Raw genomic sequence first — 72,089 nt, 5'->3', positions numbered from 1 at the left:
AGTTGATACATAGGATCTTCTTTTTGTGTTTAACGTTTCTTCTTCTAGTTTTTCAGGAAATAAAAGCCAAAGTGGAGAACACTTGGAGCACTCAATCACTTTGAAGGAGGTTCTTTTCTTACCCTGAGTTTTAGTCCATGCATTTTTGCATATTTTTTCTTTTATAGATTTTGTTTATCCAATTTTATCATGCATTGTTATATAGAGTATTTTATACCTTGGTCTTTATTCCTTATACTCAAATGACATGTTCCCAAGTCTTGCTCACTCACATGATGCTGGTTTTGAAAATGTTTTTTAGTGGATACTTTGTGCTTTCTTTTGGGGAGCGATTGTATGTTTGGAAAAGAGAGGGAGAGACTTCGGTCTTCTAAGTGTTATCTTGAGGATAGAGTTGATGTGAGTCCACAAGGGTCCATCTTTGACCCTTCACTATATAATTTCCCTGGAGGATCCTGACTCACTTGCACTTCTTGGTTCTGTGTTTCATTTCATGCATCCTTGAGTGTAGCTTTAGGAGACTTGCATTCTTGAGACTGGTAGGTTTTCTTGTACTTCAGAAATTGTTTTATAACATCTTTGTCCCTAGTTGACCCTTTTGAGCCTTATGGAGATTTCCTTGGTATCTATGTTTAATGGGCTGGTTGTTTGGAGGATTCAATGGGGAGTTGTGGTTCTTAACTCTTGATGGAGCTAGTTTATAAAAAGTGCAATTGTCTCTTGCCCCAAAGAAAAAGAATCGAAAAAAGTCGAAAGAGAAAATGAACTCCATGGTGTGGTGGAGTTCCAAAAAAAAAAAGAAAAAATATGAAACAAAAAGGGGTTAAGAGACTTGAGTGCTAAGTATCAATAGCTTGAAAGCTCCGAAATTCCAAATTGGACCACACTCAAAATCTTGTGCAACCTTAGTCTTCCTTAGGGACCACCTACCATGTGCTTTACCTAGCCAACATTACAACCCTTTTGAAGTCTCAATGAATAATGCATTGTCAACTTTATTTGCTCTTGAGGGAATGATTCTCAGAACCTATGAACTTGCTTGTGTGCTCAGTGCACTAAACAATTGTCTCATGCTAGGATGTTAGCTCTAAATGCTTCTCATAGTGGACTCTAATTCTTCTTTATCTAAGAGTAGCATGAAGTTGATTGTTGAATCTTTCTCTTGGAACTAACTGCATTTACTTGATCCCCCGGTTTTCTAAAAATGTATCCCTCTTTTGGCATGTGTGCTGGGAGCAATTCTTTGTGCTTGAGGGCAAGCTAATCTTAGTGACGCTCGAGGGCGAGCTGTCGTTGAGTATCGTGGTGTGATGACCCGGGTTTATATGATGTTTTTAGGGTTTTTCCTTTGTAGGTTTTGAGTCTTTTTCTTGTGTCTCATGTAGTGTTTCATGCATTCTCATGCATTTTTACTTTTATTTGTGCATTTGCATTAGTTTAGTAATTTTGTAGTTTTATAAGGGATTTAGTTGCATTTGATTAGAGTTTAAGAGTCATAGGCAATTTCCACTTGTTTTGGAGCCTTTGTGCAAAACTAACCTTTGAATTTCTAGATATTTTCCTAGTTTTGTCATCAAGTTTTCAGGTTGTAACAGCTGAAGATGGAGTGTCTAGAGGTTTGGAGAGTTGAAGAGAGGCTTAAAGAGGAGTAAAGAGGAGTTAAAATGAAGATCAAAAGGTTTTCCAGCGAGTCAGAGCGCCTAGGCGTGCTCCATTGGCGCCTAGGCGCCAATTGCTTTTTCTAGGGTTCTGGAATTGGCGCCTAGGCGTGCTTAATTGGCGCCTAGGCGCCAATTACCTTCCAGAGGCTCATTTTCAGGATGGAATTGGCGCTCAGGCGCTCTGAATTGGCGCCTGAGCGCCGGGAACAGCCCAAACTCGGGATTTTTGCCTATAAATAGGATTTTAGTCATTTTCTTTTGTAATCTTTGATATCTATTCCATTTTTACATAAGTTTAGAAGGAGAGGATCATCTAGGAGAGTGAGAGAGGGCTTCCAAGCTTGTAATTCAGGTTCTTAGCCAAGAGCCATGCTTGGCTAATCTATCTTCTTTTGCTTTGGATTTCTTTGTAAGACTTTTTGTATTTGAGTTATAATCTTAAGTTCTTTCCCACATGTTCTTCTTCTTTCCTTGAATCCCATATCTATGCTTTATGTTTCAAGTTAGAACTTGTGCTAGCTTTATGCTTTTCTATAATAGAACGGAAGTTTATTATAGATTAGGGACTTGTTGTGGGATTACCCCTTCTTTACTTGCTGCTAGGAATAGAGGAAGGGTTGGGGTTTGTTGGCCTGAACTTTATAATCTTTATGCTTCAAACAAATGTTTAAGTACGCAAGGAATTGGGCTTATCTTTTGGTTTGAAAGAATTATCTATGCGAGGCATCGATAGGTAGTTGCTTAGGCTATAACATCAAGGAGAGATTCATGAGAACATGTGCTTAGAATGATGTGCTTGAATTGATTAGTTGAGCAAGAACCCAAAGTAAATCACTCTTTCTTTTCATTTTCTGTTTCATTTCTAAATTTATATTTTCTTTTTCCTTATTACTACTTCGACATATGTTTGCCTCAATAAAACAAACCTTCAAACTCAAAGCTTGAACCGAATCTATTCACTCACAATCCCTGTGGTTCGATATTTAAAACCGGGTGGATTCGTGCACTTGCAGATTTACCAACACCCCCCCCGAGTTTCCAAACCCTTAGCTGGTGAGGTGGGCTTTACTGGTGAGACCCAGCCCATCCTCACTATTATGGAGTCAAGGATAGAAGCTTATCCATCCCAAGCAACAAGCAACCCCATAACACCAAAAAGGGGTCGAGGGAGACCAAGAAAATGCCATGCGATAGCTGGTTCGGGTCGTGTTCCATCCCCACAACCCAGGACCCGAGCTCAATCATTAAGGTCTGGATCTTCTAAGGTGAATCTCCCCTCAGAACCACAGACTCCTTCCCCTACCCTATCCATTACCGTCGATGTTCCCTCAAACTTGACCCTTCCAGCGTCTGCCACCCCTGTCTCTTCCTCACGCAGGGGAAGACTAAGAAAGGCCGCGCCGAGTACCTCCCTGGAGGCTTCCCAGGTGGAGTGTCCAACGGAAAATAATCAATTGATGATCATTCCTCATACGGAGGAGGAGCCTCTTGGTGCCACTACTAGAGGCCGCAGCGCCTGGAGGATGGGGGCTACCTTGGTATGGTGTATGACTGTTCTGACGAAGTGGCAATTCAAGGTCTGATTGACCAGATTGGTGCCAGGAGACAGGATTAAGCTTATTAACAAGTACGATTACTACCATTGAGGCTGATTTTTGATCATGGAAAAATTGTGGGCTTGCTGGAATGTTAGAGGTCTTGGGAAAGCCTCAAAGAGACACGCAACAAAGATGGCCCTCAATAAACTGAAACCTGTGGCGATTTTTCTTCAAGAGACGAAGATTAATGAAAATAATGTGAATATCCTGGAAGGATGGGCAAGAGGCATGGATTTTAAAGCTGAAACGGTTCCAGCAAATGGGTCTGCTGGAGGGTTGATTTCAATGTGGAGGCACGGCTACTTTGACTTGATAAGCACGACCAAGAATCCAAGATTCCTTGGCCTGACTGTGAAGTTCCCCAACATCTCTGAACAATGCTTGTTGATAAACGTCTATGGTCCTAATTCAGAGGATGAGAGGGGTGATTTCTTCTCCGACCTCGGTTTACTTCTGAATAATCATCATGGACCCATAGCGATTGGCGGTGACTTCAATGACACTCCATGAGTCGGAGAGAAAAGGTCCATGGAATACCAGTGTTGGTGATCAATTTTTTAAACTCTTCATAGAGAAATACATGTTGCTTGACTTACCCATGCGCAATGGAGAATTTACATGGACTAGCTCGAGAAATGGGGGATTATGGAGCAAACTGACGGATGGATTGTCAATGATATGTTGATTCTGAGTTTAAATGGGGCATCTCAGGCGGCAGAGGATTGGAATGTATCGGATCATCGGACTGTGACTCTTACAGTTGGATCAAAAGATTTTAGCCTTAAACCTTTTTGCTTCTTTAACCACTGGCTTCTGGAAGAGGGCTTCAAAGAAATGGTTGAAGAGTGGTGGTGCTCAGCTGTGGTGGAGGGCTGGTCCAGCTATCCTCTAATGCAAAAATTAAAGGGACTCCGCTCAAGAATCTGTGAATGGAGAAGCAACAAGGGTGTGTGGGGTGTGGAAAGCTTAAAAGCATTAGAAGAGGAACTTCAATCTATTATGAGCCGTATGGAGAGTGAGGGGGTCCGTGAGGAGCTGCGGAAGAACAAACTTGAAATTTTAAACAACTTATGGAGGTTGTACAGGTTCGAGGAAAGCAAGTGGATCCAGAAATCTAGAACTCGTTGGCTCAAAGAAGGGGACAAAAATTCGAAGTACTTCCACATAGTTTGCAAACTCCGGGAGTCAAAGAAAGAGATGAGCCAGATTCAGGTTGATGGTGCTCAAATTCATGACCCTAGGGAGATAAAAAAAAGCTGTGTTCAATCATTTTAACAGTTTTTACAAGAAAGGGCAGCGGGTAAACGCAACATTCAAATGCCAAAATCTTGCTCAGCTGGGAGATGACAAGAGAGCCTTTCTTGAGAGAAGATTTTCAGAGGAAGAGATTTGGGATGCTATTAAAACTTGTGATGGCAACAAAGCCCTCGGTCCCGATGGTTTCAACCTTAATTTCTTCAAGGAGTTCTGGAGCTTAATCAAAGGTGACATAGTAAAAGTGTTTGAAGAATTCTTTGAGCATGGAAAACTAGTCCGTGGGCTAAATGCGGCATTCATCACACTAATCCCCAAGAATGCTAACCCGACAGCTCTCACAGACTATAGACCTATTAGTCTCATAGGAAGCGTTTATAAATTGATAGCAAAGGTCCTTGCCACAAGACTGCAAAGCATCATGCCATCACTAATTACCCAGAATCAATTTGCCTTTACTAGTGATCGTCAAATTGCGGATTGTATAATCATTGCGAATGAAGTGGTGGATTCTATGAATAAGTCGAGTGAGGGTGGCTTTGTGATAAAACTAGACTTTGCCAAGGCCTATGATAATGTTGACTGGAACTTTCTTCTCAACATGATGAAAGAGATGGGATTTGGGGATAAGGCGAACTTGGGTTGAGGGATGCATTTCCTCCGCTACATTGGCTGTTTTGGTGAACAACTCTCCCAGAGATTTTCTTCAAATTGAAAAGGGGCTAAGACAAGGTGATCCGCTCTCACCCTTACTCTTTAACATTGTAGCAAATGCATTGTCTTGTATGCTGAATTTACTGGCAGTGGATCAAGCGCCATGTGGCTTCAACATGGGAAACGGTCTCATTATTAACCACCTACAGTTTGCTGATGATACACTCATATTTTGTGAGAATAATGCGATCCAATTAGAGAGGATTTATGCTGCCTTGGAAGCCTTCTTGTGGGCCTCGGGCTTGAAGGTTAACTTTGATAAATCTCAATTAATAGGCTGCAATATAGCTGATGAGAGAGTACTTGAGGTTGCAAACAGAATCCAAGTGAGCAGTGGATCTCTACCAATGCAGTACCTTGGTGCTCCATTGGGGGATAACCCTAGAAGGAGAATTTTTTGGGAGCCCATCATAGAGAAGATGAGAAAGAAACTAGCTTCTTGGAGCTCAAATTTCCTATCCGTGAGTGGAAGACTAGTCCTCTTGAAAGGTGCAATTGCTTCTATTCCGGTGTATTACATGTGTGTTTTCAAGGCGCCAAATGGTGTGATAGGAGAGTTTGAAAAACTGATGCGGGGTTTCCTATGGGGCAGCTCTCAAGGTAGGAAAAAGATCTCTTGGGTGGCTTGGGAACAAGTCTGTAAAAGCTCACAGCCAGGAGGTTTAGGCCTCGGTTTCTTAGGCTGGAAGAACCGCGCTTTGCTACTAAAATGGGCATGGAGATACGGGAAGGAGAAGAACGCATTATGGCGGAGAATCATGTCTTCAAAGTACAATTGGGACCCAAAGCTTCTGGTTTTACATCTTGTGGTTGAGAGCTTCACGAATTGTTCTATTTTGTCACAAGACATCCTGAAAAACCTTCTTGAGGACACGGTAATGGCTAAATCTCTTAGGGATGCACTCTTCTGCAAGCTTGCATCAGGAAATGCAATACGCTTCTGGCTGGACCCCTGGGTATAGATGTTACCACTAAACCAAATGTTCCCGAGACTTTTTGCTCTTGCCACTGAGAAAAATGCAATGGTTCATGAACTTTGCAGTTTCATTGGTAGTAAATAGTGTTGGTCCCTAGAGTTCCGAAGGCAATGCTTTGGCTGGGAATTAGAAGAAAAGAAAAGGTTGTACCTCTTTATCAACTCAGTTTTACCATGTCAAGGAGAAGACACGAATTTGTGGCTTGGAGATCAAATGAGAATGTTCTCAGTGAAGGCGATCTACAATCTTGTGGAAATAAAAGTGCTGGAAACCGACCCCTTTATCATATCAAAGAAAATCCGGAAAATTTCCCCACCAAAAGTTGTCATTTTTTTATGGCAAGCCGTGTTGAACAAGATCGCTGTCAAAGAAAACCTATTGAAACGAGGGGTAGCCGTGGAAAATGCAGGGCTTTGTAGCATATGTTGTAACACCCCGATTTCGGTGGCGTCACTTTAGTAACCAAAAGTAAACTTAATGCGGAAAAACGTGAAATATTTTTTTTTCGATAATAACTAAGACAAGACTGAATTAAATAAAACCCAAAAGCGAAAAGCAATAGAACTAATATACAAAATATAAACAGCCCCCGCTGTAAGTAACAACCTCGTCACGAGTAACCTCCAGTGACGGAAAGAAAAGTGCAACGCCCGTAGGCAATATATACAAACCAAATGAAAAGGGTGAAGTGCCCGCAACACCATCCCTCAAAACTGAGAATCAGCTGACCCAATGGCCTGAAAATAAGACCTCCTAAGTCCAACCAACTCTCTGTGATTCCCGTAAGGAAACCACACAAAAAGCTATAGGCGGATCTACCCTGTCCCCTAAGTAACAAATGAAGCAAGACTGTCAGAGCTAAAACTCTACTCCTACACTAATCCTAACTCGAGGAGCTCATACCAACACTCAAAACTATGTGCTAGCATGATCGTCGTCTGAATCAGAATCCAGAACGACCAAGTCTACTAACCCTATCCGTCCTCCCCTCGCAACCGCAGTGCGCTCCGATGCTGGACTCACGGGCTTAGGGCCCGAACCCTGATCATCGATGATCGCAACGGTGGGTGCACTAGACCCTGCCGAAGGCACTCCCACTGGAATCTCCTCTGAGGGATCCTCCTCGTCTGAAGACAATGGTGGTGGTGGTGGTCCTCCAAGTCCTGGTCCACAATGAACGCCCGGTGGCGAGTTGAAGCTGATAGAGCATCGCCTCAACACTCCTGACCTCAGAAGTCCTCCGCTATCCACGTGATCCTCCATGATGCGCCCCGAATACGTCGCTTGATGGCTCGCGGGGTCAACCACCCACGACCCGAAGGGTGGACCATGGTGAACCAATCCGCAATATTCATCTGACAAAAGGCGTTGTCCGCCAAAACACACACAGAAGACGCGAGGGTCAACTCTAAAGAACTATGTAGATAATAAACCCAATAGGTACAAGTAATAGATAGCCACTTAGGCTTATAGCTAGAGATGTCATTCCTAGGGTTGCATGTTCCACAATAACATAAACGCAATAATAGCAATTAGCATGTTCCAAATAGGTTTAACAATTACCAATCACACTCAACAACTAAATTAGTATGCATGTTGCATGATATGTATGCAGGTTAACCCAGTCAACCAATATGCAATCCGGAACGGATGGACATCAACGGATCAGCCCTAGCACCAGCCACGGTGGGACCATTTCGGCCCGCGTGCCTCTTACTCCAACGACAGCGGTAGTCAGATCAGCCGTAACCCGTAGGTCTGCCATTTCGGTCTGCTACAAGAGACGTTTACAAACGCTCTTTCACGGAAATCCGGGTCTTATGACCATTTTGGAATCCGACGAGGTCCAGAGTACGTCCTGTGTTAATACCCCATTAATGTTGCATGAATGCAGGATGATTAGTCAACCAACGTCTCTGATCTCACTCGACACGTCGCCACGTGTTCTAGGTAAATTAAAGTTTCTAAAAGCTTACCCTAAGGTAAAGTCGATTCTGCGACAAAAGACACACTTCACGCCAACACATAACCCACGATGATCTCCAAATCATCCGACTCATCTCAATCCGATGGTCACAACTGCTCAGCGAGCACAGAGTATCATACTCTCGGAAACTAACGGTTTCCCGGACTTATCCCCAGGATAGCCCAACAACATCGCTGCTCCAACAGCACAACAACCAACGCTGCTCCAACAGCACAACAACAAACGCTGCTCCAACAGCACATCAACAACAAACTCAACACTTGGATCCGACGACACTTCTCGTTTTCCAAAACTATGATTTGCATCCAAAGCCTCCTTTCGAGATTTATACCATTACTTAAAGATTTAGAGGTTGTTTAATGTCTTATGAGTTTTCTTTACAAAATAATTATCCCTTTAGTCTTATCGCGAATCCTATAAGTTCTCGGGATCTCCGAATCCCCAAATGACTCCAGAGAATGTCTCGATCCATAAACCCTATACAAGGCCCGAATCTCATTCGTCCTATCAAACTTTCTCAAAACTCTCAAAATAAAATCGGCATGACCTGCCCGCTATTCTCACCATTCAGAATCTCAGATTTCCAGTGTAAAGCATATTTAAATCATCACAATCAACAACATGTCATATATCAAGAAATCTCAACATTAACACTTAGCACTTAGCATATAAAGCATGCACCACACATCCTAGATTACCCACATAGCACATAGCATGTAAGTCAATCTCAAAAACATTCAGTAGATGAATCATCTACATTGTCAGCCGAAGCCTCAGAAAACATTTTCCAATCACACACAATCCAGTGCATAAACAGTAAACAATGTCGAAACATCGACCCTAAGCATTAACTAGAGATTCAGTGAGAAGCCCTCACCTGAAAGTTCTCCAGAATGATCAACTAGTGCTTCCTCGCACTCAAAGCCTTGTTCCTCAGGGAATTCCTCAAAGTCACCTTTAGAGCAAAACCACAGAAATACTATCAGAATCTATCGGAAACTAAACTATCAATACTTACTAGGGTTACACGAAGCAATACATACTCCGAGGTACGATAATCTAGCGCGAAAGGACAAGTTTTCGGAAAAAGGAAATTTTCCTCCTCCCCCCTATAGGGCTCGGCCACTTTGGTTAATTGTGGGGTTCGATTTTTCTTCGATCAAACTTGGTTCCTATGCTATCATAAGCCGTAACTAAGGGTATTCTGAACTCGGAAAAATTATCGGATCAAAAACTGTCGCAGGGGTATTTTGGTCATGATTTTTAACTTAGGATTTTCAAAACTGAAATCTCAAAAATAAAATTTTGCAGGGACGTTACTAACGACGTTTATGACAACTAATCCTACTAACACTAAGCTAAGGCGATAGTTTTTAGCCTAAAGGTTGAAGCTTTACCTCAAAAACTCCAAAAATGGGTATTTAAGGCTAAAATTGATTCCGGCGACATAACGGAAAATCTAATCCGGCAGAAGTGATCTTGGGCACATATAGAAGAGGTTTAGAATCAGAAATGAAAGATTCAGGATAGTTTTGCAAAAACCCATAAACTATCCGCTCAGAAAACTCTACAGAAAAGCTATGGAAAAAGCGATCAGAGGTAAGGATTAGCGACTATACCTCGAAACCTTGAAGCAGCAACTGATTAATCAACGATCAAGCAAGGATTGAACAAAATCTTCTTCTCCTCCTCTCCTCTCAAACTCGCGGCCTCCTTGGATGAAATGGGTAAGATATTTGTTTTTTCTCATTTCTTGGCTATATATAGAGGTTGGCAAAACGCGGTAAAATGAAAGTTTCGCGAATCTGATTTTTCCGGCGTCATTCTCCATGAATTCTAAGATATGTTTTGGCGAAAGAATTCCAAAACTAAAATGAGGTCTCCTTGTATTTTTGGCAACTAATGCATAGTCGGTACAAAACTATTTTACCCGATAAGTTGCTTTTTGCATCGGATGTCGGAATAGAAAACTTCCTTCTGAAGAAAGATTGAAATCATCAAGAGAAATGGGTGTACGCGTGTAGAATCTTCATTTGATGTTCCGAATAGAAAAAGTCTTCATAGTCGGGTGATTCTAGGGTTTTGAAATACCAGGGTTTCGGTTTCGGCAAACTTCCGATGATTGGAATCGGACGTTCGTAGATCCTAGAGTTTCGCCTCGAAACGATTGTTATATATGGAATAAGAGAAGTTCTAACATTTCTCTGAAGATTTTTGGAATTAACTTCCGTCGTGCCTAAAAGTGAAAATTAGCTATATACTAGGGTTTCTGACCTAGGTTTAAGCGTGTAACGATCGTGCTATAACTTTTATCGATCATAATGCAATCCTTGAACTTTTCCTGAACTTTCTCCTTCATAAATATATTTCATTTAATAAACTTTCGTTCAGGTTTCCCTTCACATTACATCAACCCTAATCGTGAATAAGAAGTTTATTCACTTAGCATGAACTTAAAAACTCGGGCCTTACATATGTGGCCTAGCTGTGGAATCCACCTGCCATCTCATGCTATTATGTGATGCGATATGGAAACTGTGGTGTGACATCATGAACCGTGAAGGGCTCAACTGGTGCTAACCGAACAGATTAGAAAGCTTGCTGCTGGAGTGGAACTCTCTCAGACGCGTCTCCGATCAGGTTCTATGGGAGCTGATCCCATTTTCTCTCTGTTGCAGCATTTGGCTGGATAGGAACAGTCTTATCTTTCAAAGCACTAATTTCAACAGTGTAAATGTCTGGGATATGCATTTATCAAGAATCGCCTGGTGGATTAAAGCATGGAGAAAAGACTGCCCCTATGCTATGATTGATTTCCTTCTAAATTTTGAAGCAATCTCTCTCAAGATTACAGAGTCAAATCCGCGTACTGCTGTTTGGTTCCCCCCTCCGGAAAACATTATGAAATTCAATGTAGACGGCTCTTCTTTGGGAAATCCGGGCAAGAGTGGCGTTGGTGGGGTGTTGAGAAATTCTACTAGACAGATTTTGGGGGTGTTCTCTGAAGCTGTTGGTACTCTGTGGGCGTACGAGGCAGGAGTGAAAGCGATCTGCAAGGCTCTAGAATTTTGCAAACAATTCATGTTTAGAGACATTCTTATTGAATCTGATTCCTCTCTTGCGGTATGATGGATTGCTTCAAAAAAAAAGAGACCATGGAAACTATGTCAAGATTTATTGCAGATTGATCTCTTATGCACGGAAGTGAATTGTCTAAGTGTTTCCCACATCTACAGAGAAGCGATCGGTCACGCTGATCACTTAGCAAAATCGGGTTGCCATAGAATGACCCCTCTTTGGGGTAAGCTCTGAGCTGCGTTGTATTTCCTGTCTATGGCCTTCTCCAAATTTGCGCGACATTGCTGCTGTTTGCGCTGCATTTGCAGGTTGTCCCTCCTTTGTGAGCGCGGTTGATATTTCTCCTTGTTACCCCACACCATAGTTTCTTCTGTTTTTTGCTGGGGTTTTTGCTGTGACTTGGATGCTTTGAGTCTGGCTCCTCATTCTGTTGCTGCTTCTGTCGTGTTGGGCCTGGTTGTTTTCTGCTATGTTTCTCTTTTGTTTTTTTCCTTTTTCTTTGTTGTGTTCCTTGCTTTTTTCCTGCTGTTTTGAACTTCAGTACTCACAAGGGAGAGTTATGTTCCCTTGATTTCCTCTTATTTATATCAGATTTCTATTTTCTAAAAAAAAATCTCTCTTCAATAATAAAGTTGTATCTTTGTCAATTCACCATGAATAACTCAATTAATATTGAATATGTTTGATACATTGTAATGGTGCCTAGATAAACAAAGAAAGCTCAAACTTTCTGATGCAATAACATGATGTTTATAGCATACTATTGTTGTCCTGCTTCTCAAAATCATCCTTTTCTTCTTCCTCTTCTTTCTCTTCCCCCCTCTTTGTCCTCTTCAATGGGAGTTGTACCACCTGGCTTAGGCCTTTCCCTTTCCCACTCTTGTCAATATATGCATTCAACAATAAATCAACTTGTGTATTGAATGACCACAAATAGAGAAGAAAAATAGTTAGACTTATAAGAGAGTTAGTGGAAAGTTAGTACTTGTAATTGTTGTAGTGGAAAGGGTTAGTGGAAAGTTTTTATTGACATTGATATCAAATTTAATGTTTAAACGGTTAACTTTTATTTTTTAGGATTAATGTCTTGTATAAATCCTAACTAACTAATCATGCCCTATGGAATTCCTAACTGATATTAATTACTAATATGTAACCACTAAATTCTTCGAATCCACAATAAGCACATATAAATGAAAGAGAAGATGTTACATTTGACCTTATAAGAGAGCTCTTCCAAAATGAGGGCATTGAAACTTGTAAATGTATGAGTGGAAATTCTTGGCCTTAAAAAATTAAAAAGAATATCTTTTTAATAGAAAGTAGAAGAGAGGTTTAGTAAATAATTAGGAGATAATCAATTGAGATAACAGTATGAGGAGAGAATAAAATGAATTATAGTATTGGGGAACTTCTTAAGCCAGGGGATACGTCATAAGATGTCATTTTTGAAATCATGCACCCATATGAGGAATTAAATAAAGAAGACAACAACCTAATGTGAACAAAAAAATTAATTGAGGAATAAAGGTTGTATCTTACTGGAGTGGAAGAGGAGAAATGAGAATAAATAAGACAATAACCTAATGTGAAAAATAAATTGTTGAAAAATTAAAAGTCTGTACTCTGAAGTCAAAACGCAGAAAGAAGGAAAAAAAAAAGGAAAGGTTCTTACCACAGTTGGAGAGAACGATTTTGCTCTTTGTGGATTTCTTCCCTCTCGCTTTGTTTTCGACAAAACAAATGATAGAAAAAAAAATTAGAAGAAGGGTTCTTACAACAGTTGGAGAGAACGATCTTGCCCTTTACCGTTTGCAGATCTTTAAGCTGCAGATCTTTCCTATTATAAAAATGTTTAGCTTGCCCGAAGATGGCAACAAATTGAATTTGTATTGTTCTATGTCTATCAAAAAAGTGCAAGGAAGGTAAAATTGCATAAAGTAGATAAAAGCTCCGTTTAGAAGAGCTTATTTGATTTTTTTTTTTTGAAAACAAAAGATATATGATGTTATATATAATAATCGATAGTACACACAACACACACTAAGGTGTGCATAATCCTCCAATATTACAAAGCCGACCCTAGAAGGATCATTCCATACCAAATAAATACCTACGAGAAGGGCAACTACCGGGGACCTAGGCGTGACAAAAGTCACATTAACCCAACAAAAGTAGAGCCACAACCATATTGGAGGAGACGCAAAACAGCACATACATCGACCATCAAGCGAAGACACCTAAAACCACCCCTACAACCGCGCGACGACACCTGAAGGACCCAACTCTGCCACTGCCGGCACAAAACCGCTGCAGAAGACCCTGAAAAACACTACAAACCCAGAGAACCCCAGTTGACACCTCCTCGCCACCACCATTGAAACTTTTCAAAGCATTTAGAAGAGCTTATGTAAACAAATATCAACTTCCAACTCTGAATTAAAGAAATTAAAATATTAAGGAGGTTGTACTCTTATTCATAAAGAAATTAAAAATTGAGGAGGTTCTCTTTGTCTTTTGTGATCTCTTATTGAAAAAAGCAGAACCTCAAAGAGTTCTGAAACTTTGATCCTATGATATCCAAAATCATGTAAATATAGAGGACAATCAAAGTAGTCCGAGTAAAATGTACTAAATTAACTCATGAAAAAAAATCAAATAATCTGAGACAACATGTGGTTAATTAATTACCATTAACAAAGAGCTTGAACTTTTCAGGATTTATGGTTCTGAAATCCTTCAAGCGGGTTTTGTGTGAAAGCTCCATCTCCCATGATTTTATGGCGTTTTGCACAGTCTCGTCTAATGAAACTTTTGGCCATTCCTTCAAAATAAATGAATAAAAATAGAAACTCATGAATCATGAGCAACCATAGATCTAATATAGAGAGAAAATAAATAATAGTGGATTCATGTGGGACTATGGTATATACTGCAACCAGTGTTATCAGACTCGACCCAGAGATCGACTCAGTCAGGGCATTGGGTCAATGGGTCATTGGTTCAACCACTGGGTCATGGTTAAATCGTTTGACTCGGTTGACATTAAAAAAATTTAAAAAATTCATAACATAAAGCTGGGCCTGTACAAAAAAAAACATGAAGCTTTATCACATACTAAGTCGGGCTGAGAGAAAGAAAAATTAAGCTGGGCTTGGACCAATACACTAAAATAAATAAATAAAAACTCACTAGAATTCCCTTACAACTGCCTAAAACATAACACAACCCTAGAATTCTCTCTCCCTCACACAGCAGCCGTCACACACTCAAAAAGTAATAACACAACCCTAGAATTCTCTCCCCCTCACACAGCAGCCGTCACACACTCAAAAAGTAAGTGGCCAACGTTGTTCGCTGTCTCCTCTGTCAATTCTAAATCTCTCTGAATTTTTTATGTTTCCATCAACTTAATAGTTGATTCATTGATTCCAGTATGTTAATAGATATTTCCCTTTCAAACATGAGCAGCCATGATGGCTCCATGGTGGTAGCATACCAAATCGAGGACCTGAAGGGCGAATCTCGCGGAGCTTGACGGTGGCGCCGTTGAATCTCTGCGAGGCTGCGATCATGGCGACAACGATGGTGAGCTCCGCCGATGGGATGCTAGCGATGGTGTTACAGGGCCATCAAATGATGTTGAAGAAGGAAAAATAGATTGATTTCCCTGTTGATTGTTTCATCAAATGATGGTGTTACGGTGGTTTTGAATCGTTGCTGGATTTAGGGATGCTGCTTTTTCAAGCTATGGAGTATAATTACTAATGTATGGTCTGGCACCAGGAAATCTAAGGATGGGATAGCAAAAGAGTAGAGCAAATGGCATGAAGATTGGATTTGGTTTTGCTTATTAAATTTAGTTTTAAGTTGTGAATTGGTTTTTGATAATGTGGAAAAGCATGATATCTGAATTGAAAATTTGTATCAGTATTTCCGTTTTGGCATTGTAACATTTTTTAGACAATTCTTTCTTTTATTTTTTTCAAAAAAAATCAAATATGTTTTGAAGTTTTTTTATAAAAAAATTTACCGGTCCAACCGTAGTTCCGGGTCACCGGTTTTTTGACCGAACCGGCTGGTTCTTTCCGGTTCACAACGGGCCGATTGCATGGCCGATCCGATACTCGACTCGAACTGGTCAGGGATCTGATTCGCGGTTCAACCGGTCGAACCGGCCGGTCCGGTCCGAGTCTGATAACAATGACTGCACCTTGGTAGCAGCAAGTTGAATTTAGTATTGTTCTATGTCTATCAAAAAGTGCAAGGAAGCTAAAATTGCAGAAAGTAGATAAAAGCTCTGTTTAGAAGAACTTATGTAAATAGCTAATGGCCACATTAGCCAAAAGCAAAGGATTTCATTGAGCCTTTTGGTCTCTGTTAAAAGAACAATCCAAGAAGAAAAGCATTGATTAATTTTACTATTAAATTTCAGTTGTACTGAATAAAAACCGAGGAAACCTGTAACACCCCGATTTCCATGAGTCACTTAGGTAACCTGTTAAAGTAAATATGCAGTATTTTTTTTTTAAGAGATTTATAAATGCGAGTATTTTTTTTTCTTTTTCGAAGCATTTGTAAAACATGTAATGCATACTCCCAACCGTAAATAATTTACATCTGACCTTGACCAAGGCACAACATAAAAGACATGACAAATAAAATAAGATCCAACAACGGACCCACTATGTACTGACTCCATAGATCCGATATACTCCCTATGTTTTCCAAACTGGGTAACCATAGGAAAGCAATGCACCGGAATCTACCCAAAACCTCAAATACAACTCATAAAATGATCCTGCAAGCTTAAACCAATAACGGTAAGCTTTTCTACCCAAAGGTTCTAGCCTTACACCCGACTCTATTCCTCGAGTCTTTTATAGTTCTTCCACATGGAGTAGCATCTGCTCACATCGCAAGCTTTCGTTGTCTGGCAGCAGGCGACCGCCCAAACACAAACATACAAACAAAGCCAAGGCGCTAAGGTCAACTTACAGAATACAATAGATATACAAACAACATGCGATAAGGGGGGTATATACTTATATAGGTTCTCAGTTGCCTATCATAAGGTATACTTAGCATGTTATCAAGGCTCTAATCAACAATTCAATCGACGATATCACACAATTCCAGTTAGGGTGCATGTATGCTTGCAATGCAATTCAAAATGATCCGGATAGTTCAATTGGGATGGGCACCATCGAGTCAGTCACCACTGACCTAGTGTGTAACCTTTTCCGCTCGGGTGTCGCTTACAACCCATGCATAGTCGGATCAATTCTAACCACCCTAGGTTGAACCATTTCCGCCCGCTATGTCGAAGATACACTCTAGGTGTTCTTCGATGAAGGCCTAGTCTTTCGACCGTCCCAACCTTCGTGAAGCCGACCGAAGCCGTCCCAACTCCATCGAGGCTCGATCTTTCGGTCGTCCCAACCTCGAATGTATTCATGATGAAATATGGTTAGCCAAACATCGAATCGTTCCGCACGTACGTGTTTTGACTACAAATCCCAATATAAAAGCCCAAGTGTTTAATGTCGACCCTGACGACATAAACCCCAACAGAAGAGTACTAGAGTACTCGGTGACCTCCTCTCGTCACAGTGGATCACCCCCGTGGCGTTCACCAAATTATTCAAGAAGTGCAAGGAAGCACTTATTTCCCTTATTAGTCATGTTGACTCATCCACGTGACGGTCAAGCAAACGACTCAACGAGCGCGAAGGACCCACGCTCAGTTTTTTGCTCAAATCATGGCTTGTCGACTTATTCCCGTATTTCACAATCATTTCCATTTCCTAAGTTTCCCTAAGGTCATCATTAATTAATTAAAGCGTTTCAAGTTGAGTTAATTCAATTATGATGTTTATTGTCAAAATCTAAGTTTCATGAATTATCAAGTTCCATGTTCTAACTAATCAAAGTTTCCCGAATCCCCCAAATATAATCCCCGGGAAAAGTCTAAGCGTTCAAAAGAAGGGCTAGGTCTTAGACCCCCGTCAGAACCTGCCTAGGGTCATTATTTCGACACTAAGGATCAATTCAAATGTCTCACACTCCGCAATCGCGTCAATACGCACAGTTCGATATCAATTCAACAATAATAAGCTCTAAAGAGCAATGCATCAATAACTCAGTGCGAATATCATAAGACAGAAACCAGTAAACGGTCGAAGTCTCTCAGAAAACGGAGACACACGTCTCGTATCAGTTCACTCGGTCGAAGCCTCCAGAAAACATTTTCCCATAAAGCGATAAACAATATTCAATGTAATGTTCAACATCAAGCAATATTCAAGTCGAATTTATCGATGCCTATAAATCAATAGCTAGTAAGTAAGTTGCCCTAACCTTAGCCAACTCCCTTACTAAGCTACAACTCCAATCCAATCACATCTTTGCTTTGCCGTGTAGACTCGCTTTATTCCATCGTGTAGCTTCGATGCAAGGTGCTTCCGTTCTTCGTACCTTTCATAAGCATACTTAACGAAATCACTAATCGCGCTACTTACTACTTAAGTCTAGAGCTACAACCTCAAGCAAATGACTCGAAGAAAACACAAGTTAAACTGAATATTCGCAATGGTTATAAACCATTAGGGTCAATCACCGAAATTAAGACAAGTCATCATAATGACAACAAAACAATAACAATGCTTGCCAAAATAGAAAGAGCAAATAAAGAATACTTACTTATCGAGTCACTTACAACGACTTAATGTCTCAACTCGCTCTCACAATCTATTCCTCAAGCCAACGTTGTATCATTATCAATTCTTATCAAATCCACTAACTCTTATCAAGTAATCCATAAACCATAGTTAACTTCCAAGACAAACAACTCTTCTTATCTAATGATTATGTACTTATTCAATACTCATAAGCTCCTTCAAAACGATCGAATCATTTCTCTTAAACCTAAACTCGTGATATCTCGTTAGACACTAAACCTTAGTCTCTTTGAAACTCCACTTTGATTCTACAAAAATCCCAAACTTATAGATAGGTCCTCAATCTCTAAGAAACGGGTTCTAGTCCTCAATTAAACCCTTAATTACTTCTAAGTCCTCGAACTTCCAAAGTTTCAAATCTAGACCTTCTAAAATCAAGTATTTATAGAAAAGCTCATAAACTTCTTGAAATTCAAGATTCAAACCTAAGTCATATCTTCCAACATCAAGATTGTCATCACAACTTAATACATTCTAATTAATACCTTTCAAAGTCTAATTCCTCACTCAAAAATCCAAACTTAATTGCCCTATCTCTATCCAATCATGTAATTCCTAAACATCCATTAACAAAGAGGTAATATTTGAACACTTATTCTCTAACCCTCCAAAAACTTGTTCTACTTTCAAAACTTTTCGCAATCGCTTTTTAACGAATAAATGGGCTTAAAGATTCAAACGTTCTTGATTTTCATAAACGAATAAACAACATACGTAAGTAAATTTCAAATATGTTTTCCTACTCCAAAGCATTGCAATATCAATTAAAATAAAAGGTTTTCTCATCTTTTTCCAAAACAACTACTTTCACTTGAAATAACTGATTTTGTCAAAACGAACATCAACTGTACAACGACTTTAGCTAATTTTTAAATACATCAAATAAACTCCGAAAAATCTAATATTTTTATCCTGGCTTCATCTACCGGTTTTGTAAATCCTCATAAATTTCCAAGTTCAAATTCAAAGTACAAATATCAGGAAAAATCAAATACTACAGCAGTTCGTGAGAAACGGGACAGCTTAACCCGTGCTCACTAAAATGCATATAACCTGAGCTAGAGAAATCATAATGACATGAAACCAGCGGTAAAAGTTTGCTAACAGAAAATGCTACAATTCTTATGAATATTACTTCTTCAAATTCGGTCATTAAACCTAGATATTGTACATAACAGAAGCTACTATAATCTCAAGACAGAAGCAGCATAAACTTTTCCTAATCTAATATCAAACCCATGCTCATCCAGAGATAATCAATACATAAACAACAAAACTAACTAGAGATTAACAATCTCAAATGCCCTTACATTTTCAAAAACATTTTCAGCCCCTACAAGAATTAAAACAATACCCAAAACAGAAAAATATTTCCTTTTCTACCTTAAGCCTCATGGCTAAGGTTCTGAATTTGCTTCTTCATTTTCTCTAACAGCAGCTTTTGCCTTCCTCTGAGGACCATCAATGTTGAAAAACACTGGCACAGTTCAAGCAAGGACTCAGCAGATGAATAAGAGGATTAGAATTAGGGTTTTGAAAGGGGCACACCAAAATTGGAAGAAATTATAGTTCCTTACCGAAAATTGATCATCAAATCGAGCAGAGGAGAGAAAGGGCTTTCTGGTTCTGAACTGAGTAAGTCCTCCGGCGAGCCCTCGCCGGAAAAGACGGTGGTTGACGGTGGCTGGCAGCGGCGATGTCGCCGGAGACAAAAGGAGAGGATGGTCGTGACCTCCTCTTGGAGTGGAGCACGATGGTGGTGGTTTTATCGTCAACGGAGGTCTGAGGAGGGAGAAACGAGTAGTTGCAGGTTGATGACTCGCCGGGAATCGCCTCCGGCGGAGCTCGGCGGCGAAACCTCAAATTGATTGGGGGGTTTTGTTGCGGACATCAAGGGGAGTCCAACGACGGTGTCGGTTTCTCCAAAAACTCAGTGGTTCGCCGGAGATCGGGGAAGAAAGATGGCGGTTTTAGGGTTTTGTGGTGGTGGCTTTGGCGGCGCGTTCATGGCCGTCTGATGGTGATGAAGACGCGATGGTGCTCGCGGCTGGCCAGAGAGAACGAAGGGGGAGAGGCGGCGGTTGTTGCCCATGGTGGCGGCGTGTTCGCGTGAAGGAGACATGGAGGTGGCAGCATGCGCGTGAGAGGAAGAGGCTCGCGGTGGTGGCGGCTTGGCCTTGGGTGGCGGCGGCCAAGAAGGAAAGGAGATGGGGTTGTGTTTGGTCTAGGGTTTCAGAGGAGAATGAAGAAGAAGGTAGTGAGGGAGAAGAGAGAAAGAGAGATGTCGAGAGTGAGGGAGAGAGAGCGTGAATGAGGGAGTGAATGGGTGAGAGAGACTAAGTTGAATTCTGATTGGGTGGGGTGGGACCCACGTGGAGAGAGTGTGATCAGAAAATTTAAATGTATGGTGAGGATGAGAGATGAAGAGGTGGATGGATAAGAATGAGAAAAAGGTGTGGTTGAGGGAGAATTGGAATAAGGAATATTCTGTGATACTTGATAGGCTATCACATGTTAATAACAAATGTGACATGTTAGAGCAGGTTATCTCCTCATAAAAGAAATAGATAAATAAAGAGTAGAAATTTCTAAGATTAAAATAAAATAGTACACACAAAAATAATTTAAGTTTATTCTTTTATTTAAATAAAACCCTATAAAATCAAAATATTGAAATTAATTATGACTTAATTAATTTCCCCGAATCGCGATTAGATTCGAGTTAAGAAAATAATATAAAAATAATAAATATAAACACACAATTAATTAACTATAAGGAAAATATTCCTTAAGGTATTTCCCGCCGTCTAGCATGAATAATATTCAATCACAATTAATTAATTAATAATACGCGTTGTCGTAAATTAAAGGAAATAAGTAAATAAGCGGTCTATTAAATTTCGGGTCTTACAATACTACCCTCCTAAAACGGAGTTTCGTCCTCGAAACTCGAAGTCAGAGAAGGTTCGGGAATACCATTCCCTCACTTTTTCTCCAAACTCAAAAGTAGCGTCAGCATGCATCCCAAAACCTGGGAAACGTCAAACAAATTCACCTCGAAGGTGACATACAAGACAAAAGCAACACTTAACTATCTAGCAATCAAGCTTCAAATAACCTAAATATCACGCTCATGCTAGTGTGCTAGGCACCGAAATCCAAATCCTAACTCAATCGCTAGATGAACGACCTGATAGGTATCGTCATGCTCTCACACTAACAGTTCGACCATAATATACACACTCAGAAATCACGCTATAACCAATTAACTCTCATCAGTTGGCTTCTTCTGCCAACAATGTAACACCCCGATTTCGGTGGCGTCACTTTAGTAACCAAAAGTAAACTTAATGCGGAAAAACGTGAATATTTTTTTTCGATAATAACTAAGACAAGACTGAATTAAATCAAACCCAAAAGCGACAAGCAACAGAACTAATGTACAATATATAATACAGCCCCCGCTGTAAGTAACAACCTCGTCACGAGTAACCTCCAGTGACGGAAAGAAAAGTGTAGCGCCCGAAGGCAATATGTACAGACTGAAAGTAAAGGTGAAGTGTCCGCAACACCATCCCTCAAAACTGAGAATCAGCTGGCCCATCGGCCTGAAGCAAGACCTCCTAAGTCCAACCAACTCTCTGTGATTCCTGTAAAGAAACCACACAAAAAGCTATAGGTGGGAAACTACCCTGTCCCAAAAGAAACAAATGATGTTCAGAGCTAAGACTCTACTCCTACACTAATCCCATCTTGAGGAGCTCACACCAGCACTAAAACCTACATGCTAGCATGATCGTCGTCCGAATTCGAAATCCAGAACGACCTAGTCTATGTACACCATCCGTCCTCCTCTCGCAACCGCGATGCGCTCCAGTGCCCGCATCTCAACCCTAGTTCCTCCCGAAGGATGAACCATCATGAATCAGCCCGCCAAAGACAACTGACAAAGGGCGTTTGTTCGCCAAAGCACACACAGAAGACGCGAGGGTCAACTCCAAAGAATTATGTAAATATTAAACCCAATAGGTACAGATAATAAATAGCCGCTTAGGCTTATAACTAGGGATAACATCCTAGGGTTGCATATTCCACAAAACATAACAACAACAATAACATTTAACATGTTCCAAGTAAGATTATCAAATATCAATCACACTCTTCAACTAAGTCAGTATGCATGTTGCATGAAATGATATGCAGGTTAACCCAGTCAACCAACATGCAATCCGGAACGGATGGACATCAAACGGATCAATCCTAGCACCAGCAACGGTGGGACCATTCTGCCCGCGTGCCTCTTACACCAAACATAGGTATGGACATCAAACGAGTCAATCCTAGCACCAGCAACGGTGGGACCATTCTGCTCGCGTGCCTCTGGGATGGACATCAACCGGATCAATCCTAGCACCAGCAACGGTGGGACCATTCTGCCCGCGTGTCTCTTACACCAAACCAAGGTAGCCAGATCAGCCATAACCCGTAGGTCTGCCATTTCGGTCTGCTACTAAGAGTCACCTAGCAGCGCTCTTACGCGGAAATCCTGGTCTTATAACCAATTTTGGAATCCGCCGTGGTCCGGTATCTCGCCGTGTTTAAACCACTTAATGAGTGCATGCAATGCAGTGATTAGCCAAACAACGTCTCCGACCTCACTCGACATGTCGCCACGTGTTCTAGCTAAATTAATGTCTCTAAAAGCTTACCCTAAGGTAAAGTCGATTCTGCGACAAAAGACACTTCTTCACAACAACATAGTAACTCATGATGATCTCCAAATCATCCGACTCATCTCAATCCGATGGTCACAACTGCTCAACGAGCAAAGAGTATCACACTCTCGGAAACTAACGGTTTCCCGGACTTATCCCCAGGATAGCCCAACAACATAGCTGCTCCAACAGCACAACAACAAACGCTGCTCCAACAGCACAACAACAACACATGCTCAACGCCTCTCAATTTTCTCAACACTCGGATTCGACGACACTTCTCGTTTTCCAAAACTAAGATTTTGCATCCGAAGCTTCCTTTCGAGTTTGTTATCATTACTTAAAGATTTAGAGGTTGTTTAATGTCTTATGAGTTTTCTTTACAAAATAGTATCTTTTTAGTCTTATCGCAAATCCTATCAGTTCTCGGGATCTCCTAATCCCCAAATGACTCCAGAGAATGTCTCGATCCATAAACATTATAACAAGGTCCGAATCTCATTCGTCCTATCAAACTTTCTCAAGACTCTCAAAATAAAATCGGCATGACCTGCCCGCTATTCTCACCGTTCAGAAACTCAGATTTCATTGCAAAAGTATAAATAACTCAGCACAATCAATCAACATGTCATATATCAATATATTAAGCAATAACCACATAGCACTTAGCATATAAGGCATGCACCACACATCCTAAATTACCCAATTAGCACTTAGCATGAAATTCAATCTCAAAAGAATTCAGTAGATGAATCATCTACATTGTCAGCCGAAGCCTCAGAAAACGTTTTTCCAATCAAACACAAACAAGTGCATAAACAGTAAACAATGTCGAAGCATCGACCCTAAGCATTATCTAGAGATTCAGTGAGAAGCCCTCACCTGTAGATTCTCCAGGGTGAACTTCAAACTCTTCCACAAGCAAAGCGTTGCTCCTTAGGAAATTCCTCAAAAGCTCCTTTAAAGCAAAATCACAGAAATACTATCAGAATCTATCGAAAACTAAGCTATCGATACTTACTAAGGTTACTCGAAGTAGTTCATACTCCGAGGTACGATAATCTAGCGCGAAAGGACAAGTTTTCGGAAAAGGAAATTTTCCTCCTCCCCCCCTAATAGGTTCGGCCACTTTTGGTAATTGGGGAACTCGATTTTTCTTCGATCAAACTTGGTTCCTATGCTTTCATTAGCCGTAACTAAGGGTATTCTGAACTCGGAAAAATTATCGGATCAAAAACTGTCGCAGGGGTATTTTGGTCATGATTTTTAACTTAGAAATTTCAAAACTGAAATCCCAAAAACCAAATTTTGCAGGGACGTCACCAACGACGTTTATGACAACTAATCCTACTAGCACTAAGCTAAGGCGATAGTTTTCAGCCTAAAGGTTGAAGCTTTACTCCAAAAACTCCAAAAATGGGTATTTAAGGCTAAAATTGATTCCGGCGGAAATCCGGCGGCATAACGGAAAATCTAATCCGGCAGAAGTGATCTTGGGCACATAAGGAAGAGGTTTAGAATCAGAAATGAAATATTCAGGATAGTTTTGCAAAAAACCTCAAAACTATCAGCTAAGAAAAGTCTACAGAAAAGCAATGGAAAAAGCGATCAGAGGTAAGGATTAGCGACTATACCTCGAAACCTTGAAGCAGCAACTAACGGATCAACGATCAAGCAAGTAATGAAGAAAAACTCTTCTTCCTTCTTCCTTGTTGAAGCTCGCGGCCTTGGAGAGAAAAATGGAGGAGTTTTGTGTTTTTTTCTCACTTGCTTGCTATATATAGAAGATGGAAATTCGCGGGAAAATGAAAGTTTCGCGAATCTGATTTTTCCGGCGTCATTCTCCGTGAATTCTAAGATATGTTTTGGCAAAAGAATTCCAAAACTATAAAGAGGTCTCCTTGTATTTTTGGCAACTAATGCATGGTCGGTATAAAACTATTTTACCCGATAAGTTGCTTTTTGCATCGGATGTCGGAATAGAAAACTTCCTTCTGAAGAAAGATTGAAATCATCAAGAGAAATGGGTGTACGCGTGTAGAATCTTCATTTGAAGCTCTGAATAGAAAAAGTCTTCATTGTCGGTTGATTCTAGGGTTTTGAAATACCAGGGATTCGGTTTCGGCAAACTTCCGATGATTGGAATCGGACGTTCGTAGATCCTAGAGTTTCGCCTCGAAACGATTTTGATATATGGAAAAAGAGAAGTTCTAACATTTCTCTGAAGATTTTTGGACTAAAATCCTACAATGTTCCAAGGGTGGAACATAGTGTTATTTCCTAAGATTCTTGTCCTAGGTTTTAAAGCGAATATTAGTCGTGCTATAACTTAAATCGACTTCGATACAATCCTCAGACTTTTCCTGAACTTTCTCCTTCATATATTTATTTCATTTAATAAACTTTTGTTCAGGTTTCCCTTCTCATTACATCAACCCTAATCGTGAATAAGAAGTTTATTCACTTAGCATAAGTTTAAAAACTTGGGCCTTACAAACAACCTCATAATCAACATCAATCGATCAACAACTTATAAGCAAATGATCATCTTAAAATCTAACTATCCATTAACGTCATCTCTTTTTCGTCACTATCTCCATTCTAACCATCAAACCAATCTTTCTCTTAGTTACAAATCAAATCATCAACTTATCACAAATCTTAACACTCTACACAACTCAAAATTCATTTACTTCAAGATCACTCTTATACTATACCTTGATGGACTTAACCCAAAACTCATACCCAAATCTCCAATCTTCAAAGGTTTAGCTGCGATGGTCACAACTAAAACCATTAAATCCCGTATTCACACTAAATTCTCAACTCTCAAGGTCAATCTTAATCCCTAAGGTTTCAATTCAACTTAGTAACTTTTAGTTGTCAAACTTAACATGTTTCTCTGAAATCCGAAATCTTTGCTTGATCAACACTTATACCTCTAGAGTCTAACTAGGCGATAATCCATCAAGTCTAGTCTCTTAGTGCAATTAGCACGAAATCACATAACTTCATAACTTCCGAAAGAATACTTAAGACTCTCCAATATTGAATCTATTGACTTAGTCTACCTCTACTTGGAGTAGTCACGCGAACTAACCAATTAATGACTATACAACAATCATCAACTTCCAAAGATTTAAATCTTAATCCTCTACAATCAAGTGCTTAACATAACTTACCTACCAACTTGACTAATCATCGATCAAATCTAATAAAAAATTGGCAAAAGACCAAGAAATGATATAATAGAAGAAAAAGTAAAAACTACAATGAAAAGTCATTCACCATTTGGGAGTTTGATCAAGCTTGAAATGCCTATGACCGAATATACAATAAACCAAATAAAAAGCAAAGATAAAGGTAAGAAAACTGGCAAAAAAAAGTATGGAGCAAAGAGCTATTTATACATGTAGTTTAAGCTTTGAAGAAGATGAAAGGTTTAAAAAAACTGAAGAATATTGAAGGTTTTTACCAAGGTTATTAAAACCGGACCGGTGATCAAACCGGTGAGAACACTGGTTCAAGGTTCATTGGTTCAACCGCAGTTGAACCGTGGTCCAACCGGTGTAACCGCAATAAATTAAATAATATCATTTTAAAATAAATATATAAGATAATATTGAAGAAAAAGACAATATCCATAACTTCATAAAAAAAAAACTACATAACATAATTAAAATACACAATCCAAATAGTAGGTTAAAAATAACACTAGATAACTTAGTGCATCAACATTTAACTTTCCAACCACAACAACTAAATTGATTTATATGTCTTGATTGAGAAATTTAATTTATGTTTACTTTAAACACCTTACGTTCAATTTTTTTTTGAACAGTACGTTCAAATTGATTTCTAATTGTTTTGTAGGATTGATTTCAAAATTAAGGTATAATATATTAATATATTCAATAACTAAGAATATACTTATTTTTTGTTAATCACTTTATTGGAGAGGTGCAGCAAAAAACCTGTCAAGAAAAAAAGAGGTGCAGCAAAAACGTCAAAAGAACCCAAAAGAAAGTGCGTCTTTTTATCTGGTTGGTGATGCATAACTCTATTCAAGTGAACCAATATCGCTTCAAGTGCAATTTGACGGACTCACCGGCCTGCGGAAGGTGCTCAGCGATGGAGGAAGACATTATCCACTGTCTTAGAGACTGCCCACACTCCAGGGAAATTTGGAGAATGGCAGGAGCCCTGAGGTGGCCGGGTTTTCTAGCTCAAGACTACAGACATTGGGTGCGGCGTCAAGCTCAGGGGGTGCACGGCGTGGAATTCATGCTCTGCCTCTGGGGAATCTGGAAGTGGAGAAACAACATGGTTTTTGAACCATCTCCTTGGCCCCTCCAAGAAGCATGGCGGCGCATTTGCCATGAGCATGATGATACCGTAAAAGCCATGGATAGAGGCCTTCAACCGACGGAAGTAGGGTGGCTCTGCAGTAGATGGAAGCTGCCACCAACGGGTTATGTTAGTCTGTGTGTGGATGGTAGCTATCGAAGCCATGAGCATTGTATGGGGGCAGGAGGGTTGCTGCGGGATGAGCTAGGGCAGTGGGTGAGAGGTTTCCAGGCTTTCCAAGCAGGAGGGAACCCACTGTTATCAGAAGCTTGGGCCTTGAAAATAGGATTACAGATAACTTGGGATGCAGGCTTCAGAGATGTGATTTGCAATTTGGATTGTGGTGAGCTTCTAAAATCCTTGGGAGAGGTTGACAGCAGACGTTTCCTCCCTATCTTGGATGATATTATTCAGTTATTAGATAGACCGTGGAGAGTCTCTTTGAGTGCCTTCAGCCGTGATTGTAACATGCCTGCTGACTGGTTAGCCAAAAGAGGAGCTTCGAACCCAGAACTGCCTTTTTGTCTGCTAGATACTCCGCCTATGGAGCTTGAAACCCTCATTATGAGGGATCGTTTGGCTGCGTTGTAGTTGTTCTTGTTGTTGTTTATTTTCCGATGTAACAAAAAAAAAGCAAAAACGTCAAAAAAAAAAAGATGCAGCCCAATAAATGCTCTCACATCTAATAAAAAAGGCCAATGTGTTTTAAAAGACACAACAAAACCCTAATGCCTATTATTTCTAATTTCAAGTGTTAACTGCCAACACCTTGCTGCAGCCACAAAACACCAGAACCGTCCAAACAGTCTCCCACCTTGCACAAGATTTTGTTTTCATACTTTCATCTTTTGGGTTTTTTCTTGCACAAGATTTTGAGTAGAGAGAAAAGTGAACAACATAGAAATCAACCTTCTCTCATCTTTTGGGTTCTTTCTTGCACAAGATTTTGTTTTCATACTTTCATATCTGCATTCCATCTTTTTCCAAGTTCTTTTTATTTCCGTGCCTGCGTTTATCGTGATAAAAAAAAACTGAAAAAAACAAAATTTTTCCTGAACCGCCAGAACCGTCCAAACCGCCGGTTTTGACCGGGTTGACCGGTTTTTGCCCGGTTTTCCGGTTCCCCACCGGTTTTCAAGACGCCCGGTTCTGTGGTTGTTCCGGACCGGTCACAGGTCCGGTTTCCGGTTACAACGGTCAAACCGGCCGGTCCGATCCGGTTTTAATAACCATGGTTTTTACAAAGGTTTTTTAGGACCCCATATGAATGAATGCACATTGATTTTTACAATTAAATTTAGTGAATGCATTTGATAATGTAGAAAGACACTTTCAAAAACAAAGAAAAAAGAGAATGTAGAAAGACAATGAGATTGCTATGAAATGGACGGCTGAGGTTCAATCCAAGTGAAATAAAATGCATCTTTACCAAAATATCCATTGTCAAGTTTCATAGTCTTTGAAATTATTTGTTGATTGACAGATTTACCCCCAAGGCTGCAAAAACTCTCACTTTATATAGTCTATAAATAAATAAATGTCTAGTTTATTTGAGTTTTATCAGACTTTAGTTAAAAATTGAAAAACAACAATATTTCCGTAGACTTTTTTCTCTAATGGGAGTTGTTAAGACACGGTTTCGTAGCAAGATTGAAGATGACATTCTCAAAAAATTACTAGTTTATTTTTTTTGAAAAAAAAAATTACTAGTTAATTGCTTAAAAATTTATTGTTGATACAATAATAGATAAATTTAATACTATAAAATAATAAAAAGTTGTATTCAATTAAATGAAACTTTATTATATTTAAAATTTATATAATATACAGTAACAATTTCTTTAACAAAGGTTGTAGATGAGAAGTATACTAACTAGTAACAATTGGGACATGCAAATATGGCTGTTCTAGTGGGCTACAGTCCCATACAGATCGATAGGTTGCATTGAGGAGAGACAACGAAGCACCATATCTTATTATAAATAGCAAAAGTGCTACCTTGCCAACGAACATTGTGAACTATTTACACTCAAGAGTTCACCATACTGCACAAGTTTTCATTCCATCTTGTCGAATTTTTTAAGAGTTTGTTAATTGATGCATTTTCACCGGGATTCTCTCATGTAAAAATTCTTTTAAGTCATCTCAAGTTAAAAAAATTCATCTACATATGCTTTTTTAGGTATGTATTAAATATGGATAAGTGAGTTATTAAATTCGTATAGGGTTGTCTAAATAATCCATGATAAAATTTAGGTTAAATAATTCATCATCTAAATACATTGGAGATAAGTGAGTTGAAATTTCAATATTTTATTTATTAATTTATTTTCAACTCATTTATCTCCAATGTGATTGGATGATGGGTTATTTAACTCAAACTTTATTATGGGTCATTTAGACAACTCATTTGTCTGTGAGGTTGTCTAAATGACCCATGATAAAGTTTGGATTAAATAACCCATCATCCAATCACATTGGAGATAAGTGAGTTGAAATTTCTATATTTTATTTATTAATCTATTTCCAACTCATCTTATTATAAATAGCAAAAGTGCTACCTTGCCAACGAACATTGTGAACTATTTACACTCAAGAGTTCACCATACTGCACAAGTTTTCATTCCATCTTGTCGAATTTTTTAAGAGTTTGTTAATTGATGCATTTTCATCGGGATTCTCTCATGTAAAAATTCTTTTTAAGTCATCTCAAGTTAAAAAAATTCGTCTACATATGCTTTTTTAGGTATGTATTAAATATGGATAAGTGAGTTATTAAATTCGTATAGGGTTGTCTAAATAACCCATGATAAAATTTAGGTTAAATAATTCATCATCCAAATACATTGGAGATAAGTGAGTTGAAATTTCAATATTTTATTTATTAATTTATTTTCAACTCATTTATCTCCAATGTGATTGGATGATGGGTTATTTAACTCAAACTTTATTATGGGTCATTTAGACAACTCATTTGTCTGTGAGGTTGTCTAAATGACCCATGATAAAGTTTGGGTTAAATAACCCATCATCCAATCACATTGGAGATAAGTGAGTTGAAATTTCTATATTTTATTTATTAATCTATTTCCAACTCATTTATCTCAAATGTGATTGGATGATGAATTATTTAACCCAAACTTTATCATGGATCAATAAAGAAAGAAATAGACACAAAATCTTAGCACAAAAGAATAATAAAATTTACACGAGAGTATGTTGATCCAACGATAGCCTAAGTAATGCATTGATAGCAAAAAGGCCAGAAATATCTTTTAGCGTAACGCCACTTGATCTGTGAGGTACAACCAACTTGACGGCAAAATTAGCTCCACACATACTGTATGGCTATTATTAAGTTCTTCATGAAGAACTTGAACTTCATGCAATTGGCCGATAGGACAAGAAAAATTAAAGCAAGAAAAGCATTGATCATTTTAATAAATTCCCAACCAACTTCAACACCAATCAACCACCTCCTTAGTCATCAAATAATTTTAACAAAGCACAAGAAAGATGTAGCTAGCTAGAGAATAGAAAAGAATATTTAGAGTAAGAACTTCATTTTTCCTGGTCTTTGTCCTGCTTTATTTTTAGGCCCTTTTCTCACGTTTTCTATCTTCCCTTCTACTTGTGTTCTGCCAAGTTTGTCTTCTTCCTCTTCTTACTCCTTTCTCTTTCAAGGATAATCTATAAAAATAGAAATCCTCTTTTTCTTGCACCCATGCTTCTTATCAAATTTTGGTTCTCACATTAATTTCCAGGATATAATGTCAGATACAATTCTTTTGAATGTTAGCTTATTGCACAAGCTTATCTATAACATTTCTGCTCCCTGCAAAGTTATATATAAGTCCAGTTCTATTGTAGTGCACTAATTATCAAAATTTCTCTCTTTTCTCTGAAGGCGAAGAAGGAAAACTAAATTTGAACCATGATTATTGAATTCGGCCACGTCAAGGTTTTGGAGGTTTCCGGAACTGCAATGCGACCGTGATTTCGGCCACGGCAACCTAATTTATTCACAATTTTTCGCAGTACAAAGAAACCCAATCCAACCACCACAGATAGCGCAACCGCAATTTAAAACCTCTTGTGTGTTCAAATTATTGTCCCCATGGCTTCCCTTGGCTACCCTAAAACCTGGATTCCTTATGTGAACAGCAGAGACTGTTCTCAAGGAATTTGTAGCGTGTACTGTCCACAATGGTGTTACATAATCTATCCTCCTCCTCCACCCTTTGAATACCCTAGCGATGTTGATTCAAGCCCAAATTTCTCCCCTGTGGTTATTGCAATCGTTGGGATTTTAGCCACTGCTTTTATACTTCTAAGTTACTATGTCATCATATCCAAGTACTGTGGCCATAGAGAATCTAGGGGAAGAGAGAACACTGAACAGAATGATGAATTGCAAGACATTCAAAATCATGAACCATGGCAAGTTACAAACACAGGCTTACATGAAGCTCTAATCAAGTCCATTGCAGTTTATAAATTCAACAAAGGAGATGGCTTTATTGGAGGAATAATGGACTGTTCTGTTTGTCTTAGTGAGTTTGAAGATGGTGAAAGTGTTAGACTCTTGCCAAAATGCAACCATGCTTTCCATCTTCCATGTATTGACACTTGGCTCAAATCTCACTCTACCTGTCCACTATGTCGTTCTTGCATATTCCCTTCCAATAATGCTTCAGCACTTGAGGTTGCAACACCAATGGTAGTGGAGATTCCTTCAATGAATAATGAAGCTAATTCAGAAAATCAAAATGTTGATGCAAGTGGCAATGAATTTGGAAGCATCATGAATCATGGTGGAACTGATTCAAAGGCTGAATTGCGTGCTTTTAGTGATTTGGGATGGCATAGAATAATTGAGATTAGAGATGAAGTGTGTGAATCGTTTAGAAGGTCGATGTCTATGGACCATTCTTGTCAAAGTGGTGTTTCAGTTGCTAATATGCTGCATATGAATCAAGAGGAAGAAGATGAAGGGTGCTCTTCTGGTGCTAGTCCATCAAAAAAATCATTAGGAGAAAGTAGCAAGATCAACTATAAAGGAAAGAAGTTGCATTGTGTATTGAGGCCAATTTCAATGAAGAGGTCATTTTCCAGTGGAAGATTCTCACATAGAAAAAGTGACAAAGGAAGGGAGGGAGATATTCCTGTTTGAGAATTTCCATTTTGTTTATTTTCTAAGTATGATTAAGAAGATTAATTAAAGGAAGAAGATGAAATTGACGAATTTTTTTGTGTGAAAATTGTATACTCTGCTATGGTATACTCCTCCACTCCATAACGATTTTTTTTTTTAATTTTTTAATTATTTCAAACTTTGGTTGTTTTAGAAATGTAAAACTTGTTTCATTAATTTTTTTTTCGTAATCAATTTTTTTTCTTAATATGTACCCTCATTTCGTGTTGGTTGATTACAGGTAAAGAAATGTTTCCAAAGATAAGAATAAGAAACACAAGAATGTCTCTCATCCAATCAAATTCACCATTAAGTCCCATATTTTGCTTCAAAACTCACTAAATAGTAAATAACGTAGGTTTCTTGTGAGAGTTTAGTACTCCCCCGTTCCTATATAACTGACACTATATTGATCATTTTTTTTGTTCCTTTTTATTTGACACTTTTACAATTGAGAGAGAGAGCATTAATTATACTTTACCAATTGTACTCTTCATGGTAAGAAAATTGAAAAGTTAGAATTAATAAGTGAGATAAAGGGTATAATAAGAAGTTAGATAGTAATTTTAATAAAACAATAACATTAATTGTTATTTCTTAATACTTGTGCAACAACCTTAAAGTCTCAGTTCTTCTCATTTAATTGGATTTTTTCTCTCTTTGCATTATAGAACTCATCAATTATGAATAGAAATTAAAAAAAAGTAAATTAGGGTAATTTTGAAAAGTTGAAATAAATTTAGAACAAATTTAATTTTATCAACTACTTTAACTACATTTTTTAAGAGGCGTGAAATAGTAGTTTGATTCTTATAAATTAGAACAGAAAGAGAGTAGTATCACTCTTGTAGGAAAGCAGAAGGATAAATGAGATAAGTGAGGTATAAGGGGAGTATTTTAATTCTAATATATTTTATACTATTTGCATATAACCAATAAAGGTTCCCTTTAATTTAAAAACCAATAAAAGTATGTACAAACAAAACAATAAAAAATGTGGAATATGTTTTTTTCTAGGCAGTTTGTATCCATTGAATTAGCAATGTTACAATTTTCAGTGAATATCTAGCTAGACAGCAGCCTAATAATCTGTCTATAATTATGCAATCCTCATAGTGTAAAATTATATTTTTTTCAGTTTTCATCCCATTGAAAATGCCATTGATCTTGAGTGATGTTGAATTCTGCGAAACCTTAATTGAATGGGAGTTACAATCTGGGTCCACATCCATTAACAGATAGCAGTCGAGCAGAGCACACCCTTACATTATTGTCCGGATGTCATTGTAATTGGGTCAGGGTATGAATTTTTAAATGGGTAATCTAAGATGGGTAATAGGAGAATTTAAAAATGTTTTTTCATCCGAGTAAAATTTGGATTTAGTCCCTAGTTTTTGGGAAACTACTCAATTTTGGTGCAAAAGGTAATGGTCTAATAACCTTACCACATGGATGTTTATTCAAGTTTTTAGTAAACATTAAGAAATCTAAATCATGATGACCAGACTGGATTTAGATAATTTTTAGGTTTTTTAACCAAAACTAATTTGCTCAAATTTAAGTTCTTATCAAAGGAATAAAGTATAAAATGTTGCTATGAAGTAAAAAGTAAAAATCAAACAAGAACAAGTGACAAACTGGTACTAAATTTGCATAAGTTTTGCATAATACATACTCAAGAATTCTGAATTTTCTATTAGTCACTTTTGCTTGGATTTTAAGCATTTCAATGAACTTTTAGAGCAATGAATCACGAACCTTGATTGAAGTTACAAATTTTCAAGTGATAGGCAAAAATATAAACCGAAAACTAATGGCAAAAAAATCACAACCTTACACGTGTCCTAATCAAACATATATAGCTTCCACGCGTCTTGCAAGTCTTCAGCTTCTTTAAACCGCTAGTCGAAATGCTCGTTAAAACTGCCCTCTAACCAATTAGTCGAAATTTCATACAAGGTTGGCAGTGCTGCCTAAGTTAAGCCATGTATTTCGACCGAAACATTAATCTTCAACTCATTCTTCTTCATGAAATTAGACTGGTGAAGACTTGGCGAATATTTTCAGGTTAACAATGGCATTACTGATCCTACGTGGATATGTCACATGTCACGTGTTTAATGAGGCTTACAAAAAAAAATTATATTTAAATTTCACCGAATTGTATTGGATCTCATCCAACTTTAATTGTGTAAGGTCGATGGTGAAGGTGAAGTTTCGAGCTGGCCGTGTGCTGATCGGGGTCGTTGTCTGGTGTTGTTCCCCTTAGGTTTTTATGCTTTCGCTTTTCAGTTGATGTTTTGTGCTGATTTACGTGCCTTGATAAATTAACCGCTGTAAAAGCCTATTATCCGCTCCGTGTTTTTGTTTACACAGCGGCTGCATCCCAAACCGCTGTAAAAGCCCTTTTTCTGGTGTAGTGTAGATACATTTAAGTTCATGAATTATAAAGTATTTTTGACGAGGTTTGACTCTGAATGTATACTTTATGTTTTGTTACGTGAGAGAGTTACAAAGGATTTGACTCTTAAGAAAATGAACTCTCCATGTTGGAGGAGACGATATTGATCATCTCTGAGTGATGAACATTAAGGCTTCTTTTCATGCTTAATTGATTTGAGCATGGAAAAATCTTTGTGAGCATAAGCGCTAGCTTTTCAAGTCTTCACATCTTCCCTTTATACTTCTGAATCTTCTATATGATGGATTAGAGTTGTTAGATCTTGTACTTCATGGAGATTCTACCTGTTGGATCAAACGGTACAAAGTGTACTGGTGTTAGAGTGTGTATTGTTTGATTAAGACCTTTTGCCATAAACATGTAATCTGTTATCTAGCAGGTAGCATAGGTCTGAACTTTTATCGTTGGTGTACAAATATGGCAATGTGATAGTGACACCACGATTCCTTCATAGCGTTGTGTTAGGTCTTGAGATTTAATCTTTGAAACTTCTACACAAAGATTTCTTGGCTATTTCTTCAACGGGAAGTTTACTTGATTTGACATTCTACCTTGCTTTGAGTGTGAGCTTGATTCTTCATATGATCTTTTGCTTATGTCATCTTCATTCTGCTTCGGACAATCTTTCTTTATCGTTCTTCAATTCTTCTGTTTTTCAGACGATGATTCATGCTTCAGTCATTCTGCTTTCTTTCAGATGATTTGACTGTGAAGCTTGTTCTTAATTCTTTCTTCTAAAGCTGCAGACTTCGTTTCATGATGAACGTTGTTCCTTTTTGAAGTTCTGCTTTCATCGTTCTTCTAAGCTTCGCAGATGTAACGCCCCGATTTCTCGAGTGTCACACAGTAACCAATTAACCCATTTTCACAGAGAATTTTCGTCGATTCAATTATTAATCTTCAATTAATGACAAAGGTTCTTTTATTGCGAAACTATGGAAAACTTAACCAAATAACCTGCGGAATAAAAAAAAATTGTCGTAAACCTCGACATTAAATTAGTCCACGGCAAAATAAAAATAATCGTTTGAAAAAAAATCCTTAAGGTAAGATTACATCAATCCTTTGAAAAGGAAATATCCAAAGAAAGAAGATAAATAAAGTACGGTGCTAAACGGTCTCTCTACCCAACAAAAAAGTATAAGTCACTCGGACTCCTCATCATCTTCATCTACTTCTACGGGCTCCAGCAGATTGAAGAACCCTCTAAGCTTCCGCCGCGGCTTTCACTGATCCTTAGCCTTCTGCTCGTCGGGGTCGACCACTGGGTCTGGTATCAATGGTGCACTGGGCTCTGCTAATGGCTGCTCAGAAGCGATCTCCATATCCTCCGAAGGATCCAACTCCTCCTCAGATACTTGCACAGATGATGTCTTGGAACCCATTTCCATAGGGAGTTGGAAACGAGGGGGTGCATAATGTGACGCCCGAGGCCGACGAGGGCGGGGAGTGATCGCCGGTGCAGTGAGGCACGGACAAGGAGCGGCTCCTGGTAGGCTTCTAGGCGGAGGGGCACATGAATGAACCGATCTCACACCCGAACAAGAGGTATTCCGAGACTGTATAGGGATGGACTATACAGTTGAGGAGGGCATAAGAGATTTGATTGGTACTACTCATGACAACAAGTTGCAACTTCTTTTCGAGAGCCCAACTGATAAGAACTCCATGGTTAAGTGTGCTTGCCTTGGAGCAATGTCGTGATGGGTGACCTCCTGGGAAGTTTTCCTGGGAAGTGCGCGAGTGAGGAAAAAGCGCACTGAAAAGACTCGTGTTGTTACCGTGAGGCCAGTCGTCAAGTCGGGATGTTACATTTGTGGTATCAGAGCTTGTCGAGTCTTTCGGGAGTCTTTGGGGAATATGTCTTCTGTGCTAGGTTGTGTGACTGTTGGTCAATTCGCAAGTGTACGAATACCTCCGGGTTTTAAAATATCGAACCTCAGGGATTGTGAGTGAGAATTGTTGATTTAAGCCTAAAGTTTGCAAGTTCTTAAAACAGTAAAATTCAGAAATTGGTTTTGGTTGATTGTGACAAAGGTTTTGCAAAAGAGCAATGTTGAAAATGATGTAAATAACAATTGATGGAAAATTGCCTTGGGTTGTTGATCATCTAATCCACTTTAGTTCACCTATCCTATGCATGTGAAACCTTGATTTATCTCTTGTTGTTATAGCCTATGTACTTACTAGTTGATTCCTCACAAAAGTAATTCTCTCAAACTGAAAGATAAGCCCAATTCTTTGTGTACTTAAACATTCATAAGAGGTAAATAAGCATGTATATTCAGGCCAACAAAACCCCACCCTTACTCTATGCCTAGAAGCAAGTATAGAAGGATCTATTTCAATTCATGTCCCTAAATCATAACAAACTTCCATTTGATTATAATCTAGCCTATAGCAAAGGTGCACCAAAGCTAAACATGCATTAAGGAATTGAAATACAAGATTGAATCAAGAACTCATGCATAGAGATAGGATTTAACAAACTAAAATTTCATAGATTCTCTTAACCCAAAGCAAAAAAAGAAACTAGCCACTCATGGCTAGAGAATTCATGCAGAAAATGTAATGAAAACCTGAGAAAAATACAAGTTGGAAGCCTCCCTTGGCCCCAAAGTTCTCCTCAACTCTCAAACTTGATAAAAAATGAGTAAAAATGTCTAACTCCCAAAAGAAATTGGCCTAAGCCTTATTTATAAGCAAAACAAACGAGACTGGGCGCTCAGGCGCCAATTCAGAGCGCCTGAGCGCCAATTGCATGTGAAAAACATGCCTCTGGACCAGCGCCTGGGCGCCAATTCCCTGGCTTCCGACATTTTGTACTAGCGCCTAGGCGCCAATTCCCAGCGCCTAGGCGCTCAAGCTCGCCTGGAACAGCCTTTTCAGCTTCTGTAACTCCTCTTTAATTCCTCTTTTAAGTCTTCCTTCAATTCCAAGCTTCTTGGCTTTCTTTCGTCTTTAGTTTTTGATCTGCAAACTTAACCATAAAGACAAGGAAAAATCTAGAAGCTCAAAGAGCTCATTAGCACAAGAGGTCCTTCATAAAACAAAAGAAAATCATGCAAGTCCTAAACTTAACTTAAAATGCAAGAAAACTCCCTATAAAACTATAAAATTACTAAAACAAAACAAAGACTCAAGAAAAGATAAAAATGCATGAGAATGCATGAAACACTACATGAGACTCAACAAAAAGACTCAAAACAAACAAAGAAGTGACCTTAAAAACACTACAAAAATAGGGTCATCAGTGACTCTGCAAAGAGTGAAAATTGATTGTCTGCAAGCGATTTTTCACTTAGAATTGATTGAAGTTCTTGCTTAATCATATTGTATAGTTATGTTAGATGCTATCTTATGATGAGTACTAACTGTTTGTTTGACTTAACAGAACATGGTGAACACTAACCAACTAGCTGAGATGATGGCCACTATGGCTCAAGTTGTGACTGCACAGGCAAATGACAATGCTATGAGGCGTACTGCTGATGAGGCACGTGATCAGCATCAGCGTCAGAGAGAAGTGACACTGGACCAGAACAAGGGCCCGAATGATTTCAGGAGACAAGATCCACCAAAGTTCTCGGGTGGTACTGACCTGGACAAAGCGGATCTCTGGATCCAGGAGATCGAGAAGATATTCGGTGTATTGCAAACTGTTGAGGGTGCCAAGGTAGGCATGGCAACTTATTTGCTGCTGGGTGATGCTGAGTACTGGTGGAGAGGCACCAGGGGGAGTATGGAAGCTAATCATGAGGAGATCAACTGGAACTCCTTTCGAACTGCGTTCTTGGAAAAGTATTTTCCAACTAGTGCTCGGGATGAGCGGGAGGCACAGTTTCTGACACTGCGTCAAGGAGGTATGTCTGTACCTGAATTTGCTTCCAAGTTGGAGTCTTTGGCGAAGAATTTCCAATTTTTCAACGATCACGTTGATGAGCGCTACATGTGTAAGCGTTTTGTTAATGGACTGAGGCCGGATATCGAGGACTCGGTGAGGCCATTAGGAATCATGCGTTTTCAGTCGTTGGTTGAGAAAGCCACAGAAGTGGAACTGATGAAGAATAGGAGGTTGAACCGTGCGGGAACTGGAGGGCCAATGAGGTCAGGCTCTCAAAATTTTCAAGGCAAAGGGAAATTTCAGAGCAGGAGGCCGTATCAACGTCCTGCTGGGAGAGGGTTTGCCTCAGGATCTTATAGACCCATGGCGGGTACTGCTGGTGGTTCTGTGAACCAGACCGTGAACAGGGAGGTGACCTGCTTCAAGTGTGGAAAGCCGGGGCACTACGCTCGTGCTTGTCCCGACACGAGACCCCAATGCTTTAATTGTAACAAATTGGGGCACACTGCCGCTCAGTGCAGGGCACCCAAGACGGAACCAACCGTTAACACTGCTCGTGGAAAGCGTCCTGCTGCTAAAGCGAGAGTCTACACCATGGATGGTGAAGATACGGAAGGAGTCGACGGTCTGATCAGAGGAGACTGTGAGATTGACAATAATCTCCTAACTGTACTTTTCGATTCCGGTGCAACGCACTCATTTATCTCTAGAGAATGTGTGACCAGATTGAAACTTCCTATTACTGCTTTGAGCTTCGATCTTATAGTTACCACCCCTGCCAAAACTTTACTTGCTAATGCTGCATGTATGTATTGTCCGGTAACATATAGAGATAGAGTCTATCATGCTAACCTAGTATGCCTAACTCTCAAGAACCTAGATGTTATCCTAGGAATGGATTGGTTGTCCCACTATCATTGTCTTTTGGACTGCAACCGGAAGAGAGTGGTATTTCCTGACTCGGATCTTTCTGAGTATCTATCTGCCAATCACATTAGTGTCTCTTTGAACGAAGGATCTCAAGAGTACTCCGTATTGCTAAGCTTAGAGAGTAAAGGGAACCCGGAAGTGAACAATATTCCAGTTGTGAGAGACTTCACGGATGTTTTTCCTGGTGATGTACCTGGATTGCCGCCTGTACGCGACATTGAGTTTGCTATTGACATCGTACCGGGAGCAGGGCCGATTTCGATTGCACCGTATCGTATGGCACCTGCGGAGTTAGTGGAATTGAAGTTTCAATTAGAGGATCTGCTGTCGAAGGGATTTATCCGACCAAGCGTTTCACCTTGGGGAGCGCCAGTCTTATTGGTGAAGAAGAAGGACGGGAGATCTAGATTATGTGTCGACTACCGACAACTAAACAAAGTAACCGTCAAGAATAGGTATCTGTTACCTAGAATTGATGATTTGATGGATCAACTTCGAGGAGCTGCGATATTCTCAAAGATAGACCTGAAGTCGGGTTACCATCAGATCAGAGTAAAGACTGAGGATATCCAGAAGACGGCATTCAGAACTCGTTATGGACACTATGAATATCTGGTAATGCCATTTGGGGTGACAAACGCACCTGCTATATTCATGGACTACATGAACAGGACCTTCCATACATTCTTAGACCGATTCTTCGTGGTGTTTATCGACGACATTTTGATTTACTCAAAGAATGCTGAGGATCATGAGGGGAACTTGCGTCAGGTTTTACAAGTGCTGAGGGAGAAGGAGTTATACGCCAACCCTTCGAAGTGCGAATTTTGGCTCGAAGAAGACAAATTCTTAGGCCATGTGATCTCTAAAGAGGGTACAGCTGTGGACCCAGCAAAGGTAGAGACCGTATTGGCATGGGAACGGCCAAGGAGTGTGACTGAGATCAGGAGTTTTGTCGGTTTGGCGGGATATTATCGTCGTTTCATCGAGAACTTCGCCAAGATTGTTGGACCTTTGACTCAACTTACGAGGAAGGATCAACCTTTTGCATGGACCGAAGCGTGCGAAACTAGCTTTCAGACGATGAAGGAACGTTTGACGACGTCACCTGTACTAGTTCTACCGCAACCAGAGGAACCGTATGAGGTGTATTGTGATGCGTCGCATCAAGGTTTGGGATGTATGCTGATGCAACATCGGAAAGTAGTGGCTTATGCCTCACGACAACTGAAGGTTCACGAGAAGAATTATCCGACTCATGACTTAGAACTAGCTGCCATCGTATTCTCACTGAAAATCTGGAGACATCACTTATATGGATGCAATTTCACCATATTCAGTGATCATAAGAGTTTGAAGTACTTGTTTGAGCAAAAGGAGCTGAACATGAGACAACGACGGTGGATGGAATTTCTCAAGGATTACGAGTTTACCCTACAATATCATCCTGGAAAGGCTAATGTTGTTGCTGATGCCTTGAGCAGGAAGATGCATATCTCGTCAATGATGGTTAAAGAGCTGCAACTGCTGGAACAATTTCGAGATTTGAGCTTGGATGTGAGATTTTCCGAGGGAGAACTGAAGTTCGGAATGATCAGAATCGCCAATGGATTGATGGAAGAAATCCGAGACCAACAGTAACAAGATGAAATTCTACTTGGAAAAAGGAGTTTGGTAATTCAGGGTAAGGACCCGGAATTCAACATAGGAAGTGACAATATCCTACGGTGTAAGGATAGAGTTTGCGTACCTAACAATCCTGACTTGAGGAGGTTGATTATGGACGAAGGTCACAAGAGCAAGTTGAGCATTAATCCTGGAATGAAAAAGATGTACCAAGACTTGAAGATTAATTTTTGGTGGCCAGGAATGAAAAGACAAGTGGCTGAGTATGTAGCTGCGTGTTTAACCTGTCAGAAAGCAAAGGTGGAACATCAGAAATATTCAGGTATGCTACAAAGCTTGGATGTACCAGAATGGAAATGGGATAGCATATCGATGGATTTTGTCGTGGCTTTGCCAAGAACTCAGAAGGGATATGATTCGATTTGGGTAATAGTGGATCGATTGACTAAGTCGGCTCACTTTATACCTGTGAGAACTACATACAACGTGGAGAAACTATCATAGATTTATATAGCTGAGATTGTACGCCTTCATGGAGTACCGACCAGTATTGTTTCCGATTGAGACCCAAAGTTTACTTCACATTTTTTAGGAGCTCTTCAGGAGGCTTTGGGGACAAGGCTAAGATTAAGTTCTGCTTATCATCCACAGACTGATGAACAGACTGAGAGAACTATCCAATCATTGGAAGATTTACTACGAGCTTGCGTATTAGACAACAAGGGCAGTTGGGATAACCTATTGCCATTGATTGAGTTCACTTACAACAACAGTTTTTATACGAGCATAGGTATGGCACCGTATGAAGCTTTGTATGGTCGCAAGTGTCGAACCCCTTTGTGTTGGTATCAAAATGGAGAGAATCTGTTAGTAGGACCAGAACTTCTGCAACAGACAACCGAGAAGATCAAGCAGATCAGAGAGAAAATGAAAACTTCTCAGAGTAGACAGAAGAGTTATGCCGATCAGAGGCGCATAACTCTAGAATTTGAAGAAGGAGATCATGTATTTCTACGAGTTACACAGACTACGGGAGTTGGTCGAGCAATTAAGTCAAGGAAGCTTACGCCAAAGTTCATTGGACCTTATCAGATTACTCGTCGAGTAGGACCAGTAGCTTATCAGATTGCACTACCACCATTTCTATCGAACATTCATGATGTATTCCATGTGTCACAACTGAGGAAGTATATTGCGGATCCGACGCATGTTACCGAACTTGATAACATTGAGTTGAAGGATGATCTGTCTTTCGAGACACCGCCAATTAGCATTGGTGACACAAGGATAAAACAGTTGAGAGGAAAAGAGATTGTGTTAGTGAAGGTCATTTGGAACCAAGACACCAGTGATGCGACATGGGAGCTGAAGGAAAAGATCAAGGAACAGTATCCGGAACTTTTTACTGAACCTTAAGTTTCGAGGTCGAAACTTTCTTTTTGGAGGGTAGTAATGTAAGACCCAAGTTTTTAAGTTTAGAATAAGGGAATAAAATTCCTATTCACGATTAGGTTTGATGTATCGTGAAGGAAAACCTGAACAAGTGTTTATTGAATGGAATAAATTTATGAAGGAGAAAGTTCAGGAAAAGGCTAAGGATTGTATCAAAGTCGATAAAAGTTATAGCACGATTAGTATACGCTTAAACCTAGGGCCAGAGCGCTAGTAAATAGCTAATTTGCACTTAAAGACACGATGGAAACTAATTCCAAAAATCTTCAGAGAAATGTTAGAACTTCTCTTTATCCTTCCATGACAAGCGTTTTGATGCGAAACCCTGAGATATACGAACATCCAATTCCAATCCTCGGAGGTTTGCCGAAACTAAAACCCTGATAGTTCAAGAAACCTAAAATGAACGGTCGATGAAGACTTTTTCTATTCGGAGCTTCAAACGAAGATTCCACACGCGTTCACCCATTTCTCTTGATGTTTCCAATCTTTCTTCAGAAGGAAGTTTTCTCTTCCGACATCCACTGCAAAAAGTAGTTTTTCGGGTAAAATATATTTACACCGACTTTGGATTGTTTACCTTAATTCCAAGAAACCTCTTTTGAGTTTTGGAATTCTGTCACCAAAACCTATCTTAGAATTCACGGAGAATGGCGCCGGAAAAATCGAAATCGCGAAATTTTCATTTTCCCGCATTTTCTCATCTCCTATAAATAGGAGAAAAAAAATCAAAACCTTCACCATTTCCATCACCCAAACCCGCGAGCTTCAAGGAGGAGGAGGAAGAGAAGATTTTCGCCGTTTCTTGCTTGATCGCTTCATCGTTCGTTGCTGCTTGAAGGTATCGAGGTATTGATGCTAATCCTTACTTCTGATCGTCAATTCCGTCGTTTTTCACTATGTCTTTCTGTGCTCTAAGTTTTGAGGTTTTTGCAAAACTGTCCAAATAACTTCATCTTTCTATCTAAACCACTTCCCTACGTGCCCAAGAGCATGTTTAGCGGATTACATTTTGCTAATCTCGCCGAATTGCCGCCGAGTTTCAATTCTGCTCCAAATACCCATTTTTAGACAAAGTTTCATCCTTTATACTGAAAACTCTCGACTTAGCTTAGTGCTAGTAGGATTAGTTGTCATAAACGTTGTTGGTGACGTCCCCATCCAATTTGTTTTTCGAATTTCCAATTTTGAAATTCTGAGCTAAAAATATTGACCAAAATACCCCTGCGACAGTTTTCGATCCGATAATTTTTCTGAGTTTAGATTCGCCTTAGTTACGACTAATAATAACCTAGGAACCAAGTTTGATCGAAGAAAAATCGGCGCACACAATTAAAGTGTGTGGCCGTGAGCTCTCCAAGGGAAGGGGGAAAATTCCTTTTTCGAAAACTTGTCCGATCGCGTTAGATTATCGTACTTCGGAGTATATGCTACTTCGTGTAACCTTAGTGAGTGTTGAGTGCTGAGTTTCTGACTGATTATGATGGAATTCTGTGGTTTTTGCTCTAAGGTTCATTTGAGGATTTTCAAGAAGAGGAAGGCATAGAGTGTGAAGGAACACTCGAGGATAACGCTGGAGGAGCTGCAGGTGAGGGCTACTCACTGAACTATTAGTTAATGCTTTAGGTGTCGACGAATTCGACTTGATTTACTGTTTATGCACTTGTTTGTGTTTGACTGGGAAAATGTTTTCTGAGGCTTCGGCTGACAATGATGATTATTCATCTATTGATTGTTTTTTAGATTGACTTACATGCTAAGTGCTACATGGTTAATCTAGGATGTGTGATATTTGCCCTATATGCTAAGTGCTACATGGTTAATCTAGGATGTGTGATATTTTCCCTATATGCTAAGTGCTACATGGTTAATATAGGATGTGTTGATATTTGTGCCATGACTGTTGGATTGCGCTAATTTGACTATGCAATTACACATATATCTGTTATGCTTCAGAGTGAGGATAACGGGCATGTTATGCCAAATTTATTATGAGATTTTGGAAAGTTTGACGGGACGAACGGAGATTCGGACCTTGTTATTGTTTTAGTGGATCGAGACATTCTCTGGGAGTTATATGGGATTATGGGATCTTTGAAACTCATAAGATTTGCTATAAAACTAAATGGAAACTATTTTACAAGGAAAATTCATAAGACATTAAACAACCTCTAAATCTTTAAAATAATGATAACAATCTCGAAGGAAAGCTTAGGATTCAAATCTTAGTTTTTGGAAAATGAGAAGTGTCGTCGAGTCCAAGTGTTGAGGAAACTAATAAGTTCTGAGTATGTTGATACTCTTTGCTCGAGGAGCAGTTTTTGTTGTTGGGCTATCTAGAAGATAAGCCGGGAAACGGGTAGTTTCCGAGTATGTTGATACTCTTTGCTCGCTGAGCAGTTTTGACCATCGGATGGAGATGAGTCGGATGATTCGAGAAATCATCATGAGATAATGTGTTTTATAATTAATTCTCTTTTGTCGCAGAATCGACTTTTTCCTTAGGGTATGCTTTTAGACACAAACACTGCGGTGATTCTTAGTAGCAGACCGAAATGGCAGACCTTCGGGTTTACTGCTGATCTGACTACCGTTGTTGTTGGTGTAAGAGGCACGCGGGCCGAAATGGTCCCACCGTGGCTGGTGTTAGGGCTGATCCGTTTGATGCCCATCCCTCCGGAATGCATCTTGTCAACCGACATCTCATTCATGCAACATGCATACTGACTTAGTTGCCGAGTGTGATTGATACTTGTTAATCTTACTTGATGCATGTTAATTGTTATTATTGTCATTTATATTCTTTGGGAGATATACGATGTTATGATGCTATCACTAACTACTAAGCTTGAGTAGCTATCCCTTAAACTGTAACTATTGGATTTATTACTTACATAATTCTTTAGAGTTGACCCTCGCGTCTTCTGTGTGTGCTTTGGCGGACTACGCCCTTTGTCAGATGTCTATGTCGGACTGGTTCACGATGGTTCTCCCTTCGGAGGGGACTAGATTCGAGATGCTAGATCAGGATGACCCCGGCTCATGGGTGGTCGACCCCGCTGGCCACCGAGCGACTTACTCGGGGAGGATTATGGAGGACCGTGTCGACCGTCTGGGACACTTGACGGAAGGAGTGCTGAGGAGATACACTGTGAGCTTCAACCTGCCACCCGGCGTGCACTGCCGACCCGGTGTAGGAGCACCACCACCACCGTCATCTTCGGATGATGAGGACCCCTCAGAGGAGGAGCCTGTGGGAAGGATTTCTGCGGAGTCTAGCTCACCCACTGTTGCTGTCATTGATGACCATGGCTCGGGCCCTAAGCCCGTGAGGCCAGCACAGGAGCGTGTCGCGGTAGCGAGAGGAGGGAGGATGGTGTACATTGACTTAGTCGTTCTGGATTCCGATTCGGACGATGATCACGCTAGCATGTAGTTGTGAGTGCTGGTGTGAGCTCCTCTAGACAGGATTAGTATAGGAGTAGAGTCATAGCTCTGGATGTCATTGTTTCATTTGGGGACAGGGTAGTTTCCTGACCAATAGCTTTTTGTGTGGTTTCTCTACGGAAATTACAGAGAGTTGGTTGGACTAGGGGGTCTTGTTTTAGGCCGTTTGGGCTGACTTATTCTCATTTTTGAGGGATTGTGTTGCGAACACTTGACCTATCCTTTTGGACTGTACATATTGCCTACGGGCGTTACTTTCTGTTACTTCCCGTCACTGGAGGTTACTCGTGACGTGGTTTGCTACTTACAACGGGGGCTGTAATTATATATTGTACATTAGTCATGCTGTCTTTTATCTTTGAGTTTTATTTCATTAAGATAGTAGTTTTATCAGTTAAACAAATCAAAAAAAAATATTCACGTTTTTCCGCTTTAATTTCTTTTTGGTTACTAAAGTGACGCCACCGAAATCGGGGTGTTACATTTGTGGTATCAGAGCCGACCTCTCCCAGTACGGTGTGGTTCGGGGACGAACCAAGATGAAGTTGGTGGGCCTGTGACGCCCGAGGGCGGGGAGTGATCGCCGGTGCAGTGAGGCACGGACAAGGAGCGGCTCCTGGTAGGCTTCTAGGCGGAGGGGCACATGAATGAATCGATCTCACACCCGAACAAGAGGTATTCCGAGACTGTATAGGGATGGACTATACAGTTGAGGATGGCATAAGAGATTTGATTGGTATTACTCATGACAACAAGTTGCAACTTCTTTTCGAGAGCCCTACTGATAAGAACTCCATGGTTAAGTGTGCTTGCCTTGGAGCAATATCGTGATGGGTGACCTCCTGGGAAGTTTTCCTGGGAAGTGCGCGAGTGAGGACAAAGCGCACCGAAAAGACTTGTGTTGTTACCGTGAGGCCAGTCGTCAAGTCGGGATGTTACACATATGGCATCTTCACCCTCCCGTTCTCCAGCTCCTGGACATCGATGACTCGTCCTCCGCTGTCACGACCCGTACGCGTAGCACCGCCGACATAGATGCGACGTACCTGGAGTGAGTCGGACACACAGGCATCGTTGTTCTCCTCGTCACGGAGTGTCAATGTCCAAGAATGAACCAAACTCGTGATCAGCACCATATGCCTCCCCCCCAGAACAAACACATAACAAATAATAGAGGGTCAGATCTCATGCCAGACGCACAAGAAAATCAAATAAATCACATATTATCACATGAATAAATAAGAGTGTATATATTCATATCTCAGTTAGAAACCTAATAGTTCAGTTAGGCTAACGTCCTCACCAACACACAACCACCACATCACCTTGGCCAATCACGATCATTCGCAGATGAACAATCTCGAGGGGACCACACAGTCAACCCACATTTCTCGGGGAGACCACACAGTCAATCCTTAACCCTTGACCTAGTTAGGTTCATCACATTGAGACCACACAGTCAATCCATAAATTTCTCCCTCGCGTGCAAGTAACTGTTTGTCTCTAACGGCACCATCGTTCTCATGGTCCATAGCCTACTCTAGCACTATAGCCATGCAAGACTACTTGCAAGCGAAATCTCATTCTCTAGGCTTTACTACTAAGGTCAAGTTATAGAAGTAAGCTATTAAGGCTTTATAGATTGCATAATACTAAGAGGTCTAGGGTTTGATCCCTTCCTCTCACAAGAGCATCAAATCATCATATAACTCTCATCAAGTAAGCAAGACAAACGCCTCATCCCTAGAGAGCATAGGGTTCGGCCAATCAAAATCACTTACCACATATTCATGTTCTCATAATCATAATACTAAATTCAGTACCAAATCATCATGCTAATACATAGATAAAAGAACATAAGAAAAATCCGCCGAAACCCTCAAAATAGGGTTCAGCCGTGACCAACTTTTAGGCTAGGGTTTTCCAAATTTTTTGATCTTGTTGGATCAAGTTTCTCAAGCAAAAATCCAGTAGGGTTTCATCATAAAATCTTATCAAAATTTCAGATCCATTGCATGTTATACAACCCAAGTCAGATCTAAGCAACATAGTGGAAAAATAGCAACTTTTGACATGTGATTATCAAGGAATCATGGCATCACATGAAGAGTATGGCAAAAACAGAAACATAGCACAATATTCAAGCATAAAGAAGTCTCCCATCATGCAAATAAATCCCCCATAGTATAACTCACCCAAAATTGCATCTTTTTCCCATAAAATCATGGATTTTCATCATACAATCGCCTAGACTCTACCCGGACTAGATCTGCCCTCACCTTTTGTAGTTGGAATGAAAGAGGATGAAAAGATGAAGTGTGAAGAAGAAAATTCCTTGCTGTTCCTCTCTGGCTCGAACCTTCTCCTCCCTTGATCTCTCTCTCGGCTTCTCCCTTTCTTTCTCTCTCTCGCGGCCCTCTTTCTCTTCTTCTCTCAAAACCCTTTTCTTTTTTTGAGGAAGATTGGAACGTGAAATAGTGTTCCTTTCTTTTCTTTTCTGAAGTTTTTCACGTGAAAGAGTGTATGATAACCTTCTGATTCAGTTTTGTGAAAAAAAAGGATTTCTCCCCTCCCAAACCTTGTAAAACCGGCGGCACACACACACACACTAGGCCTAGGGTTTTTCCTTTTTCTTATTTTCTAGCCCAAGCCCAAAACCAACTAATTATTTTTATTAATTACTAATAAAATAGAATAAAAATCAAAACAAAACCCCCTAAAGCACCTAAGTGGCCGGCGGCCACAACCAGAATTAAGGTTTCCAAAACCCTTTTTCTTTCCTTCACATGCTTAATTGAAATTAAATCGATTATTCAATCTTTTATTAAATAAAAACTGAATTAAATAAATAAATAAAATAATCCTCTTCTTTTATAAAAATTAAACCAAATCTTTTCAAAATAGATCAAAGGTAAATCAGCACAAATATTCCCTTCTCTTTTCCTTTCACCATACGGCCAAAACCCTATTCCTTGGCCCTCAAGTAACCTTCATCACATCATATTGAGGTTCAAACCTCCTCAAAATGATTATTTTCTAACATGGAAACATTATTATTTCCTCATAATAGTATTTCCCTACTCTTCATACAATTCACACACACATAATCAATCAAACAAAAGCTCATCCTTCACTAAACTTCACATTTATTATTTATTTCAAATAATAATAATAATACTTAATAAAGTCAAGGTCTTACAGGAGACGATGCTTCTTGCTTTGGCCATTCTTCTCTTAGAAGATTCATCCGTTCAGAACGACTTCATTTATTTCTTTAATTTGGTCAATCAGAATGTGACAGATAGCGTTTGACCAATTCTTCTTCTTCTTCTTCTTCAGAAATGGATTGTCCTGTGTGGCCTAAATCAGATGCTTGTAGGTGTAGACAATAAACTTTGCTCCATTTATTCATTCCTTGGTGGAGAGAGAAAAATGAAACTTTTGATGTTGACATGATTGTACTTGTTTCCTTGGATAGCGTGCTTTGTGGAGTATCACGTGATTTCTTAGCACTTGACTTTCTCCTCAAGAATGTCAGAGATATTTCCATGTGAATATGAGACTCTTTTCTTTTGACATTGCTTCCTTTGATCAACCTTGAGATAGACGATATCGTAGACGTTGAGTGCGGTCTTCTAAGACAATCCAATAGCTTCGCTTGATCTTGCATGTGTGTAATCCTGAAGCTTGATACTTGTTGTGTCGATGCTTGATGCTTTTGCTTCTTCATCAGATGATCCTGATGATTGGACTATGTTTGCTCATGATGTTTATCTTGATCTTCTTCAGTTTGTGCGTACTAACCGATTTGACATTTCCTTGCTATTGTAGTTGCCTTGTAGCTCTGATCATCCTTACCTTAGTCCATGATGTGCCTTGATGCTTTGATCATTATTCTTCTTCTTCTTGTCAGACTATTCAGTAGATATGATGTTCTTTTGCTTATATATTCTTCCTTGATGCTTTCAATCTTCCTTTGATCTTCTTGCATAGGCGATGAGGGAAGTTTGACTTCTTTAGCTTGTCTCATCCTCCTTTGATGCTCTTTGTCTTTATCTTTAGATCTGGTAGGTTCTTAGCACAGAACACCCATAATTGTATTCATTACTAAAATTCTAATTTAATACCTATATATTATGATATGAATGAAGAAGCAATGATATTCAAATAATGACGAAAACAAGAAGAAAGATAGATAATCTCTTTTTTTGAATCTAGAAGAAAGATCATCTCGGTCCACCATCAGCTTGTCAAATTTTTGTGTACATTATATTTGGCCTCTATAAATTTTCAACCAAGTCAAGCTTCCCTGCTTCAGACTTCACACGAGCAATAGCTTTTTCAACCTATAGTGGAATTGGATAAAAAGAACTACATTCAATTCCCATTTACAATTCAATTGTATAAAAAAATTAAAATAAAAAAATTAACCCAAATTTTTTTCCGAAAGACCAATTCAAACCTCATAAGCAACGATAGTCCTTGTATTTAATATTTTAAAAATTCAAAACAAATCAATTAGATAATATTTAGCAATGAATTCAAACTAGAAGTGTGTTTACCTCTCTGTCCCAGTTTGTTCTTATTGTAAGAATTACTAGAATAATTGTTTGAAGAAAAATACCAGCAATCATGCCCCACCACATGCCCTACAAAAGCAAAAAATGTATCCACTTTTAATAATTATTTAAGATAAATATCAAAAATAAAATAAAAATATATTTTAAACTTACTGCCACACCCAAACTGGTCTTAAAACCAAGGACACAACCAATAGAGAGACCAATAAGGTAATAAGAAGCCAAGTTAACATAAGCCACCAAAGCCTGCCATCCACTTCCAATAGCTACACCTAGAATGCCCAAAAAAATATAAGGAAATTTTACTACTTGTTCACATTCTTGCCTCAAGTGATGACTCCTATATATTTTCCTTATTACCTGAGAGTATAGGTTGAATTCCATTTAAGAGAACAGATATGGAAAGCAATGGGATCAAATGGGAGATGGACTGAATGACTGTAGAATCAATGGTGAAGATTTTGCTTAATGGAACCCGAAATATTATAATAACTATGGAGAAAACAATGCTGATTAGGAGACTAGTCCCATTCACCACTATTACGGAAAATCTTGCTATTCTTGGATGAGCTGCTCCCAGTTCATTACTAACTCGAACACTGAAAATTCAGGGAAAGCTATCTACATTTATTGTATACACTAAAACAGAAAAATTATTCTCAGACACACCACAAGGAATATACACCTCAAAGGGGATATGAAAGATAAAAAGAGAAAAGTGAAAGATATTATGTAAAGAAAAGTGAAATATATATAAACTAGAATAATGGTGATGGTTGTGCAAGTAAAATCATGTTCTTTGTCACTAACCTGGTGGCTGCACACAGTCCCAACATGAAGCTCATGTCCCAAATCCAATAATTCATGCTGCAAGTTTTATTCCATAAGGTAAACCGACTAGTAGAAATAGTTTCAATTAACCTTAAAGTTTTTGTAACTTTAAATAGAAATTAACACAAAAACTTTCAAGCAATTGTAATTAGCATAAGTCATTGGTAACATACCAAACTATATTATTTATATAATTACTGTGGTAATCTGCATATTGATATGTAAAAGATTATAAGAAAAAATTAGAAAGCATTTAGTGGCCAAGACCTATGATCTAAATGACAAATTCATTACAATCTACTATATTTTAAAATGTTTATACTTCCTTAGTCGGTTATCCATATTATTAACTTTTTTCAATTCAGGAAAGAAACATTTAATATTTCAAGCAAGTTTATTTATTTTATTTTTTTCTACATCGGAAAACTAATACAAAGCAGAAACACTACAGCAAAACGAACTCTCTATAAGAGAATCTCTAAGTCCATTGGAGGAGCCTGAAGAACACAAAAGACCACTGTTAGAGAATAAACATCTTTCTTTACTAACCAATTTGCTGCCTCATTGCACTCCATACCAAAACAAACCAAAGATACCACCCATCTTCTGTTCAAGCCACTTTATTAAGTTATATGCCTAGATTTTTTTCTACAAGTATAATTCAATAGTCAAGGTATGATACAAGTCAGGGAGCGTACATATATACTAATCAAACTTAATATACCGGGTCCAAGAATAATAGCTTAAGTGGTAAGAGTTATGGAACATATAAGTTAGGTGGGGAAATCCAGGGATCAATTCCTAAAGGGTGCAATTTATTTTTTTAATTAATGTATAAAAAATAATATACGGGATCAATGAGAAAAAAAAAACTACCTAATATTATTTTCTTAACTCTGTTATATTCATCTTAGGGATTCTGCTAGGGTTTAGATGGAATTTGAGAGCGAAAAACGTGACGTGCAATCACAAGGAGAAGGTCCTTGGCTCGACTAAGACCAGCGATCACGGTGCGTTTGTGAATCTCGTGGAAAGTGGTGTCATGCAGAAGGTGTTTGCGGAGGAAGATGAATCCTTCCCCATGTTTTCTATTGACCCGATAACAAAGGCAGCAATCTGCAAACCATGGGAGGACTGTCTTGTTGTTAAACTGCTGGGGAAGAGTATTGGATATGGAGCTCTATGTGAAAACCTCAAGGTGATGTGGAAGATGTCCAGAGGCTATGAGGTTCGGGATGTGCACCATGGATACTTCCTCATTAAGTTTGACAAGATTGAAAATAAGGAGAGAGCCATCTCAGGAGCACCAAAGCTTATCTACGATCAAAACCTCACTATGAAGCCCTGGAACCCAGACTTTGTCGCTGCAAACTCCAAAATCAGCATGACTGTTGTATGGATCTGCATTCTAGGGTTAGGGTTCCAATAATTTGGTAAAGATATTCTCATGATGTTGGCAACGGAGGTAGGGACACCAATTAAGGTTGACATGAACATCGTCGACATGCAACGTGGGAAATATGCACGTATATGTGTAGAGATTGCAAACTAGTGCTCGGGTGATTGGTTTGGAGGGAACATGGTACAATGTTGAATATGAGGGGCTACACTTACTATGTCATAAGTGTGGGTGCTACCGACCACCTTTCACGTAACTGCACCTCCCCACCACGATCTTAGAACCAAGGAAACCTAATCGGCGTGGCTAGGGCATAACCGGTTGGTGAAGAATCAATGGGTAACCCAGCCATGCCAGCCCGGGCAGCGGGGAGTCAGCAACCACCAACTCCAGAAACCCTACCCCCTGGAACCGACACAATTATGAGCACAATCAGTGGCCCAGCAGTCAAACCCATTCATTACCCTGATTCAGCGCATGGGGAGTGGCTAATTGTGGACAAAAGGAGGAATAAGAGGAAGGTGATTTCGAGCTCTCAAGCAACGCAGAGAGAGTGGCCATGAAAGCGGGAACAGTTAAGTTTGGAGGCAAGAAAGAGGAGAATAAGGGTGCTAATGGGGGAAATAAATTTTCTGTTTTAGACTCTATTCCACATAATCAACAATCTACCATAACCAACACCATACAATTCAACGCACCACCTAGCAAATTAACTCCTAGAGTTACCAAGTCAGCAAACAACGGAAACAAAAGATTGTGCAAGGATTCAGGCAGTAACAGTAGTCCACCTCAGCAAGGAATGCCACCAAAGGAACAACAAACACGTCTGGTCTCTATGGGTGGGGTGCCTGCGCAAGTGACAACAGATGGTACATGCTCTACTATGGCGATGGTACCCATGGGTGGTGCAAGATATCAAATTTCCCTCAATGACAATCATGAGTTGGGCTCCTCATTGTTGGCATAGGATAATACAGGTACCATTCCCTTTGATCCTGGAGCTCCAGAGCCATGGCCATTGAGCCACATTTGGCTTAATGCGAACACCTTGACCCTGCTACATTTGTTATGGATGTACAAGCTTTTTCTTTGATTGCCAGGAATATCTGTGGTGGAGCAGGAGCTCGAGGTCAGCGGAGGGTAAGAGATTTGGTGCAAACCTTCCATCCTTCTATATTTGCAGTTTGTGAAACCCATTGTTCCTTTCATCAGGTTCAGAATTTTTGGCGTGGCTTGGGATGCGAGCTATGTTGTGAGTCTGAAGCGCAGGGACATAGTGGGGGAATCTGGATACTTATGTCAGTCACACGTAATTTTACTTTGCAAGTTATTGATATTCATCAATAAGTAGTCACGGTGGACGTTACCCAAGGTAATCACACTTGGTGTTGTTCTATGGTTGATGGCAGCCCGAATCTAACGACTAGGCAGGAGCTCTGGCAGCACCTTAGAAGTCTCATATAGCGTATCATTCTTCCCTGGTTGGCTGTGGGAGACTACAACGAGGTGTGTTCACCGTCAGAGGTTATTGGTGGGGAGTTCAGTGAGATATGTGCTGAAAACATGCTGGACATGGTCGATGATTGTAGCTTCATCGATTTGGGGGCAGTTGGAAGCAGGCTTACATGGGAAAGGCGTGAAAATGGGATACGAACCATAGCCAAATGCCTTGATGCGCTGGGAGATTTCTCATGGAGACATAGTTTTCCGGAGGCTTATGTGGAGCATCTCTCTCGTGTCTACTCTGATCATAGCTCGCTCTTGATCCGCTGTGATGTTGAATCAGGGGATCACCATCATCGACCATTCCGCTTTTAAGCTGCTTGGACGACACACCCAGCTTTGGAACCCTTGGTGAAGCGTACATGGGATCAACCTCCTAATTCTGTGGTAGGGAAGTTGTCAATGTTAAGAGTTCCTGCCACAAAATCCAACAGGGAAACTTTCGGCCACAAACAACGTAGGAAAGGGAGGCTAGAAAGACGGTTGAATGGTGTCCAAAGAGAGTTTGAGTGGCGGCAATCAGAGTCAATTCTTCACTTGGAAACTTCCCTATGAGAAGAATATGAACAAACTTTGATGCAGCAAGAGCTAATGTGGTACCAGAAATCTACGGAAAATTGTGTTCGGTTTGGGGATCGGAACACCATATTTTTTCATTATCAAACGCTTGTCAGGCGGAAAAGAAACAAGATCCATGGCTTGTTTGTTGGCTCCACATGGTCCACAGATCAGGAGGTCCTTAAGGAGGAAGCAAAACGTTTTTTCACTAATATTTTTTCTGTTGATGTACAGGTAAGCAGGAACTACTTGTTGGAAAATGCCACACCAAGCTTATCTCATGAGGAGATAACTGCTCTTGCTCTCCCTGTCTCTTTTGAGGAGGTAGGACAAGCTGTGATGGCCATGCATTCCGTCAAGGCCCCTGGAGTGGATGCGTTCCAGGCTCTTTTTTACAAACAATACTAGAATATCATAGGGCATGATCTTCATAAAGCAGATCCTAGCCTCCTGGAGACTTTTCTTGTACTCATCCCCAAAGTGGAGGATCTCCTCAGGTTCAAGGATCTAAGACCAATCAGTTTTTGCAATGCAGCGTACAAGGTCATCACAAAGGTCTTGGTTAATAGATTTCGATCGTTGCTTACAGAGTTGGTGGGCCCTTTACAAGGCAGCTTTATTCCAGGACGAGGGACCAAAGACAATATCATCCTTGCCCATGAGGTGATGCACACTATTCACACATATAAGAAGCGTGGGGGACTTGCGCTTTGAAGGTGGATCTAGAAAAAGCTTATAATCGGGTGAGCTGGGACTTCTTGAGGGCTACTCTCCATGATTTTGGCTTCCCTCCTAGCATTCTAAACTTAATCATGTGGGGTGCCCAAGATGTCAGCATCTCTATCCTTTGGAATGGCTCTAAGTTGCCATCTTTCAAACCCCAAAGAGGGTTACAGCAAGGTGATCCACTCTCTCCTTATATTTTTGTACTTTGCATGGAACACCTTGCCATACAAATATAAAAATTAGTGGATGAGGGTATTTGGAAGATGATAAGGACCACGAGGGAAGCCATTGGTACGGGTCATTTAAATGGTATTCCTGTAGCAATTGGGATTATGGATTTTGAGTTTATGGGAGGTAGTATGGGATCCGTAGTAGGTGAGAAAATCACCCGGTTGGTCGAATATGCTACCAACCAACTTTTACCTCTTATTGTAGTATGTGCATCTGGAGGAGCACGTATGCAAGAAGGAAGTTTGAGTTTGATGCAAATGGCTAAAATATCTTCTGCTTTATATGATTATCAACTAAATAAAAAGTTATTTCACATCTCTTCTTTGCGGATGATGTTTTGATTTTCCGTCAGGCGAACAAAGAGCAAATGCATTTGATAGCGAACACACGGAAAGACTTTTGTGAAGTATCTGGCATGAAAGTGAATCTAGACAAGTCTAGAATGTTTTGTTCAACTACCGTTGATGAGCGTCTCCAAGGTGAGCTCTCGGGGATTCTGGGAATTGCACGAGCCAGCAACTTGGGCAAATATCAAGGCCTTCCCCTTCTGAAGGGTTGGGTCAAAAGAGAAAATTTTCCCCAATTATTGATAAGGTTAATACGCGGTTGGCATCTTGGAAGCAGAAACTTCTAAATAGGGCGGGACGTGTGTGTTTCGGCAAGTATGTTTTATCCTCTTATCCGGTGTATGTAATGAAAGCCCTTTGGCTACCCGAATCGACTTGTGATTTCATTGACAAGAAGGTCCGTAGCTGTATTTGGGCTAAGGATGGGCAATCAAGAGGATGGAATCTTGTCCCATGGGGTGATGTGAGTTGTCCCAAGGCGGAGGGAGGGTTGGGCTTGCATAGTGCAAGGCGCAATAATGTTGCACTGCTGGGCAAGCTTGTAGATAATTTACTGCATGATCACAACAAGGTTTGGGTGAGAGCGTTGACAGAAAAATATGTGCCCGATAAACTAATTTTACATGGTGAGTACAGCCAAGGGGATTCGTATATTTGGAAAGGGATCATAAGAGCAAAGAATGATATCAAGGATGGTTTTCAGCCGCTCCTAGGGAATGGAGGTTCCTCATTCTGGTATGATGATTGGTTGGGCTCTGGGAAGTTATGTAATCGAGTTTCGTTCATTCACATCTCAGACACTACGCTCTCAGTGGCTGATTTATGGCTCAATGGGGCATGGCATCTGCAAGCTCTATATACTTAGTTACCTCCTCTTCTCATATTTGAAATATGTTATGTTACAATACCTGCAGTTCCTATTGATCATGATTCTATACGGTGGAAGCACACTAATGATGGGGTCTATAGTGCACAATTTGCCTATCAAGCACTCTCTGGTGAAGCCACGAGTATCTTCCCTTGGTGGAAGCATATTTGGCGGGCTAAGGTACCTGAACGGATCAGGATCTTCCCTTGGTTGGTTGCTAAAAATGCCCTCCCGACGAACTTCAAGCGACGCAACAACCACCTAGCCATCTCCTCGGCTTGCCCGCGCTGTGATGACGACGTTGAAAATGTGGACCACTTGTTCAGAGGGTGCCCTGAGTCGCGACAACTTTGGCAGCTGTTTCGGCACCAGCTTCTGTCGATGGCGCATCATGAACCCTTTCAGGTTTGGTTTCGCAAGATTGTTGCTGGTTCCACCCAATTATGGCTGCTGCGGTCCTCTGGTGGGGATGGAGGTGGCGTAACAATCGGGTTTTTAGAGATAACTCGTGGCACATCAACTATGTCTCACGGCAGGTAATGGCAGACGTTATTAGTTGGCAACGCTGGCCTGGACTTGGAGACTCACCGTCCACTTCGCATACGCTGCAGAGATCGGCGGGCATGGCGAGGATGACGGTGGATGGGAGCTGGAATAGTGGGACAATGAAAATGGGCAGTGGAGTATGTGTAATCGATGCTGCAAATCGATGGTTGACGGGTGCCTCGGCGAGTTTGTAAGATCAAGTTTTGATCATGTAGTACAACTCTATGTTTTGATGATTACATGTTAACTATTATGTATGAACAATTATGGTACTCTAACGTTATTTTCTGAGTGTTTATATGACAGGCTCTGACTCTGGTCTAATTACACATAAATCAGAAGCACTCAAAGAGTAACCTACGCAACGCTTTCGCACTCACTATGTTCAATCTGAACAGTAGAATATGCTTCAGAAGATCTGAAGATAGTTAAGCTCTGATATGGATTCTGATCACTTGAAGTTCTGAAGACCAGAAGTTCTGAAGGTCCAGACGCTCTGAAGGTCCAGAAGTTCTGAAGGTCCAGAAGCTGAGAAGTGAAGACTCTGAAGTCCAAGAGTAAGCTGGCTCTGAAGACCAAGCTATCCCTACTCTGAGGTCCAGACGCAGAGGATACGAAGGTCAGAGGATCCAAGCTTCCCTCTGACTCTGATCACCATGCTTCACGAGTTCCAATATGAAGCGTCGCTCTGATCAGAAGTCTCCTAGGTTAAAGGTCAAGTCGCTATCCAAGTACAAAAGCAATTGTACTATTCCTGACGACCTTACGTACCGCGTTCAGCCACAGCAGAACCTGGAATTCCCAGATCTGCCCTCCAACGGTAGCATTCCATGCAAACCCTAATCCTTGGAGTATATTAAGAGGCTGAAGATGAAAGATGCCGCCTAAGAAACTTTGTTCAAGCTCAAGCAATATTCAAATATTCTCTTAGCAATCTTTCTTCAACGAATTACATTGTGTTTACCTTAGCTTTCTGAGAAGCATTTCTTTGTAAACCCAAAACTCTTAAACAGTTGTTTGTTTTCCTTAAGGAGACCAAGGTTGGTTAGATCCTTGAGAAGACTAAGAGAGTGAATCTTAGTGATAGCTAAGTCATTGTATTGTTAGTCACTTTGCAGGTTGCAAGTGCAGTTGTAACAAACTTTGATTAGTGGATTGTCTTCATTCTAAGAAGGAAGAAATCACCTTAACGGGTGGACTGGATTAGCTTGAGGGATTTATCAAGTGAACCAGGATAAAATCATTGTGTGCTTTCCTCTTCTCTTATCGTAGCACTATACATTCTGAGTTTGAGAGATTTGTCAAAATCTCAAGTGGGAAAGTTTTAATCTGAAAACGCTATTCAAACCCCCCCTTTCTATCGTTTTTCATACCTTCAGAGTTTTGGTACTGGTACAGCTTTCATGGCGGAACTCCTAGCTGTGGAACTTGGCCTCATTGTCTGCTGGGACCGTGGGCTGCGACAAGTACTTTGTTGCACAAATTGCACAAATTGCACAAATTGCACTACTGTTAGTGAAGTTTTGCAACAGGAGGCAAGCACAGATCATTTTTGGGCTCGTGATGTCATCCGCCGTGTGAGAAGCTTGTTTCGCCGGGAGTGGAGAGTCATCATTCGAGTTATACCTTGCGAAAAGAACACCCCTGCAGATACGGTGGCTCGACAGGCAACCAGAGATGCGTCTCCTCGGCGTGACTGGCCTCAACCCTCAGCTGGTCTTTCTGTTCTTATCCTGCAGGATGCTTTAGTGTAGCTTTTCTTGTTCGTTCCTTATGTAACCAAAAAAAAAATTGTTATATTCTCATTTCCCTTTTATCTTGTTGTATAACTAATTATATCTCTAATTCTTTCTAATTTCTATTTATCATTCTGCTCGTATATAGAATTTATTTTTTAATGAAACAATATTTAGTTATTCCAATTTTCTAGTTTCTAAAGTTGACAAGCCTTATTTCTAAAAATGTTACTATTTCAAAGAACACAACGCCAAATTTTGGTAAAGTTTCAAATTGACTAAATATATGGTCATTGGAGTCCCTATAGAAGGACTTTTCCCGATCACATTTAAAATAGTGTGTTTGGTAGAGATAGGCTAATCTAAATTCTAATACAGTATCAAAGTAAGTCTTATTTCCATTGTTCGATCACTCGTTAAATTTGAAATCAAAGAATTAATCTGGCTCGCAGAGTAAAATATCCCATGATGGGGTTAATAAAATTGACTTGACTTTCCCTGTAGATATCCTATGGTAAGGCCATTTTCATTAATATGAAGTTTGGGATCTCTCTGGTACTAGGCGGGGTTAAAGTCTTGCATGGACTAAAATATGCATCATTCAAACTTATTCAAACCTGTGTATTATACCCCAACCTCAACCCAAATCTAAAAGTTAGAGTCAACTAGTGATCAAGCCGTGTAAGGAAAAAAGAAAAAAAATACAACCTAATCAAATTAAAAGATAGAGGAGAAATTGTTTGTTGACATACCATATGGAAAGGGAGTCTAAAGAAATGGTAGGATCTCCAGGTAGCAATCCTGATAAAAGCACCAGTGCTCGGCTATACCATGTCTCAAGACTTCAATGGTGTTTATAATAGAATCAAGAGTAATTCAAATGAAAAATTAAGGACATAAAAATAATAAGATGTTAGATTTGCAAATTTCTGAAACCACGTGAACTAATATATATGGTACTTCAAAATTCTACAGTACATGTTTTGTATACTTACCATTGTTCGTATCCATTCTTGAAAGTTTATCGACATTTCTTTTTGTACGCCGACGAACCCTTGAATTTCAAGCTAATAAGGGGCAACACATATACAGATTTATCTTTATAATATGTTTTTTTATGTCGGTTTTGGAATTTAGATAACTTCATATTTTTAGTGGTATAAGTATGTGAAAATATATATCTAACTAGAATAATGATGAATACCAAAATAAATTTAAGCAACAAAATGATTTTTAATTTTTGTTATATAATAATAATGCGTTTCTTTTTATCTAAATATGTGATGCATGATTGCCTATGAAGGGAGGACATAAGATGAGATCCTTCATGCAGGGCTGGTTGGAGCCACCCTAAAAAATTTAACTTTTCTATATAGCTTTTATAGTCTATAGCATTTCCCTATTTGTAATATGCTCTTTGTGTTTATGAATTTTAGGTTTTTTATTTGTATTTTGGGTTTGGAATTGGATGTGGGTCTAAATAAGGGAGTTTGACATTTTATATTAGGCTTACATTCCCTTTTAAATTGGGCTTAGGGCTTGATAAATTGGGCTTCCATAGACATAATCCAACCCCATTATTATGTTCAAGTGGTTTCCCTCATATGTCTTCAAGTTCTATTCTTACCATATTACTTTTATCATCACATATTTATACTCTAGGAATCTTTCTCTATGGAGCATTGTAAATTAAAGAGAATACCTTCATCTTCTTGGTAAACCACTCCTTAGAAACTTGACAACCTACATGGTTGCTAGTGCCCCGCATTCTTCACAATCATTGTTAGTCCTCTCTGTCACAGACATTACCACCTACCTGGTGCCCTCCACCCAACACTATCGGTTGTTAACCTCAACCACTCCCACCAGTTAACTTCTGTCACCACCAACACTGTCACCAAGTAACATTCACCAACACATCTCTGCCCGATATTCACCACTGCCACCTGATACCCTCAACCACCAGGTATGTTCGAACACCGTCATCACCTATTTCCCTCCTTTAGTGCCACCACTTTGATACCCTTCTCCTATGTCATTGCTACCTCCATTGTCGTTTCCATGTAGTTCCCTCCACCACCGCACAACAATCACCACCCAATAACCTTAACCATCATTTTTGCCACTTGTACCTTCCCTCACCGTCATTTTTGCCATAATCGGATTCCTTCCACAACACGTCAATCTCCACATTTTCCACCTCTTGACTCCTTCGACATTGAATACCCTCCATCGTGGCAACCATTGCCCTCTACCATAACCTAATTTCCTTCATCATCATCGTCACCACCATGTAGTACCCTATACCACTTTCCCTGCCATCCTTTCGCACTCAACCACCAACACCCTCAATCGTCTCCACCCTCAACCATTATGGACGTTGTACCATGATAGGTGTTGCAATATTGGTAGAAGGTTTCTTGCAATGGGATGATTATCATAAAATTACAAAATTGAAAAAAAAAATTGCTCAAAAAACTAACATTTTATTTGTAAAACTAAAACTAGTTTTGAATTTTTAAAATATCAAAAAAAAAATTAAAACAAGCATAATTTATAACGTATATGTAAATAAAATAAGTATAATTTATAAAATTTAAGCTTATTTTAAAATGTAAATAAAATTATGAAAATAAGCTATACTTTGATAGTATATATTTGTAAGTAGGCTTATGAGCACTTTTGGTCCCCAGGATTAAAAAATGTGCAAAAGTGGTCCTAAACATTAAAAATAGCATTTGACCTCCTTGACGTTAGCCTCCATCAACAATTTTAGTCACTCATCAGTTTTCCATCTAAAAACTAACATTTTGGCTGATGTGAAGTTTTTTAAAATGAGGTGGCAACCAATTAGGAGAGAGTAGAAATTAGGATTAAAAATTTAAAAATAACAAAATATTAGCCGAGAAACCTTTGGAATCCAAAGAAGGTTTGAGGACATGGAAGAAGGAGAAACCTGAGGTTAGCCACGCTACACAATCAATCTCTATTGATTTTAAAAGGTGAAGAAGCAAGCTTACATCAGACTGCAGAAAAAAATTTGCAAAATAAAAGTTGTTTATTTTAAAAATACAACGGGTCTTTATCAAGGAGAAACAACACAGTAATATGAAATTTATTTTAGGGTACCAGGACTCCCTACCCTTTCTCCTTCATGTTTTGGGGAGGTTGGGTACTTCGTATTCCCAACCTAAATCTCAAAAGGTGATTCCAGCTATGACGTTCCATATCTTCTCAACCCGAAAAGGGGAAGAAGTTGAAGAAGGGGGAGGGTGGAAAAAAAGGGAGATGGCAAAGTGGAGGTGGTTGTATGAAGGAACCTCTCTCTCTCTCTCTCTCTCTCTCTCTCTCTCTCTCTCTCTCTCTCTCTCCACACTTGTGCCAAGAATCTTAGTTATGATCGGATCTGGGGTCAGATTTGGGTTGGGAGAGGCTTAGGGATGAGGTCGAGGGGGAACTGAAGGCCACGACGCAGCTGGGCTCGTCACGGTGAGAGATTCTGAAGGAATTGATTCGGATCTGGCATGTTTGGTGGAAAGAGGATTTTGGAGCTTTGGCTATGTTGGAGGACAGTGTGAGAAGCTGAAGAGTCTGAAAACTTCACCTGATTCTCCTCTCAGCAAATACCCAGGTTGATAGTGCCCTTGATCATCTTGCTGATTGCGTATATGAATCTTCTGGCTTTGTGTCGTTTTCGAGCTTGGAGCATCCAAAGTTGAGGGCTTTTCTCGCCCAAATTGGTTTGCCACCGGTTTTTCCTAGAGAGTTCACCGGTGCTAGATTGGATTACAAGTTTGAGAATGGAGAAGGAGAAGAAGGAATTGATTGATGGGTAGAGAGCTTTGTTTCAAATTTTCATTCTTAGATTTTAATTTTTATTGTTGTTTCCATATCTGGGTTTGGAAAATTTTTGGGTTACCGTTGTTGTTGAGGATGAAGAATGATGGATGAGGTTGAAGATGAAGATAATGAAGACAAGATGAAAAGGAGGGATTAGGATTTTTTTTATAATCTAATTACCACTTTCTCCTAATTGGTTATCACCTCCTTTAAAAATTCCAAATAAGCCAAAACCTTTAGTTTTGGATGTAAGACTGATGAGGGACTAAAATTGTTGACAGAGGCTAACTTCAGGAGGCCAAATATCAATTTTAAAGTTTGGGAACCACTTTTACACATTTTTGAATCCTGGGAGATCAAAAGTGCTATTTAGCCTATTATGTATTTAGGAAACATGTTAATCTTTACACCTTACATACTCCTTCGGCAGGTTGAAAACATTTAGTTTGTGTCTCAATACAGAAGTCTCATCAATTCCTAAAATCTACTTACTGAAGATTTTTCATTGGGCGTAAGGCCCTCATGCTATCAAAGTAAATAAATAAACTGCATTCAAATAGGTGAATGAGGATTAAAAAATAAGAAAAGTGAAAACTAATAAATAACCCGTTTTACATATTTTTTTGTAAAATATATAGGTTTTGTGACACCCTGGCTGATGAGGGCGGGGAGTGACTGTCGGTGCAATGAGACACAGACAAGGAGCGGCTCCTAGCAGGCTTCTAGCCGGAGGCACACATGACTGAACCGATCTCGCACCAGAACAAGAGGTATTTCGAGGATGTATAGGTATGAGACTATATAACTGAGGATTCATAAAATATTTGATTGATACTACTCATGACAACAAGATGCATCTTCTTTACCGGAGCCCAACCTATAAAAACTCCAAGGTTAAGTGTGTTTGTCTTGCAACAATATTGGGATGGGTGACATCCTAGGATGTTTTCTCAAGATGCACGTGAGTGAGGACAAAACGTGTTGGAAAGACTCGTATTGTTACCGTGAGGTCAGTCATCAGATCGGGATATTACAAATGGTATCAAAGCCGACCTCACCTAGTAAGGTGTGGTTCGGGGACGAACTAAGTGAAAACTGGTGGGCTTGTGACTCTCGGGGCCGACGAGGGCGGGGGATGATTGTCGGTGCAATAAGGCACGAACAAGGAGCGGTTCCTGGCAGACTTTTAGGCTAAGGGACACATGAACAGACCGATCTCGCACCTGATCAACAAAAGGTATTCTGAGGGGGGGGGCAAATTATTTAATTGATATTACTCATGACAACAAGATGCATCTTCTTTTCGGAAGCCCAACTCATAAAATCTCCAAGATTAAGTGTGCTTGCCTTGCAGACGTGACGAAGAGACTCGTGTTGTTACTGTGAGGTCAGTTATCAGATTGGGATGTCATATGTTCGTTTTGGGTGGTTGCGAGTTTTTTATTTTGATTTTTAATTGTCAATTTGAATAAAAATGTGTTATGAGACAATTAAACTGATTTCACTTAATTTTTTGAAAAGAAAAATGGTTTTGTAGTTACGGTTTTTTATTACAAAAATACGTAACCCACCACCCTCATACTACCACCACACCACCTACTATGATCGCCATTGCCATCGTGATCGCCACCACCATCACTGACCACCACCACTACATCTCCATCACCACCACCACCTCCACTACCAACCTCCACTAATTCCACCACTACCTCCACCACTCTTCATCACCTCCGCCTCTACCACGACAACCATCACCACAGCCGCTGGCGCCACAACCACCACCATCCTTCACTACCACCACTCACCGCCATCGCTGCTTGTTGCACTAGGTGGACCGAGCGGGCTTTCTTCAACCTATTGCCCCCCCGAGACACCTAGGAAATATGGCGGGATATAGCCGCTTAAGATACAGGTGACCCTCATGAGATTAAATGGAAACCTGTCATATTCATGGTCCCATGCCAGCTGTTAGATTCTTCCGCTTTTGTCCTATTTGCATTAGGGTTTGGGCCTCGGTTGTGAGGCCCAAAGGTGAGAACATTTTAGATAAGGACCACACCCACTATAAAAGGGGGGTCCTCACCTTGTACTAGGCACCTTTTTTATAATGAATGAGAATATTACCTTATTTTGCATCATCTTTCTATTTCTGCTCTGCTAGGGTTTAGTCAGTGTACCTTTCATACCTAAGTAAGCTCTAGTACGGAATATTGGCGCCGTCTGTGGGGATCGAACCCATGACCTTTCATCATTATCATCTTCGCCATCTTCCTCCAACTCACTCTCAAAATCAAATTTTGGAAGAAGGTCAAGATTGATATCATCAGGGCCGGTAACTTGGCCATCTTGAATCTTCTTCAGAAATCCTATTCGAGAAAGATCAAAGTCAGGCTCAACGACACTGATTTGCTCTTTATCCCAGACAAAACCTTGCGCAAATTCATGAGAAGCACCGCCCAAGAATGGCGGCCTTCAGTCTCTTATACTTGCTAGCTAGTTTCTCACATTTCATCCGAGCAGCTGTATGTTTGGAGTCAATCGTGTCTCTCAAAGACTTCTCTTTTTGAAGAAGTAAGTTAGAGGTAGACAACTGCTCTGTAACCTTGGCGAGCTTATCCTCGGATGTTTTCAACGCCACGTTGGCACGCTTGCTGGCAACCTTGACGTCACTTTTCAGTTTGTCATAGGCTGCCTTCCATTCATTCACCTTCTTCTCAAGACGGGATTTTGCCATATGAATGTCCCAAACATATTGGACCATACCCGCCATAGAGCTGGCGGCAGAAAGAGCATGGTGGATGGCTAACGCAGCAATGTTTGGGGCGCCTTGACTAGCGACGTCCTTGTGAAGACGATTGTCGAAAGTGCGGTTCATAAAGTCTAAACCGTTGAAATGCGGAACAGTGAGGCTCAAAAGAGCAGGAGGAAGATTGCCCCCAGCAGCTGAACTAGAGCAAGCATGAACGAAAGGTGTCGCCAGGCGATCAACGGCGGCAGTAGCATTTGGATCTTGGAGGGGTGGCGGGGGATTGCCATCCCTCTTCTTTTTTTTCAGCAGCAGGTTTGGATTTGGGAGTTGGACCAGGCTGATCCAGAGTTGATTGTTTCAGAATCCTCTCATTGGTGGACTTCTCGGGGGCACCAGAAGTCCTTTTACGCTTGGGATCCCGCTCGTTACCAGCATCAGACTTTTCAGGGCGGGACTCCTGATTTATTTTCTTCTCATTTTCAGCCGCCTTCTTCTTCTCAATTTCAGCGGCGGCTTGAGCCAGATAAGCGGTCATTCTCAAAGCATTGGTATCAGCCTTGCCTTTTCTCATTTCAGCTGCACCAAAAATTCAAAGTTAAAAACAAAACAAAACAAAAAAAATTGCGAGTGGCGAGCCACAGGAACAAGCATGCCAAGATAGACAACTTACTAAAAAATTGAGCCATGGTTCCATTTTTGGAGGCATCAATTAAACCATCGCCGGAGAATGTTGGCAATGATTGGAGATACGTGGCAACCCCTCGCTCGGAAAGTTCTAAAGCTTCGAATGCAACAGTGATTTTCCGGCGAGGATTTTTGGTCCAGTAAAAGGGAAAAAGAGGACAATTGTGGGAATCACGAAAAAGACTACTCAACTCAGGCGATTCAACAACTTTGAAGAATTTTCCGCTGCCAAACTTTGTAATGGCTTTTTAAAGGAGTGAACAAACTCATTTTCTTGCGGGCGAGGAGAGGAACCCACTTGATAGATGTGGGCTTCTTGGTAACGGATTTATAAAAGATAAAGAATAAGGGGTAGGTAGGCGTGACACTCAAATGCTCACACAGGATTTCAAAACATCGAATAATACCCCACGCATTGGGAAGAAGTTGACAAGGCGCCACGTTCAAAAAAGTAAGAACATGGTAGATAAAGGGGGGAAAAGGAAGTTTTATATTAAGGTCAGAGAAAAAATAGCCATATATGTAAAAGAAATCAGGCGAGTCATCTGACGTTTCCTTTCGGAGGGTGACAAAATCATCATCGCCACAAGGCAGGACGTTCAAATGTAAATCATCATTCACAAGTGGTGGCGGAATTCACCTTCGTGAAACCCTGGGCGGACAGTCGGTGAGAGTTTATGCTCCCGATACTACCCCAAATAGAACGATACAAACATTTATCTTCAACCAAATGCACATTGGATCGCAATTCTGGCGACGACAAACTTTCACTGGAAGACAAAATAGAGTCGATAGAGCCGGCGGGACCGGACTCATCTTGAGCAGTGGGGAAATCAGGAATCACAACAACGGACGGCGAGGAAATTTCCCCGTCCGTTGAAGGGGAAGACACTTCTAATGATGAGACACTATTACTATTAAACGACATTCTGGGAAATCGCATGCAAGAAAACGAAAAGTGAAAGGAAGAAGATGAACAGAATGAAGAAAGAAGAAGAAGGGACATTGAAACTACAATCAGAGGAAAACAAGGCAAGAAACTAACCAGAAAAAATATTGTACGATTAGGTGGCAAGAGCGTGGACTAAGGGGAAGCATCGCGCAATGACGACGGCCGGAGCAAAGTCAAAACCGGAAACTGGAAGAGCTTGAGAGAAAAGGGAAATCACGAAAGCTTGAAACTTGAAAATGGAGGAAGTATGAAGAATGACGGTAAAAGGAGTTTTTATAGGCAAAGCAAAAAGAGAGAGAATGAGTGGAAAAGGGAGTGTGAACCGTCGTGTACTAAAGAGGAGGGAATTTTGAAAACTGAAACGACATGAGTCGAGGTTTACACCAGTCAGGCTCCCCCTTAAAACGCGCAGAAATGACAACTGTATTTATTGCTAATGATGGCAAATTTCTGGGACAGTGTGGAAGCGTGTGTCAGTAAGCAAAAAGTGATTGATGTTCGATTGACAAGCGGCGGAAAGACCGCCCCTTAACCCTTAAAAACAGAAAGTGAAAAGACAAGCTTGAAGACCAAGACACCTCAACCCGTTGGCGACGTGTTTCGTGTCTTGTGGGCTAGTGACCAGGGCGGCCCAACTTCAACTTATTAACCGCCCTAGGACACTCAGTAGAAACGACGGGATTCGTTTACTTTGAACACTTTGTGGGCTTGGCGACATCGGTATTCTACTTTAAGGAACCAGATGATGCAGTAAGACACTTCAACTCATTGACCTCAAGTTTCGTGTCTTGTATGCTTGTGGACCGGGCGAGCTTTCCTCAACCAATTTCCCGCCCGGGACACTTTAGAAGTACGGCGGGATATAGCCGCTTGAGGTACCGACGACCCACATGAGATTAAGAGGACACCTGTCCTACTATTTGTGGTCCCATGCCAGTTGTTAGATTCTTCATCTTTTGTCTTATTTGCATTAGGGTTTGGGCCTCGGTTGTGAGGCCCAAATGTAAGAACATTCTATATAAGGACTACACCCACTATAAAAGGGGGGTCCTCACCTTGTACTAGGTACCTTTTGAATCATTAATGAGAATATTACCTTATTTACATCATCTTTCCATTTATGCTCTGCTAGGGTTTAGTCAGTGTACACTTTTTATCTAAGTATGCTCTAGTACGCAACATTAGGTAACATTCATCCTGCCTCTATGTACCGCCACTATTTAATGTTGATAAAATATGTCTAACCACAGTGGTGATTATTGTGAATTTTTAAAGTTGATAACAACTTTTTAAAAGTCAATACCACAAAAACTAAAACTGAAAACTAGTTTTGGTTGTTAAAAATTCAGAAATTTAAAATCAAAAACCACCTCGATCATGGTGGTGGTCGCGACCTTATTTAGAATTAGTTTTTTGTCAGTGATAGTAATGGGAATTGGCTAGTGGGGTTCATGTGGTATGGTGCAGGGGAACAATTTTTCGGGCAACGGTAGAGGCATTGAAGGAGGGGTTGTGGTTAGCCTGGACTAGGGGCTTCCGGGAGGTGATTTGTAAGACAGATTTCTCTGATCTTGTTGTGCTTGGCCAGCTTGGGGATGATGATAGGATCCGTTTTCAGAGTCAGGTACGGGTGCTGATGGATATCCGTGAGCTTTTTCACTGGGATTGGAGAATCGCGTTGGTTTGTGTTGAGCGTGACATGAATGCATCAGCGGACTGGCTTGCGCGGTAAAGGGCCCATTCCCTCACGCCAAAGCTCCAAGTTCTGTTGTTGAAGGATTCTTTAGGGATTTCTTTGGGGTTTTGTTGTTGTTGTTGTTGTTGTTGTTGTTGTTTATTTTATGAAGAACAAAAGAGTTTTTTTTATTTCTTGATTTAAAAAATAATTTTAAAACGATTTCTACAAGAGAATTCTATAAATAATTTTTAAACTAAAACTGAGAAGAGAACAGATGTAAACAACTAAAACATACCACAACATAACAGCAGAGGCAGCAGTTAGCTTGAAATAAGGCCAGATCCCTGTGAAGGCCTTGGTAGAGAATCCAGTCCATGTTTCCTTACAGGACGGGCTTAGAACAATATAGAGCCCATTAACAAGCACAAAAATCCACCAAGATAAACTAAGAGTCAGAGCAGCACCCAAAAGCCCATAGCCTAAAACATATACCACCAGCCATGAGAGAAGGATGTGTAGGCAGAACACACCAATGACCATGAATGCCAGAGGGTTCACTATATTCTGGGCCTGGAGGAACCTCTGCATTGGGTAACTCAGTGCAAATGCAAAAACTTGAGGGATTACCCCACGAGCAAAAGTTTGGGCTTCCTGGGCTATACTACGGTTTTGACCCATGGCTCTGAGAATTGGGCCAGTATACCAATAGATGAATGAAAGAATTACTGCTGCTCCTAAGTGCAAAACAATGGCTCTTTGGAATACAATACCCATTGCATGGTATCTCTTGGCCCCATATGTTTCCCACAGTAAGTTTGTACAGCACTTGCCATTCCTATCTGGGAGGGAGACAAAATTATTGTACTATGTTAATTACATGAAAAAAATGAAAAATACCAAATCCATCTTCATTGCAATTGAGCTATGATTAGTTTACAAATGTGTGAAGAAATAAAAGAAAATTAAATTAATCATTTAGATAATGAAAATTGATTCGATTACATCTACAAATACTTAGATAGTGGCAAAATGTATATTTACTTTTTTTCTACACCAAAACATATTCTAGCTTATTTATTTGTCTGCATTGAGTTTAATAAATGAAAATCATACATAATTAAGTGATGTCTTATTTTTTATCTCAGCAAATGAAATTATCCATGTCAATTAAAAATCACTCATCAAATTATAGTTATCATATCCATGTATATTTTTAATAACGCATCATAATTTATTACTTAATAAGAAAATGAGCCATAATTTAAGGACAAATCACAATAAAGTTAGCATGCAACGCACGTACCATAATTCCAAAAGCCAAGCCTTGAATACCAATACAAGCAATGGAAGCCCCAGCAAGTGGTAAGGAACCCAAATGGCCAGTAAACATGAGAGTAGCAAATGTCAACATGAAACTAAATACCGACACAATGATAGACGCCCCAGACAAATACCACAAGACCCTTGATTCCCATGCAATGAGCTTCAACCACCCTCGTATTGAAATTTGTTCGCTTCCAAGCATCTCTTCCACTGTGTCCGAAGACAAATCACCACTCACTACTGAGCTTGATGAGTTCTCCTCAACAATTAAAGGCTGGTTTTCTATTAAGGCCATGGCTATCTATCTAGCTGTTATTAGCTTCAATCCAAGAACCAAAAACCAGTTGCAGCAAAACTCTTTCTTTCGTTTTTATTTTGTACTCAATTAATTGCAGCAATCGAAAGTCACTTTCATATGTATTTTATATATTGCAGCAAAGCCTTTTTCCAGGCATCACAATTAATACACGTACTCACAAGTTGATCCAACCGTTGGTCTTCACCTTGCAGGTAGGTCGGAACTCAGAACATATGAAACACTCTATGACACGATGGGCACACTCAACAATCAACATGTTGTTTATTGGGTTTGAAGGGGAAGTGTCACTGTCACCATGCTTTCACATGCAAATCAAGTTGAACGGATTAATTATGTTGGGGAGGGGCTGATTTCATTTCCTTTTCAGTTTCTACTTTATTCATCATTGGCTCTGATTACGTTTTTTCTTCAACTTTTCTCTCTACATAACAAGGGGTAGAATACTCTCGTGGCTTTGCCTTCACGTTACAGGGTCTGTTAGAGCATCTCCAATGGAGTCTTTATTTTGGGACCTTAAAATAAGATCTGGATCTTATTAGATCCCACCATTGGAGCTATCCTACATGACATGAGATCTTAAAGCTAAGATCCGTGTCTTAGCTCAGGTACTCTCAAATGTGAGATCTTAAATAAAATAATTTTTTTTTCTCTCCTTCAATACCATAATCAAAGTGAAAATTAGGGAGGAAAATAAATAATATAAGTATATTGGGTATTGTGGGTCCAGACAAAAGTAAAATAAGATCTCAACCTCTAGAGTGAAATGTGCATGAAGATCTTATGAGTGTCTTAAATCCTATGTGACAATTTGGGCCCACAAGAATTGAGTTAAGTCTCAAAATAAGTTCCTACAATTGGAGATGTTCTTACGAATTAAGTTGGAGAAGCATTATTGGGACTGATACAGTGAAAGCCAATTGCTTTCTGTATTGGCCTCATCCTTGCTCTAGAGTGACTCTTTAGACTACACCTCTTACTCTTTTTCTATTTGTTGTTCTTCCTTTTTTGTGGAGTTGTTAACATTGTATTGGGTTGGGGTACCCTTGTGCTCCCTATTAATTTATTTTGGCCTTAAAAAAAACATAACAAGGGGTTATGCTACCTTTTACTGCATTACTTATAAAAATAAAAATAAAACTCTTTAGCTCTCCTCCAAAGAGGATGTGAATTTATGGAACTAAGAGAGAATTGAGT

General features: G+C 39.9%; 3 protein-coding genes, 1 long non-coding RNA gene and 1 pseudogene across 5 annotated transcripts; 3 read left to right on the top strand and 2 right to left on the bottom strand.

The window, feature by feature from the left end:
• Positions 1 to 3,322: 3,322 nt before the first annotated feature.
• On the top strand, positions 3,323 to 3,769 carry LOC130712637 (uncharacterized). The gene has a single exon (XM_057562458.1). The coding sequence runs from the start codon at positions 3,323 to 3,325 to the stop codon at positions 3,767 to 3,769; it is 447 nt and encodes a 148-aa protein (XP_057418441.1).
• A 10,309-nt stretch (positions 3,770 to 14,078) lies between these two features.
• Positions 14,079 to 20,525, bottom strand: LOC130711943 (uncharacterized). 2 transcript variants are annotated; one of them, XR_009010841.1, is made up of 3 exons: positions 19,587 to 20,345; positions 17,630 to 19,486; positions 14,079 to 14,093 (listed from the first exon to the last, which is right to left on the bottom strand). It is a non-coding gene; the product is annotated as an uncharacterized LOC130711943 (long non-coding RNA). The 2 variants fall into 2 exon arrangements; XR_009010840.1 differs by lacking the exon at positions 14,079 to 14,093 and having other exon boundaries at positions 19,121 to 19,486; positions 19,587 to 20,525.
• A 6,330-nt stretch (positions 20,526 to 26,855) lies between these two features.
• LOC130712635 (uncharacterized) lies at positions 26,856 to 27,662 on the top strand. The gene has a single exon (XM_057562457.1). It carries the CDS (start codon positions 26,856 to 26,858, stop codon positions 27,660 to 27,662), a length of 807 nt encoding a protein of 268 aa, XP_057418440.1.
• A 2,907-nt stretch (positions 27,663 to 30,569) lies between these two features.
• LOC130716230 (RING-H2 finger protein ATL52-like) lies at positions 30,570 to 32,316 on the top strand. The gene has a single exon (XM_057566435.1). It carries the CDS (start codon positions 31,189 to 31,191, stop codon positions 32,242 to 32,244), a length of 1,056 nt encoding a protein of 351 aa, XP_057422418.1. The 5' UTR covers positions 30,570 to 31,188; the 3' UTR covers positions 32,245 to 32,316.
• Positions 32,317 to 48,942: 16,626 nt separating this feature from the next.
• On the bottom strand, positions 48,943 to 71,007 carry LOC130710972 (protein DETOXIFICATION 41-like; annotated as a pseudogene).
• Positions 71,008 to 72,089: the final 1,082 nt, after the last annotated feature.

Source organism: Lotus japonicus, chromosome 4 (genome assembly GCF_012489685.1).
Source record: "Lotus japonicus ecotype B-129 chromosome 4, LjGifu_v1.2".
Lineage (NCBI taxonomy): Eukaryota > Viridiplantae > Streptophyta > Magnoliopsida > Fabales > Fabaceae > Lotus > Lotus japonicus.
This window is presented reverse-complemented; position numbering and strand designations above follow the sequence as displayed.

Excerpts from the sequence above, each read along its gene's own strand:
- LOC130712635 (XM_057562457.1), top strand. The coding sequence starts at position 26,856 with ATGGAGGAAGACATTATCCACTGTCTTAGAGACTGCCCACACTCCAGG.
- LOC130712637 (XM_057562458.1), top strand. The coding sequence starts at position 3,323 with ATGGAAAAATTGTGGGCTTGCTGGAATGTTAGAGGTCTTGGGAAAGCC.
- LOC130716230 (XM_057566435.1), top strand. The coding sequence starts at position 31,189 with ATGGCTTCCCTTGGCTACCCTAAAACCTGGATTCCTTATGTGAACAGC.